The sequence below is a fragment of the Lathyrus oleraceus genome, chromosome 4 (genome assembly GCF_024323335.1).
Source record: "Lathyrus oleraceus cultivar Zhongwan6 chromosome 4, CAAS_Psat_ZW6_1.0, whole genome shotgun sequence".
Lineage (NCBI taxonomy): Eukaryota > Viridiplantae > Streptophyta > Magnoliopsida > Fabales > Fabaceae > Lathyrus > Lathyrus oleraceus.
Window position 1 is genome coordinate 264,174,065 of NC_066582.1, and position 72,089 is coordinate 264,246,153.

At 36.3% G+C, this 72,089-nt stretch overlaps 2 protein-coding genes across 2 annotated transcripts; one reads left to right on the top strand and one right to left on the bottom strand.

The window, feature by feature from the left end:
• Positions 1 to 8,989: 8,989 nt before the first annotated feature.
• On the top strand, positions 8,990 to 10,222 carry LOC127136991 (uncharacterized). Its single transcript, XM_051063490.1, has one exon. It carries the CDS (start codon positions 8,990 to 8,992, stop codon positions 10,220 to 10,222), a length of 1,233 nt encoding a protein of 410 aa, XP_050919447.1.
• A 14,963-nt stretch (positions 10,223 to 25,185) lies between these two features.
• Positions 25,186 to 54,426, bottom strand: LOC127135432 (protein HAIKU1). The gene is made up of 2 exons (XM_051062147.1): positions 53,394 to 54,426; positions 25,186 to 25,836 (listed from the first exon to the last, which is right to left on the bottom strand). Exons 1-2 carry the CDS (start codon positions 53,872 to 53,874, stop codon positions 25,331 to 25,333), a joined length of 987 nt encoding a protein of 328 aa, XP_050918104.1. The 5' UTR covers positions 53,875 to 54,426; the 3' UTR covers positions 25,186 to 25,330.
• Between the last annotated feature and the right edge of the window lie 17,663 nt (positions 54,427 to 72,089).

Consider the following 72,089-nt stretch of genomic DNA (forward strand, 5'->3'; position numbering starts at 1 on the left):
ATTCATCAAAATAAATTCAAACTAATTATGTAATTAATTCTAATTTATTCCAATGATATCTTGATTAAGAAAATAACAATAAACGGACCGAAAAGGAATAAAAGTCGGGCACAAATATTCTCAAAAAATTAAATTGGACACATTAAAATGATCAACACAAAATATACTTATTGAAAAAATACAACGTTTCTTCAAATTCTGAAATAAATTTGCATCGGTTAAAAGGCTCAGGCGGGTCAAAACGCAACCGAAACAGCCGCTGAGAAATACAACGAGCACACCAGGTTAAACTACATAAACCGTAGATTAATAATACTAGTGTCTGTGATTTTAATTTTAAAACTTTTTACCCGCTGATTTTGCACGTTCTTGAGAAATTATTCAACCGATTTGTCTGTATTCTCAATAAATTTATCCTGACTGATATTTTAGGTATTATTCATGATGGAATGTATGTCATGCTATGCATATGATGTAAAATAAAAATGAAATCGATTTTTATGGAAATTTAAATATGTCCGGACAAAATTGGGGTATGACACATCTACCCTCATCCATGTCTCATTCATGTGCATCATTCATTCATGGTTAACACCTGCTAATATGCATCATAGATTCAAGGTATGATGCTAAATAAAATCAGGTTTTGGCTTAAAGATTATGGTATTGCACATCATATGGGTTGAAACCCTAGTTCTCGACTATGCTCCGGTGGGATCTTGTTACTTGGCTTCTATGCATTAACTGGGCTTCTAAACCCTAATTGTGGGCCCATGGTTTGAGATATTGCTTATATAATTTTGTCCTTGGCTTAAAACCCTAATCAGGTATAATTGGTGTTCAAGGGCCTTGCTAGGTTGACTTTTGGATTTGGGATTTATCAAAACCCTAGTCGTTGATCTTAGAGGGTCATGAATCATGTGATTTACTTTGAAGGGGTGGAAACCCTAGTTTATGACTATGGCATCATCATCAGAGGGGTATACATTCAAGATTAAGGTTTCATCTAATTCATTTGGTCCATTATGGATGGTTCATGGGCTTAGAAGATCCTGGGTCCTGATTCATTGATTGGAATTCATTCGAAACTTTGGATGGTCATGATATGTTGCTTGGTTGGTATTCATCTGGTTTGATTCATAACATGGAGTGTTTCAGAGGCATTGTGGTACATATTCATCTATCCATAAGAAATACTCCTTTTTTACAACAATTGACTTTTTGATCAACTAGTTGACCAAAGTCAACCATCTAACCAATGTCATTTTTTAAACCATAGGCCATGCTCATCTTTTTTACCCACATTCATCATTCATGTCCATATCCATTTTAAACGATTGCAAGACATAATCATTTTCACATCACAAAGAAAAAATCATTACCATAAACCCCATGACCAAATGAATTGACAAAGGCGATACATAAACCATCCGGAGCCATTCCCATTAATCCAAAACGTCCATTACATAATCCAATTTCATTCATAATCAGCATCCAATCAATTTCCCAATTCAAATTTCAAACCAATCTTATTCCTAACCATTACATTCATCATTATGTCTTGATCTTTATTTCAAATTGAGTTTAAGTTCAAATTTGATTTAAATTTCAATTTAATCCCGGAGGTTCAAATTGATTTTGTCCGAATTGACTTTTGGAGGTTCAAGTTGACCTTTGAAAATTGAATTGATTTTAAAAGTCATTTCATCTTTTTTTTAACAAATTAGTTTTAGAGATCATTAATCTTTTGATTTTAAATTGGTTTTGATTTCAAATTGATTTTTGAAATTTGAATTTGAATTAACTTTAGAGATCACTAACCTTTTAATTTTGAATTAATTTTAGAATTCCATTTTTAATTGTTAGAATTTCCTTTTTTTTGTTTTTACTATCGGGTCATGGTTGTAATGGAGGGTTGGCCTATTTATTCATTTTTTATATATAGCAAAACTCAGAAAACTTTACCTCGTACCCCTACAATTGTATCCACACCCCTACAAATAATTGTTTTTTACCAAAATACCCTCATATAAATAGGTAATATTTTTCAGAAATGGAAGTTTTTTCCATTTGCGCTTGAAGACTTTCGGAACAGACATTTTTGGGATTTTTTGGCATTATAAACCGGAACACTAAGAGTAAGTCTTCCGGTTCACATATTGTATACCGGAACACATATTGCTTCTTTGATAATTTTAACTTCTTCGAAGTCTGTGATGGTTGAGATTACCTTTGTGAAGATTGAGATGCCTTATCAACATACTCATGATACGAAGGATCCCTATAAACATCATATTCTACTGTTTTTTTCCCTTTCTTCTTCACTCCTCCTTTGGTTTTTATTTTCTCGGATGGTGGACACAATGAAGTCATTGTTGGGTATGCTAGTTCACATACCCTACTCTTTAATTCCCTTTTCCCAATAACATCTAATGACCTAAATCGTTTCCACAAATAATCTATTGCCCAAGTTATATCCACCTCTGATCCATCATCTGCACCTACCTCTAACTCAACTTCCATAGTTAGTTTCCTCCAATGAACATGAACAACATCTATGGGTATTGGTATACCACCTAGTGCGTATCTTCCTAACTCACAAGCACAAGGTAACCCATAAGATGTTCTAAGAGTACAACCACATATTTGCCTGTTAGTTCCAACATAATCAACCCCCAATAACTCTTCAGCAATACGTCTCAAAGCAGCTCGAGATACGGAACCACGTAAATAACCATAAAAGGGAGTTATGTGCGCGTGCTCAACTTCGTAAAAAATCTTTTGAAAAGAAGCTCTAATGTTTCCCAGTTGTAACCTCAAGTTGTTATTCATAGCTTCCCAACATTTGACCATGTCACCTATACTGTTTCCTAACATCTGCTTTAACTTCCAATGAGCAGATTCAACCCTAAAATTATTGAAAATAACACATAAAAAATACATAAAAAAAATATCACACATAAAAATAACACATAAAAAATTATAACACGTACCGATTAGTCGTTGTGTTACCCAAATGTAGCACTCGATTAATCCATGCTCCAATAAATCTATGTCTATATGGAGTCAACCATGTGTCTTTCACATAATTAATAAATCCACTATAATCAACACATGCTTGCTCAAGTTGATGCAACCATTGGCCATACTCAACCTCATCACTAGCCCAAACAACTTCCATCCATAATGTGTCTATCATCTTTTGCAGGTCAATCACCACATGTTGTTTGCATTTGGCACCAACGTTTTTGTTAATGTGAAATCTACATAGCAAATTAATCGACCTGGGAAACATAATTTCAATTTCTTTCATCAAAGCAAGATCTCTATCTGTCAAAATCACTTGTGGACATAAGTCTTTCTTCACAAACAACTCTTTTAGTTTCTCCAATACCCAGCAAAAATTTTGTGTCTGCTCAGACTCCATATATGCAAATGCAACAACAAAAGTCAACTCGGTTGATGTCATACCAACAATTTCAAACAAAGGTTGTCTATATTTGTTTGTCTTGTAGGTGCTATCCATAACTAACACAATCGAAAAAATATTCAACAACTTAACTGAATCAGGATGGGCCCAAAATATATCTCTCACAACTTCCGAGTCATCCTTTTTTCTACTCCATTACACATAGCCTGCATCCTCAATAAGCTTAAACAAATGTTGTATCTCACTTCTAGGACCTCTTATCTCTTTTTGTATCACACTCTTATGCTTGTATACTTGCGTAATCCGAGTGACATTCTCAGGATCTCGGTCTTTCAAGGAAAGCAATATGTGTCTAGGTGGTACATGTCTCTTTGTCAAATCAACGACATGTTGCTTCTCATTTGTGGTCAACCTACCAATAAAGGAATGGCCTTCTAATCTATCAGGTAAACCATGATTATGTAACCCATATTTTACATCAATCTTCCAACCAGACCCATCTTTTGCCGGAGTCGACCTGATTTTAAATGGGCATCCACATTTCTTGGACGCACTTTGGGTTCCACTATCAGTACTCTTGTGTTTCCCACCTTTATCACAACCAACTATTAATTTGTTACTTCTCCCTCTCTTCCCTGTTTCAGTATCTGAACGAATGATGATAACAGTTACTTTATTATCGATTCCAACCTCTTTAATCCATTTGATCGCCTTTTCTCATGTACCAAATCTTTCAGTCGTTATAAACGCATCAGAAGTATCTACACATATTTGGGGAAGATTTTCCATTCCTGCACAATAATTTTTTTTAAAAAAAACAAAACAAAAAAAAATGCAAACCGAAGTCTTCATAAAAGAGTTCCGGAATACATAAAACACAAACCGGAAGACTTCTTCAAAGAGTTTCGGTATGTGTCACTTTGTTTACCGGAACTCTTTCAATAAGTGTTCTGGTCCGTGTCTTTTTTATTAAAGAACCGGAACTCTTTCTTGAAGTCTTCCAGTTCACTACTTGGTATGTTCCGGATGTCTTTTGTGAAGTCTTTCGGTTTGGAAAAAATACATACCGGAAGTCTTTTTCCAGGAGTTCCGGTGCGATGGTGGAATGTGTAATTTTTGGAAGTTTCAACTGAATAGTAAAATGAAATGGTAAATTGGTTAAAACTAGTTAAGAGTAAAATTGGTATTTTAAAAAAATTGTAGGGGTATGAGGCTAAACGTAAGGGTACGAAGTAAAATTTTCCAAAACTCAGCACACAAATATTCAACATTTGGCAAGGTCCAATGTTCTTAAGCCTATTTTGCAGCCCAAGACCATACTCATTAACTCAATATCCACATAACCACAATCCAAAGCCCATGGCGGTGCAACAAAATTGAAACCACAGAAGCATAGCAAAAACGCAGGTTGGAAAAAGTGAAAAAACTGCAAAACGCGAAAGTGCAACGAACCAAAACTACAAAAGGAAAAACGGAAACGGAAAGTCCAAACATGTTGCAAAGAAAATCCTAAGCAGCATGACATAAACGACAAGTCCAAACATGTTGCAAAGAAAACACCCTTTTGCAAAACCAATTTCAATCACTAATTTCATAACTTCTCTAACAATCTAACAAACTTCAATTCAGAGTGTTAAAGCGTGTAACAAATTTGAATAATGAAAATTAATGGAACCTAACGGTTCTAATAGATTGGAATCATATATAAGCTAGCATTGTGATTCACTCTTGAGTATTTTTTTCATTTTCAGAATTCACGCTTCATTTTTTCAAGATTCGTCACAATTCATCATCACTCTAACCTCACCTTATTCTTCTTTTTGGAACGCTCCAACTACCTGCAAACACACTCAACCTTCACTCCTCCATATATTCCACTCGTCCTCAACAGAAACTAAAAAAGTAAAAAAAAAACTCCTTCGAAAAGATACTGATATAACAGAATAGAGAAGAAACTTCATAATCGTGAACCAGCTCGAGGTGCTCCATCAAGAACAATTCACAAGAACCATGAGAATAGAATCGCAAGGAGAGAAGAAGGAGACGTGACCAAGAAATCGAAGAAGAAAGAAATAATAAGATCGAAGGAGGACATTACCGAATCCACCACATCAGAATAATCTGGTAAGTTTATCCTCCCTTGGAATTCCTTTCATCTGTGATCGTAGAGCAAGCTTTAGGGGGTCTTGATTTGGATTTGATGTTGAGTCTGAACACGGATTTGATCCTTCGCTCTTGGTTCTTTGTGAGAGTTTGAATTGAGTTCATGAGTGCACGTATTAAAGACGAGGAAGATCGAGCTCTTGCAAAATGAGTTGTGTGACGTGAACGAACGCTTCTCGTTGTTTTGACCTGGTGTGTAATTGCATGAACATGGCCAAGATGCTTTGAACCCAGGTACAAGAGCTTGGGCCTTAGGTAGGCCCAAGCAATTTCCAAGAGTTTTGGCACACACACCTTTTTTCCGTTTCTAACCCCCTTGTGGTTAGGCCCTAACTATTCCACTCGGTTGGGCCTTAACTATTCCACTCTATTCCGACCCAATCTTTGTTTATTTGAATTCAATTACCTTGTTTTATCCTTAGTTTAGATATTAATATAGTTTAGGTATATTTTATAATATTAGTTTTAGAAATTAATTAAAAATATTTTGGTTAGATATTAGAAATCCATTAGTTTTAACTAGTTTTTAGAATTAGAGCTAATTAGAGCTAATTAGATATTTTTAGGAAATTATAACTAATTGAATTTAATTAATAGAGTTTAATTAGAATTTATATGATTAGGAATTAATTCAATTTGTGAACAAAGACTGCTTTACCCCTAGGTTTAGAAATAACTAATTTTGCATGCTTCCCTAGTGCAGGACTGGTAGAACTTTCTAAATGTTGGTTAACCTTTTAGGTTGTTGTATATTCACTTTCAACTGACTTTTTCCAACTGATTAAGTTGATCAAAGTACACTTTGATCAACTAAATCCTTTGAATGTGCCTAATCCCCAAGCTTAGTTAAGTGATCAAAAGACCCTTGATCACTTGATAAGGCAAGTCCTTATGCTCAAGATGTGATGGATACTGGATCTCCAACTTCAATCAAGATTCAAAGACAAAGATCAAGATTTTAATAAATTCAAATCAGTACAAGAAAAGACTACTATTCAAGCACTACAAAGGTCAAATTCAACACATGTCGATCATAAGCCAAGTTATGTGCCATGAGTTTTAAGTAATAGAGAAGGGATGAAAGTGGAGAATTCCTATCCTCATTCTGAATATCTTTGAGAACGGGACGAATGACCCAGTTGCTCATGGTATTCACCTTTATTCATAGTCTCCAGCATAATTTGATTAAGTGATTGTCAAGCCTCTTCATTCTTCAAAGACAAACCTTCATCATGGGAAGCTGCAACGAAATTGAACTTCAACACTCATCGATTATGATGCAAATTTCATGTCAGGATCCTTAAGTAATAGAGAATGAAGAAAAGTGGATAATTCGTATCCTCATTCTGAATATCTTTGGGTACGGGACGAATGACCCAATTGCTCACCGTATTCATCTTTATTCATAGACTTTAGTGCAATTTAAATCGAATAATTGATAAGTCTTTCTCTATAGACAAGAAGATCATACATGAAGCACAAATTGAATATCAGACTTCAACCTCCAAGGGTTTCTTTTCTATCCCTTTGTTCTCTCTCGGTAAAACCAAAACCATTTTGTGAATAAACTCAAAAACAATTAACCATACAATTAGGATTGTACAGAGCCTTAAGCAATGGAGAAGGGATGGGAGTGGAGAATTCCTATCCTCATTCTGAATATCTTTGGGTGTGGGACAAATGACCCAGTTGCTCATTGTATTCATCTCCGTTCGTAGACTTTAGTATGATTCGAATCATAACTCTCATTTCAGAATAAAAGCAAACTCACCTCATCAAACTCAGCTTTGCCTTTGGGCTTCATTTCTAGTTTAAGCCTTTTTAGAAAGGACGTATTACTTCTGTTCTACCGTGAACGACGCTTAAGAATTCCTGTGCAAGCGAGAAATGTTTAACTGCTATAGTGCGATCCGAGTTCATCTAGTCTACCGCAAACAAATATACGGTTAAGAATCACATGCTCGAGCATACAAGCAAGTTAATAGTAGAACGCGGGTTAATACTGTCTACTAAAAATAACTAACGCATATGTCCTAGTTCCACGAACTATAGAGCTCTGATTTCCTCATTGCACGAATGAGGATAGGTAGGCACGAGGTCCCAAATCCATGGAGAGCACACTTATTTATTTCTTACATTTTCACAATTATCTATTAACCCCCCGTTTCCATTTTTTTGTGTAATCTTCAGATAATAACACCTATTCTTGCCAAGAACATTCAAAACGATTCCCATGGAGTACCATGGATGTTAGGGGTACTAATACCTTCCCCTTGCATAACTGACTTCCTTACCCATTTCTCTTTCCCATGGGTTTTATCGATGTTTTCCCTTTCCTTCGGGAATAAATAAAGTTCGATGGGACTCTGTTGTATCTTTGAGCGTGCGATGCACTCAGGTATAGTTCGCGTAGCTTCAGTTGGAGAATATGCTGGGGATTTTTTCCCAAGCAAGTCGAGCTCAGTCTTGTTTGATTCCTTTGCGTGTTTAGGTGTTTATCTTTATTGCTTTACTCGCTTTATTTATGTTATCCATTGCATTACTTTATTACTTTAAATATTCATATGATGTTATATTCATGATATTATCTGTCATATTACCTTTTGGGGTGGGATGATACTATATGAGAGAAGCTCCAAACCCGAGCTTGAGTATACACACATGATAGATTCATGGATAGTCGTGTCGTCCTGCATTTTGCACGTTGGGTTGTCACGAGAGCCACACCCAGACTAGATTCTCTTGGAAATACTTTTGTCCTATGAGGATTCACTATGACAGGGTATCTTCATTTGAATCAATGAATCTGGGAGACCTTTAAGGGACCATCTTTAAGGACTAGTACACACATGTGAGAGGGGCTACTGGTTTTTTCTGCAGGAAACCAAAACCCTTCATACCATTTATCTCTTATATACGTCGAACCTTTAATCCTATATTGAGTTACATGGACAAGTTATATTATCCAAATTTCTTAGATCATATCAGATTATCGATCCTGTACTGAGTTATATGGATCGGTTGCCTAGATTTTCTAGGTCATGTCGGACCTTTGATCTTATGTTATGTGATATGTCCAAATTATCCAGAATCTCCAGATTATACTGAACTATTGAATCTATGATGCTTGCATATCACTACATCATTTTGAAATTAATTTTTGCATGTACATTTCCAAGGAATTCAAGAGACGAGTCTTTGTTTGAGTGATCAGTAGAGAATGGATCTTACCAGAAGAAGCATTTGCAGCTACAAATTTGTGGAACCTCCTTTGAAGACTTTGAGAGGATTGGGAGCTCGTTTGGTTTTTGACAACAGAGACAAGTTCAATAAGGCCTATGGGAATATCCTAAGTATACTTAACACAAAGTCAATACAACAATTCTTCATACTCTGATGCAATTCAATGACCCTGCATTGAGATGGTTCATATTCCAAGATTATCAGCTGGCTCCAACTTTGGAGGAGTATTCACATATTTTGAGGATTGAGATTCAGGATCAGGCTCTGTTTATCCGCACAAAGGAGCTTCCTAAGTCTCAACATCTAGCTGAAGCCCTTCATACGAGGAAGAAAGAAGTGGAACTTAATCTTAAACTAAAGGGTGGGACCCATGGTTTTTCCTTGAAGTTCCTGGTAGATAAGGTTGTTACCTTTGCTGAAGCTGAAAGTTGGGATGCCTTCAACACTATTTTTTCTTTGATCATATATGGAATTGTGTTGTTCTATAACATGGAAGACTTTGTGGACTTGGCTTCTATCTATCTCTTCATGGCTAACAACCTCGTTCCTACTCTTCTTACTGACACTTATTATTCTATCCATGTGAGGAATCAGAATAGGAAAGGAACCATTGTGTGTTGTATCCCCCTTCTATATAGATGGTTTATTTTGCATCTACCCACTAATGGTCCTTTTATCGACAACAAGGGAAATCTGAAATGGTCCCAAAGGATCATGTCCCTCACAACTGAATACATTTCCTTGTGTTCTAGGGTCTATGACAACGTCAAGATTATCCTCGATTATGGTCATTTCCTCAATGTACCCCTTCTAGGTACGAAGGGAGGGATTAACTATAATTCGAGGTTGGCACTGCGCCAATTGGGTTACCCGATGTTGGACAAACCAAATTCCGAGCAACTAGAGGAGTTCATTTTGTATGAAGGGGTTGACAACTCAGATTTCCAGAAGAGGATTATCCGAGCATGGCGAGAAATCCGTCGCCAAGGAAGGGCCGAGTTGGGAAAGAAGAACTATATTGCAAAGGAAGCCTACGCCCAGTGGGTTAAGGAGAGGGTCAAAGAATATTTGTTACCATTTCCGTATGAACCTTCCATGACTATCAAACATGTTGAGCCTGTTGTTGTTCCTATTTCAGAGGTTGACAAAATCAAGGAGATTATCAAAGTGTTAGAGAAGGAGAATGTTGACCTCCGATCTAACATCGGTAAGCTCTCCTTGGAGAAAGAGAACTTAAAGTTTAATCTCAACCAGAAAAGGGACCGAGCAGTCAAGACCGCCAAAGAGATTCAGGAAGAACAACATAAAATGAGGAAAGTATGTGAATTTTTGAAGGGTACTTACGAAAGCCTTTATGTGAAGACGAAGCAACTTTCCGAAGCATAGTAGAAGGTTTACAAAATAGATATTAATTGCCAGGATCAACTCAAGAAATCACAAGGCCAACTAGAGACTTTCCATAAAGAATTCGAAGAAGAACGAAGTCGGCTTAAGAGACTAGAAGTTTCTCTTTCTCAGCATTAGTCTGACTTGGACAAGAGGTTCGAAGAAATTCAGGAGCTGAAGGGTCAAGCTCACAAGAATTTTGAAGATACCAAGCTACTCAACCAAGAGGTCACTCAGTGGGAGAGGCACATTCGTCATTTTCAAGTCCTTTTGGATCAGAAGGACTCTTTCTTGCAGGATCTTCTGAATGGACCTAATCATACATTGTTGCTTAACCTCCTCAATGATGCATAATACTGGAGAGATAGGCATGCTCGTCTAGATCAGGTTATTGTTCATGCATTGGAAGATTTGTCCAGGCTGTTGGAAGATGCTTATCATGTTATATTTCCACATGACACCCCTTGAGATGTACTTCATTTTGTCTATATCTGTAGAATTGTATTTCAGAGGTTTCCGGCTGATCATGTTGTAGCTCGATGAGCAGATTATTGATTTGTATTGCGTACCTGTTATTTCTTTCACATTGAATAAATATGCGCATTTCCCTTTATTTGGGTGTCATCTTTTGCCTCTACTTTTATACTCTATGATGGCTCGTAACAATAGATGAATCTCGAAGACTCCCTGAAAATAAAATAAATAAAATATAATGATAATAAAAAGAATTTTTGCATGCATGCATCATTCATATATCATATTGCATTTCATAAATTCTAAACCAATGAACTCATCATCACTTGGCCTTTTGTCAGACAAAACATTGCCATCAAAGTTGATTATCCGACAATTGTCTTGAACAAGAAGCATGTCACAAATCACCATGGAAGAACTACGAAGAAATCAAGAAGAAATGAAGGTTGAGATCAACCAGCTGAAGACTCAGATGAGTCTGATCATGGAGATCATGCAGTCAATGATGAGGAAGGAAGGCAACTCCATGCCAACTACGGTAACAGAAGTTGTCACTCCGATGAACATGCCTGACTCCATTCCACATCAGGAGCAGCCTCGTGGATTCTATCCACAACCTGGACCTCCCAGGGCTCCTTATCAACGACCATTTCCTGTTCCCCAACCAGGGCGGAGGAACCCAATGCCAAACCAGTATCCAAACCAGCAGCGGAACTTCGCTCGACAAGGAAGACAGGGACCAAGGAGGCCTCCAAAGCAAATTGATCCAGTGCCTATGTCGTATGGAAGACTTCTTCCTCTTTTTCTCAATAGCTGGTTGGTGCAGCTAAGGGAAGCTAAGGCTCCTCCAATACCTCTTCCTCCAGATTATGATATGATTGCTAGATTCGAGTTCCATTCTGGGACACCTAGACACTCAATCGAAGACTGTAAGAGCCTCAAGTACAAGGTACAAGACTTGATTGATTCAAGGGTTATTGTGTTCACACTGCAAGGCCTGAACATAGTGCACATTCCCATGCCGCCACAGGAGGGAACATCTGAAATGTCATGATCAATACAAGTGGAAGCTAGAGTAAATTTGAAGAGTCTACATCTGAGGGAAGAAGTTGAGAAGGGTCTCCTTGAAGATTGTCATGTCAATCTCTGCAATCATAATGATTCCAGTCTGAGGTATGAAAATAAGGCCGATTACACCAGAAGTCATTAGTTTTATTCAAACATTTTCATGCGTAACTTTCTTGATTGTCATTTGTAACATTCATTTGTAATAAACTCGTTTGTTTTTTAATAATAATGACATTGAAATGAATATGCATGTTTTTGAATCAATCCATCCGTGTTCACTCATACTTTATTTTGTCGATATCTAACTTTTGTCTGAGCAAAATAAAAAGGTGGATGACGAATTGAAAAAGACGAGATTACCGCACGAGGCTTTTGAATAGAACCATGTTGATGATGTAAGGAATTGCTTCAAATCCCAAACACCGGAGATATAAGGAAGATAATCCCTAGTCAACCTTTCGAGCCAAGGAGTATGAGTTTCTATCTATACATAAAACCCTCAATTTTAAATCAGGACAGGGTAGTCGTCAGTTTAGTTTGACCAGAAGTTCAGACTCTAAAAGAGGAGTGTCCTATCTGAGGATCAACCATATTTTATCCCTTATGGGAGGTCGGAAACCAGAAATTCCTAATGGTTGTCTCTCACCAACAGAGGAACGAGGCAGTCACAACCCCTTCAAATCAAACAGACTGATGTCACACAATTTGTTTCAACAAAAAGAGAAACAAGAAAACAAAATCAAAAAAAGAAAGAAAGCCCACTAAGTCTAAAGCTCGAAAACGAGGGACTTAGGCAAAAATAAGGGCATCCCTATGGATTGCAAATCCGAACCAATCCAGCAAAAGTAGGGAAAGGAAACAAAGAAATAGAAAAAGGAATCAAAAGAAAATACTCAGCAAGAACAAATTCGTGTGGCTACAAACCAAATAAGAGAAGGGTGACTTCCACTTTGATTCAGTAATCATCACTTTGAAATCCCTTTTGGAAGATGAGCGTATGCGTCGAACTAGCTAAACTTGGGACTGGAGAGAACATCACAAAGACCCAGTGGGTTAGGATAGGTTTGATCCTTAAATCCTTTCTTTCTAAAACCGTGAACCAGGCCACATTACAACTCTCAAAAGACCTAATTGAAGCAGGGTTTATTTCGAAAGCACACAGTCAGTAAGATCGTGTTAAAAATGACTCCTTAATGATTTCATCATTTATGTTGATATTGATATGACATTCGCAATCAGTGATGCATTCATTGTATATCATAATTCCAATGAATAGACTTGGATTTCAAAAATAGCATAAACATAATGTTGCCATTATCATTTCTAAAATGAACATGTGTTACACATGAGTGAACATTTGACATCAAGAGAGTTTTCATAATGAACGTGAATTGGAAAACTTGATTACACAACCAGAAGAGAAGGATGCCTAAAGACTTTGTTAAGTAGAGGCAAATTACTTCAACTAATTAAATCATAAGATATAATGCCTGAGAACTTCGTTGAGCAGAGACATGTCACCTTTATTTGAGCGTACTCAGAGAGATAAACGCCTAAGACTCTGTTGAGCAGGGGAAAACTATTTTGATTGATCATACAATAAGTGTTGAACGCCTGAGAACATGTTGAGCAGTAGCCATCCACTTCATGTGATTATATCAAGAAGCAGAATGTTTGAGAAATCCATTGAGCAGAAGGACAAAATGCTTCAAAATTTTAGTCAATCTGAGACAGTTACATCAAGGAATTTCAACAAGATTTAGTTAGTCTAAGACAGTTATTTTGAGATTTGATGAATCTCTCCAGAGATTATATAGTCAGGGAGAAAACCACTCAAGTTGATTGCATCAGAAGACCAAATGCATGAGACTCCGTTGAGCAGGGGCAAACTATTTTGATTGATCCTATCAAGTGCGGAACGCCTGAGACTCCGTTGAGTAGAGGCAAGCCATTTCATTTGATCATATCAAGAAGCATAATGTCTAAGAACTCCGTTGAGCAGAAGGACAAGACACTTCAATTTTCAGTCGATCTGAAGCAATCACGTCGATAATTCTCTACAATTCAATTGATCTAAGGAAGTTACGTCGAGATTCGATAAATCTCTATAATACATGTTAGTCAGGGGCATTTCCTCAAAGATCGGCCAGCCAGAGGAAAAGTTATTCCAAGACTTATACTGGGGAAAGCTACCTCATGAACCTAAGAAATCAATCTCTCAGAGATAGTTAATCAGAGGTATATAGTTTCAAGAAACTGGGGCAGGTCATATCGAGATAGTTATTATGACAGAGCTGCTTCATAACTTGTGACTGGGGAAATACATGCACATTCCCAACAGACTAGGGCATGCCTGACTATGGAAGGAAGATCATTTCCAGACTTTTGAGGTTGTTCAACATAAGATCCATTGTGCATAAGAGACTTCTAAGTTCAATATGATTGTTGGGGAGTCACGCTAAACACATTCCCTAACCTTTCAACAGAGAACACTGATCCTAATTGATAAACCCAATGATTATTGGTACCCTTAGTCCTCAATCTTTAGGATTCATCCTACCATATCGCCTAAACAAAAGCATGAACATGCATCAGCATCTTGCATAAGTAATCTTTCATTACATATCATTGCATCATGAAGCGCATAGCATATTCCATCAAGATGGAGCATTACGCCATGCAAAATAAATGTGCATAACTGCATGAAAGTCTTTCTCGAAAGTATAAAAGAATCCCCCGTTGAGAAATTCTTCCTCCCCAGTGAGAACATTATCATGAAAACCCTTGAGTGGTATTCCCGACAGATTTTCCCAAAATATTCCTTCTTCGTGTTTGAATTTTTCCAGTACTTTTGAATCTTTCATCAGTCACTTACCTTTTGTAAGTCCCTTCAGCCCTGTGCTAGCCATCCTTGCCTTTTGCATCGAGAAGATTATTGAGATAACTTACCTTTTGTGAGTTTATTTTGTTGCTTTGTGCATGAAATCACGTCTCCCCCTTGTTTCCTTTTTCACGAGTAGGGTACCTTTTTCAGAACTTTGCTTCTCGATTATTTAAACACCTGATATAGGTTTGGTGAGTCCCAGGGTTTGGGTAGCCATTTTCCGAAAAAACTTCACCCCCACCATTGTGCCTGAGGGACGATATGAGGTTTTTAGGCCTATTAGCAAAGTCCCCTACCTGTCATAGTGTGCTAAATCCCAGATTCTTCTGAAAAATCCTCTTGAGTCTAGGTTTTACCTAGCAGGTCTTGTCTGATTGTTTTGCCTTGTGCAGATGTTTGTGACCTTTTGACAGTTACTTACCTTTTTGTAAGTGCTCCCCTGCCTTTTGCATGGGAGATAGTCCCCTTCTTGCTTACCTTTGGTAGTTCCCTTTGTCCTTTTCCATAAAGATTCTTATCCCTAACTACTTACCTTTTGTAAGTCTCATCAGCCTTTTGCTTGAGAATTTCTATTCCTCAACCTGCTTACCTTTTGTAAGTACCCTTTTCCTTTTGCATTGGAAACTTTCTCATGCAGAGGAGTCGTTGCTACCTTTTGTATGAGATGATCATCCTTTCCATCTCTTCTTAATCTTTCATTGAGAAGTTTCTCATTACCTTTTGTATGAGAAATCCTTTCCGCCTTCATGCGCCTTCTTAACCTTTCATTGAGAAGTTTCTCATTACCTTTTGTATGAGAAATCATTTCTAGCTTTCTTATTAGCCTTTTGTTACGAAGTTCTCACTACCTTTTGTGTGAGAATCCCCAGTAGACCTTGTGTTTAAGAGCTTTCGTTACCTTTTGTATGAGAATCTCATCCCCAACTTTCTTCTTAACCTTTTATTAAGAAGTTCTCACTATCTTTTGTGTGAGAATCCCCAACACACCTTGTGTCTAGGAACTCTCGTTACCTGTGTACGAGAATCTCATTCCCATTTCCTTCTTAACCTTTTGTTAAGGAGTTCTCACTACCTTTTGTGTGAGAAATTCGACCACCTTTCTTCTTAACCTTCTGTTTGGGAGATCCCTTTCCTTGTGCCAAGGAGCCGTCGCTACATATGGTACGGGAAAAATCCTATTCCCCAACGAGGTTATCCCTCATTCACATTTTCTTCTTAGCCTTTTGTTAAGGAGTTCTTATCACCTTTTGTGCGAGAAGTCTGTCCACCTTTTTCTTAACTGTATTTGGAAATTTCCGTTTCTCTTGCTAAGGGGTTGTTGCTACCCGTTGTACGAGAAAGTCAATTTTCTGTTGAGCTACTTGCCTTTTGCAAGATGTTTCTCTTCCTTTTGCAGGAGATCCTATTTCAATTTTATACCCTCTGGTACTTTCCTTTTGCAAACACCTAATTCTTTTATCTTTGTGGAATCATGTCGGAATACCTCGATTATCGGTTTCATGCCAAAACTTGTCAGTGGAGGCAAGAAAAGAATGAGAAAGATACATAAAGAAAAAAATAGATCAAGCATACATTGCATACACAACATATTGCATACTTCATGCATGTCCTTACAAAACATTCCTTTGTACAACTGACTCATTTCCCCCACAGATATTTCAGTTGATCCCCAACCGATAACCATATACAAGAGCCTATACGCCATCCATTGGATAACTTTCCATTAATACCCTTACCTTACAGTTCATTCATTTCATTCATTCCCTATGGGAAAATTTCTTGGTTATTCTAGTATTTAATCCTCTTTTACTGTGTATGTTTGAAAGTCGTTGTTATTTGTATCTTCGGGTCTGAGAAGATTAAATAGGGGAAGCTGTCATACCCCAAAATTTGTCCTCCCTTTTTGCTTTTCATCTAATCTATAACTTGAGATCCATCTACACTCATCCATCTCTCATTAATATGCATCATTCATCTATGAGTAAAACTTGCTAATAAGCATCATGGATTCAAGGTGTGAGGCTAAGTAAAATTAGGTTTTGGCTTAAAGATTATGGTATTGCACATCATATGGGTTGAAACCCTAGTCCTTAACTATGCTTCTGTGGGATCTTGTTTCTTGGCTTTTGTGCATGAACTGGGCTTCTAAACCCTAATTGTGGGCCCATGGTTTGAGATGTTGCTTATAAAATTTTGTGCTTGGCTTAAAATCCTAATCAGGGATAATTGGTGTTCAAGGGCCTTGCTTGGTTGACTTTTGGATTTGGGATTTATCAAAACCCTAGTCATTGATCTTGGAAGGTCATGAATCATGTGATTTACTTTGAGGGGGTGGAAACCCTAGTTTATGACTATGGGATCATCATCAAAGGGGTATACATTCAAGATTGATATTTCATCTGATTCATCTGGTCCATTATGGACGGTTCATGGGCTTAGAAGATCCGTGGTCCTGATTCATTGATTGGGATTCATTCGAAGCTTTGCATGGTCATGATATGTTGCTTGGTTGGTGTTCATTTGGTTTGGTTCATATCATGGAGTGTTTCAGAGGCATTGTGGTACATATTCAGCTATCCATAAAAAATACACCTTTTTTACAACTGTTGACTTTTTGGTCAACCAGTTGACCAAAGTCAACCATCTAACCAAAGTCATTTTTCAAACCATAGGTCATTCTCATATTTTTTATCCACATTCATAATTCATGTCCATGTCCATTTTAAACCATTGCAAGACATACTCATTTTCACATCACAAAGAAACAATCATCACCATAAATCCCATGACCAAATGACTTGACAAAGGCGATACATAACCCATCCAGAGCGATTCCCATTAATCTAAAACGTCCATTACAGAATCCAATTTCATTCACATTCAGCATCCAATCAATTTCCCAATTTAAATTTCAAACCAATCTTATTCCTAACCATTACCTTCACCATTGCGTCTTGATCTTCTTTTCAAACTGAGTTTAAGTCCAAATTTGATTTTAATTTCAATTTAATCCCGGAGGTTCAAATTGATTTTATCCAAATTGACTTTTGGAGGTTCAAGTTGACCTTTGAAAATTGAATTGATTTTAAAAGTCATTTCATCTTTTTTTAACAAATTAATTTTAGAGATCATTAATCTTTTGATTCCAAAGCCCATCTCAATGCAGCAAAATTGAAAGCGCAAAAGCATAGCAAAAATGCAGGTTGGAAAAAGTGAAAAAACTGCAAAACACGGAAGGGCAACGAACCAAAACTACAAAATGAAAAACGGAAACGGCAAGTCCAAACGCATTGCAAAGCAAATCTAAAGCAGCATGACATAAACGACAACAAAAGTAAAAGTGAAACTCAGCAAACGATGAAAACACCCTTCTACAGAACCAATTTCAATCACTAATTTCATAACTTTTCTAACAATCTAACAAACTTCAATTCACAGTGTTAAAGCGTGTAACAAATTTGCATAACAAAAATTAATGGAACCTTACGGTTCTAACAAATTGGAATCATATATAAGCTAACACTGTGATTCACTCTTGAGGATTTTTTTCATTTTCAGAAATAGCGCTTCATTTTTTCCAGATTCTTCATAATTCATCATCACTCTCACCTCACCTTCTTCCTCTTTCTGGAATGCTCTCCAATTACCTGCAAACACACTCAACCTTCACTCCTCTATATATGCCACCCTGCCTCAACCGAAACTAAAAAAGGAAAAAAAACCTCCTTCGAAAAGATACTGATATAACCGAACAGAGAAGAAACTGCAGAATTGCAAACCAGCTCGAGTTACTCCATCAAGAACAATTCACAAGAACCACGAAAACAGAATCTGAGGAGAGAAGAAGGAGACATGCCTAGGAAATTGAAGAAGAAAGAAAGAATAAGATCGAAGGAGGACATTAGCAAAGCCACCACGTCGGAATAATCTGGTAAGTGTCTTCTCCCTTGGAATTCCTTTCATCCGCAATTGTATAGCAAGCTTTAGGGGGTCTCGATTTGGATTTGATGTTGAGTCTGAACACAGATTTGGTCCTTCATTCTCGTTCTTTATGAGAGTTTGAATTGAGTTCATGAGTGCACGTATTGAAGACGGGGAAGATCAAGCTCTTGCAAAATGAGATGTGTGTCGTGTACAAACATTTCCTATTGTTTTGACCTGGTGTGTAATTGCGTAAACATGGCCAAGATGCTTTGAACCCGGGTACAAGGAGCTTGGGCCTTAGGTTGGCCCAAGCAATTTCTAAGCATTTTGACACACACCTTTTTCCATTTCTAACCCTCATGCGGTTGGGCCCTAACTATTCCACTCTAGAAAATTTTACCTTATACCCCTACATTTATCCTTATACCCCTACATTTTATAAAAAAATACCAATTTTATCCTTATATATTTTTAAATAATTTATTAATTTATTATTTTATTATTTAAATATTTTTTAAATTTTATTTTACATACCAGAAGACTTTGTAAAAGAATTCCGGTAGTCATTTTTCACGTATTTTTTAAATTTTTTTTATGTACCGGAAGACTTTACAAAAGAGTTCCGGTACACAAAAATTGACTATCGGAACTCTTTTACAAAGTCTTCCGGTATACAAAAAAAAAGTCAAAAAATTGTTTGAAAAATGAGTACCGGAACTCTTTTGCAAAGTCTTCCGGTACACAAAAAAATGATAAAAAAATATTTGAAAATGACTACCGGAACTCTTTTGTAAAGTCTTCCGGTACATAAAATTTGACTACCGGAACTCTTTTGCAAAGTCTTCCAGTACACACAAAAAAATGTTAAAAAAATATTCGAAAAATGACTACCGGAACTCTTTTGCAAAGTCTTCCGGTACACAAAAATTGACTACCGGAACTCTTTTGCAAAGTCTTCCGGTACATAAAAAAATATTAAAAAAATACTTGAAAAATGACTACCGGAACTCTTTTGCAAAGTCTTCCGGTACACAAAAATAAAATTTTAAAAATATTTAAAAAAATTAAATAATAAATTAATTAAAAATATATAAGGATAAAATTGGTATTTTTTATAAAATGTAGGGGTGGAAGGATAAATGTAGGGGTATAAGGTAAAACTTTGTCCACTCCATCCAGGACCAATCTTTGTTTATTTGAATTCAATTACCTTGTTTTATCCTTAGTTTAGATATTAATATAGTTTAGGTATATTTTAGAATATTAGTTTTGAATATAATTTTCGATTTATTTTAGATTTTAATTATATTTTAGGTTAATTAGAAATTAATTACAAATATTTTGATTAGATATTAGAAATTCATTAGTTTTAACTACTTTTTAGAATTAGAGCTAATTAGATATTTTTAGGAAATTATAACTAATTGGATTTGATTAGTAGAGTTTAATTAGAATTTACATGATTAGGAATTAATTCAATTTGTGAACAAAGACTCTTTTACCCATAGGTTTAGAAATAACTAATTTTGCATGCTCCCCTAGTGTAGGAATTGTAGAATTTTCTAATTGTTGAGTAACCTTTTAGGTTGTTGTATATTCACTTTCAACTGACTTTTTCCAACCGATTAAGTTGATCAAAGTATGCTTTGATTAGCTAAATCCTTTGAATGTGTCTAATCCCCAAGCTTAGTCAAGTGATCAAAAGACCCTTGATCACTTGATAAGACAAGTCCTTGTGCTCAAGATATGTTGGATACTGGATCTCCAACTTCAATCAATATTCAAAGACAAAGATCAAGAGTTCAAGCAATTCAAATCAGTACAAGATAGGACTACTATTCAAGCATTACAAAGATCAAATTCAACACTTGTCGATCATGAGCCAAGTTGTGTGCCATGAGTCTTAAGTAATAGAGAAGGGGTGAGAGTGGAGAATTCCTATCCTCATTCTGAATATCTTTGGGTACGGGAAAAATGACCTAGTTTCCCATCTTATTCACCGATATTCATAGGCTTAACACAATTTAATTAAGTGATTGTCAAACCTCTTCATTCTTCAAAGACAAACCTTCATCATGGGAAGCTGCAAGGAAATTCAACTTCAACACTAATCGATTATGATGCAAATTGCATGTTAGGAGCCTTAAGTAATAGAGAAGGAGTGAGACTAGAGAATTCCTATCCTTATTTTGAATATCTTTGGGTATGGGACGAACGACCTAGTTGCTCGTTGTATTCATCTTTATTCATAGACTTTAGTGCAATTTAAATCGAATAATTGATAAGCCTTTCTCTACAGACATGAAGATCATACATGAAGCACAAATTGGAGATCAGACTTCAACCTCCCAGGGTTTCTTTTCTATCTCTTTGTCCTCTCTCAGTAAAACTAAAAACATTTAATGAATAAACTCAAAAGCAATTAACCATACGATTAGGATTGTACAATACATGCCTTAAGCAATGGAGAAGGGATGAGAGTGGAGAATTCTTATCCTCATTCTGAATATCTTTGCGTGTAGGATGAATGACCCAGTTGCTCACTGTATTCATCTCCATTCATAGACTTTAGTATGATTCAAATCATGACTCTCATTTCAGAATAAAAGCAAACTCACCTCATCAAACTCATCTTTGCCTTTGGGCTTTATTTTCAATTTAAACCTTTTTAGAAAGGACGTGTTACTTTCGTTCTTCTGTGAACTACGCTTAAGCCTCCATGTGCAAGCGAGCAATGTTTAACTGCTAGAGTGCGATTCGAGTTCATCCATTCTACCGCAAACAGACATACGATTAAGACTTCCATGCTCGAGCATACAAGCAAGTTGACAATAGAACGTGAATATTAATAATGTCTCTTAAAAACAACTAACGCATCCTTCCTACTTCCACGAACTACGGAGATCTGATTTCATCATTGCACGAATGAGGATACATAGGCACGAGGGTCTAAATCTTTGATGAGCACACTTATCTATTTCTTACCTTTTCACAATTATCTATTAACCCCCTGTTTCCCTTTTCGTGAGTAATCTTCAGATAATAACACTTATTCTTACAAAGAACATTCAAAACGGTTCCCATGGAGTACCATGGATGTTAGGGGTGCTAATACCTTCCCCTCACATAACTAACTTCCTTACCCATTTCTCTTTCCCTTGGGTTTTATCGATGTTTTCCCTTTCCTTCGGGAATAAATAAAGTTCGATGGCGACTTTGTTGTATCTTTGAGCATGTGATACTCTCGAGTATAATTCACGTAGCTTCGCAGATGAATCTCAAGTCATGGGTCAGATGGAAAGTGAAAAGGGGAGGGAAAATGTTGGGGTACAATAAGACTCACCACATAAATTGGATTGGGAAATGATTGAGATGTCTTGAGTGATCCTCTAGGCTTTGTTGGATGCTTGAGGATGAGAATAGTGGTTTAGGTGGCTTGGGCACACCTCAACATGGCCTGAGGAACTCGATTCTTCACAGATGAATCCTATGCCTTGAATTTGTGGATTATTGTGGATTGATGCATATAAGATGACATGTGTGGTATGTTTTCTCATGGATTAGGGCTTTAAAAGATGATATGTGGTAGGGAAAATTGGAGGGTATGACAACCATCTATAGTACCATTGGAACAAAGAAAAGAGTTTTATGAAGAGGAATTTGATAAAATAAGGAGAACTAGGTACCTAACTCTAAAGGTGTAAGCCTAGTCTCCCAAATTATCCTACATTGACATAAGCCCCATTATAACCAGAAAAGACCTTAAAAATGTGATTAAATGAGTTTGATTTTCTTCTTCAAAAAATTTTCAAATTCAATATAAAATGCTCTTTTATGTTGATTGAGAGATTACCCTGTCATTATGAGAGAAATCATAGTGAGATGAGAGACAAGTTGAGTATTGTTGTATTGGATGTATTTTTTCCAAATTTTCTTGACTGAAGTTGGGAGTAGAACTGATGATTCGGTAATAAAAATTTAAAAAGGTGATGTTCATTGGTTATAGTTAGTATGTAATTTTTCTATTGAAATGTGTAGTTACACGCAAGATACTTGAGGACAAGCAACATATTAAGTTTGGGATTATGATGGCACTCTGTCATTACATGTTTTCGACAAGATTTTAGAGAATTTTCATTCAAATATGGAGCCAATATGAAGCAAAAGTGTCAAAGAAGTGCTTAGAGTGACCAATTGTGGAGAAAATATGGACTAGTGCAAATTTGTGATAAATGCACAAAATGACAGAAAAAAGCTATTGAATTTCTCGCGCTTCATTACGCCCAATCGTGGGTATTATAGAAAGGTATTGTGGGCATAATAAGAAGCGCCGTGGGTGTGATGGACCTTTAATTTTTACACTTTTGACACATTTTAGTGGCTATAAAAGGAAAACTTTGGTACATTTACAATGGTTCTGCGGTTTTTATTCTAAAGCGACGACAAGGATTCCCAAGGAGACGATTTTGAGACCATTGGAAGTCATTTGAGGTCAGTTTTTCAAGGTATTTTCATGCAAACTTTATCATCCATCTTGGTATTTTATTATTTTCTATGAGTAGCTAAATTACTTTAGATTATGATTTATGAGATGAACTTGTAATGGACCTGTTGGATCATATGTTTAGTTTGGTGTTTTTTAAATTATTGAAGTTATAATTTCTATTTAATTATTCTTGTGCTTAGTACTTATTATTTGTGGACGTGCTGATAAATCGATATTAGATGAGTAGGCATTACTTACACTAAGCCTATGAATCTGAACTAGAAGAATTATTCTACTTTCGCTGGTTAAATAAGAATAGGATATCACTAGTAGTGGCTCTTGATTTAATGCACCTTTATGACGTTTATCTTCACTCTCGCTGACCTAATAGGGAAAGGAAGTTACTAGTAGAAATTAGTGAGCTATACACCAAGGTTATGGTATAGTGGCTTTGTTAATTAGCCGTAGGATTATAACCATAATATTCTTTATCCAATACATTAAATAAAACCAACGGAATAAGGGATTCGAGTAAAACCTAATCATTTTCTCGTTATTAAATTTAGAACCAATTTATTTCTCGTATTTTTATCTTTGCAAAACCAATTAAAAAAACTCCATTGTTATATATTTTGCACAATTCTTACTTTGTTAAATTTCAATGCTTGTGGAGACAATATATTTTATTATTAATTCAATATTATCGGTATATTTTTCGAGAAGTCATCATAATGTTATTCGAGGGTGGTATTTTTTCAACCACCTCAGCTTATTATGGTCTCCTTAAGTGTGATATGCTTTGTATTCCTTTAAAAATTCTAGAGAAGTTGGTGATTCCTCTTATATATGGTAGCTAAAGTACTCCTTCTAAAGTGGTTGTTTTCTCCTAGCAGCTTTTTCAAGAAAATGTTTCTACCATAGATAGTTTGTTTAGGTGTATGATGTTAGTGAATCCTAAGAGTTTTTTTCTAAGTTTCGTTACCCATTTGTTTGTATCTTGCGACCTGGTAACATCTGTTTGGTATGATATATTTAGGTGGTTAGGATTGTGTTTTGATTTTTCAAGAGATCTCAATATTATTTTAGTCCTTAGATTATTAAGAGGTAGGTCTAGGGTGAGAGGTTGTTTGATTATGATCATGCCCATTGTAGTTTGGTCAATTTTGAAATTTCCAAAATGTATTGTATTTTAAGGTTCCTCTACTAGTGTGAAGAATGTGGAATAGAAAAGAAATTTTCTAGCTTGAAAATTATATCCTAGTAAAAACGCGAGAATTTCTTGTGTTTTCTTTATTTGTCTTGAAAACTATACTCTTTGTCTTAGCCGATATAGAGGTAAGTGTCTTTGGATTTTGCACTAGAGTGTTCTTGAGTATCTTCTAGGGAAGGTTTGTTATTTTTTTAGTTTTCTTCTTTTAGTTCAATTACTTGTTTTGTTGCCTTTATTTTAGCTCTGCTTTATTATTTGGCTCTTTAAATTTCCTTTAAAATACTTCTTGTACTTATACGGTCTTTCAATAATATGTTAAGGCTTCAGTTGTCATCATACTTTCTTTTGTTAAAGAAAATTCACGCAGACAATGAGAGTTGATGTGATAATAATAAATGAGGGCATAAATTCATAAAAAAATGAAAATAAAAGATTACCATATCTCAAAGAAAAGAAAAAAGTGACGGTCAAAGCCATACACACTAAAATTGCAATCAAAGTGTAATCAAGACTTTTTAAAGACTAAAGCAGTCAATAAAATGTATATATGAATCTTGCAAAAAGAGTAAAAATGTTTGATTTCTTAATATGAATTTAAATATATGCACATATTCGTTTACTTAATATATTAGGAAAATATAAATAAGTCTAAATACACTCATTGCTTTGATTATAAATGCATATACCAAATCAAGATTCACTTTTCCTTTTATAACCCTATTCAATTCACTCAATTTTGTAGAAAATTTTAAGTTTTATTATTTTTACCTCAAGTCAAGTCAACAGAAATCTTCCAAAAAACAACCATTTATGGAATAGGAAACTAAATGGCCAAGTACATTTCATCTTTATTTGCCAAATAAAGTCATTACATAAAAAATTCCATGCACAATAAAGAAAATAGAAATAATTTAAGGTATTTTGAGAACTAACCATTACATTATTTATTTTTAAAAATAGCATCCTTACATAACAATAACCAAACAAGTAAAAGAAATAAAGACAATATGAGTTAACTATGAACTTTGACAGTAGCAACATCATGAATGAAGCATGAGAAGGCTATTCATCACCATCTGACCTATGAGTACTTGTGAAAGGAAATATGCCTGCATAAAGTGAAGACGGAGGTTCGGAACTTAAAATCTCATTATGTAGATATGGTTCGAAAGGGTAATCTGGGGACGAAGGTGAAGAGAAAATTCTTGGTGACAAGAGAGGCATATAAGGTGACTGAGGAGATTGGACATTCACTTTTTGTGTCGGCGAAGTCAACAAGTATTCAGAAGTCGATGACATAGAGTAATTTGCTTGTGACAGAGGAAAATTATTCAGAAATTGATTTCCAGTGTTCATAGAAAAAGTTTGGTTGCTAGCAACATTCATAGACATGGAAGGATTAGGATTTGAAAAAGTTTGGTTGTTAGCCGATGATAGGTTATAATGTTCAACATTGTTAACCATTTGAGTTTGAATTGGAAAATACTGTGGTTGAAATTGAAGATTAACATTAACATTGTTAATCAATGGTTGTTGGGGAGGAGAAGGGTATGACTGGAATTGATTACCTCTGGACACACCACCGTCGTAGTGGTTCGTTAAATCTTGAAACTCTCTCGTGAAAGTTGAGATCGGAGACTCGATGAAATTATTCCATGAATGATCAAAAATCGGAGGGCCACTAATCGGCTGCAAAGGAGGGACAACCAGTCCGTTAATGTAAGGCACTTGAGGAGATGGTGGTTGCATTGAAAACCGATTAAGTGGCCTCACATTGGCCAAAGGAGGAGGCCTGTTTTGCTGCAACCTAGTAAACTCAGATTGAGTTCTAGTAGACCTGTTTGATTCTCTTCCAGTAGCCTGCATAACAAAACTCTTAAAATCGTCTCTGTGAATGTGATGAATTTTTTGCTGCGGGTAATGATGTCTACCGCTAGTTATGCCATTGTTTCCAAAATCAATTGATTGCTGCGATGAGTTCTTTTTATTGTCTTTCCTATTTTGTTTACACTCATATTCTCATTCTTCCAGTTTCTCAAGTTTTCCATTTTTGAAAGATACCGTCAAAGATTGTTTCTCTACTTTACAAATGAAGAATTACACCAAAAGAAAAACACAGAAATGAACTAAACAAAAACACTAACAATTACAAAACTAAACCCAAAATTAAAATTCCAAACTTACAAATATAGTCGTTGATGAATAACAACAATACCTAGAGAGAGAAAAAAAGTTTAATCATACCCATATTGACTATTGAGCACCATGTTCATTCAACATTCTAATCAAATAACTTCTCAATGAAAAAGAAACCAAAGAGAGTGTGATTAAATATAGATTTAGAGGAAAGAAAAAGTACACAAAAGAACAATTAAAAAAAGCTTGAAATTTGACTCAAGGGTCTTAAGGGTATTGAACAAACTGGAAGAGAAATATGAATGAAGAAGAAAAGCATATCACACTTTTATAGGACTTTTTTTGCTGAGTCAGCAAACCGTGGGAAATGAATTACAAGGTGGTTTGATGTTTCGATTTTACCAAGGTTTTTCAGATAGAATGGAAAACGTGAGCACATTGTTTTGGTATAATATGTGTTTTTTTTATTTGATATAATTGATAAATATTTGATAAATATTTTGTCTGTTAAAATATAAGTGAAAATGATTATATAAGTTAAAATATAATTATACAATATTATGTTATATATATATATATATATATATATATATATATATATATATATATATATATATATATATATATATATATTGAAAATGGTTTGTCTAAAGTTTATCATTGCTTTATTAGTATATTAATTGAGTAAAAAATATATCACATTATAAATGTATTTCATAATACTTTTTAAGTATATTTTGTGTTTTCTTTATTTTTTTAATTTTACTTTCTAAATAAATATTTTGACTAATTTTTTTAATTTTCCTTCTATTAATATCTAGCAAGTGAATATTTTGACCAAGAAAAGATTAATGGTTGGATTTGGTTTGATGAATAAAGTATAATACAATTGTGAAATATTTAGTATATTCTGTTAAAATGTTATTAAATATTTTAAAGTATTTTCAAGATATGGTTCATGAATTGATAAAAACAAAATAAAAATAATATGCAATTTTTTGCATAGCTATATTTTTGAATGATAAATAGTTATATTATATATAAAGAGATACGAAAGGTACCAAAGAGAAGAAAATACAATAGCATTTCAAAAAAACTAAATATAGCACAATGTTTTTTTGACTGAAATACCACACAATGTTTAATAGTGATAGTTTATGAATTAAAAAAAAATGAAATAGTTCTCATATATTTTATTTATTTGTACAGTTTTCTAGAAGAGCTATCAATAGTTGTCATTTACAAATAAAAACATGAAATAATGTGATAAAAATAATGGAAAAGAAAAAAAAGTGAAACATTTATATTTTTAATTATCTTTTTACATTAAACTTGGAAATATGGTATTTTAATCCACATAATAAATTAAATAGGAAATAAATATTATTATAATATAAAACAGTATTCCTAATGTGGCAGATTCTTACTCTATTCATTTTTTGACTAACTTTTTTCGGTTAAGATTTTATTATTTATATTGATATTAGAAAGAAAGAAAAAGGTATAACATTTATTTGAAAGTGAGGTGAGTCGGCTAAATATCAGATAGATGCAGAGAAGTTGAGCCTTTTTTTAGTTTAAGAAAAATACTCTTTTATATTTTATTTTAATTTAATAAATCAATTATAGTACTTTACTTAATATTTTTTCTATTTAAGTTTTCTTTAAAGTCTTTTGGGTGTTTAGATTACAGCAACTTATTAAGTGAACAAAAAATTATATCAACCTATTAAGAAATATTATGTTAAATTTGAGGTAAATCGAAAATTCATTTATTGGTTAGTTTTCTAGTGTGTTAAGTTTGAGGTAAATCGAAATATTATGACATTAATTTGATTAAAAGTTTATTAGAGGACTCTATTGATATCTACTTATCATATTCAAATGGCATGAATTGTAAATAAGCATAAAAGTGTACTTATAAATTGTCAAATCATTAGAAATATTTAACATTAATTATACTATCTTAGAAATAAATTTCAAATGAATTGATTACGATTGTTGTTATAATAATTTAACATTGAAAATACATCAAAATTAAAATTTTAATTAGTTTTGTAAGAAACAGTATCTATTTTAAAGAAATATACATTATTTCACTCTTACAATATTTTATAAAGAAAATGTCATGAATTATATCTAATTGTGTGCTTGTGAAAAAAACTTGATTATATTTTTGATTTACAAAAATCTTATTTACCGTTTAAAAAAATTGTTATTTTAAAAATAACATTAATAATAAAAATTCAAATATATGTTACAAGAGTCATTAAAATATTAACCTTAAAAAATGCATAAAGATGGACCTTCAACATATTTAATTTTTTTAAGCAGGAATCAGTAATGAGTACTAGGGGTGCTCACCCATATACAACTAATAAACCAAAAGGAAAACACCAAGAAACTAAACCAACAAATAAAACTGATTTCAAATATCTCCGACAAGAAACACAAAAGGAGAGAAAAAAACTACACCCAACACTTACCAGGGTTATTATATCAATCAGACTAAGAAATATTCCTCCCTCTTCTATGAAAAGCCATAAACCAATCCTAAGATAAAGCTTTGATAAAACTCTATACTTCCAACATAACAATGACACATCCTTTAAAAAAAATCGAATTCTTGCATGACCAAATAGTTCAACAAAACACAAGATCAAAAAAACCAAAAAGAAGAATTAAGATAAATAAGCCTATTTAGAAGAAGGAAACAAATAAATTTTACTTAAATTTATGAGAAATGATATAATCTTATATTTAAATTGAACTAATGTCAAGGATATGAGAACGAAAATGGATTTTTTTTGGCACGAAAATTGTATCTTGAAAAATATGTGGTAATGCTTTCTCTGCCCACCTGAAAAACCTTGTCCTATGTTTAATAGTTTTTTTTAATAAACAAATGCATTAATATAGAGTATACCTTTCTTTTAATGAAGTTTACCCCTAGGCATGACACCAATTAAAATCCTCTTAGCACAATTTGTATACTCCACAAATTAGACCATGATCCTTCACACACAAGCACAATATCATATGCAAATTTGTGTATGTCATACTTAACTTCATTATTAACTCTAAACCCTTGTAAGACCGCTTGCTCCACAAGTCTCTTAGACCAATCTAGTTAGACCTTTTTCTACTATTACTAACAAAAATGGTGACAATGGATCATTCTTCCTCATACCACACTCCACATTGAACTCCTTTTTAGGACTTCCATTTACTAAGACTGGCATCCTATTTGAAAATATATAAACCTCCATCCAAGCAATCCATTTGTTTTCAAACCTTAATCTTTTTAATAAGCCTTTTATAAAAAATTTACCCACCATATCATATGCCTTTTCAAAATCTAATTTCACTATGAGAAATTCCTTCCTTTCCCTCCAAGCTAAATTTATCATAAATGTGCGTTCCTGGTACAAAAGCTGACTAATTCTTTGATATGATTGTGCCAATTACCCTTTTCGGCCTAGTTGCAAGAATCTTGGAAATGATCTTGTATAAAAAACCTACCAAATAAATAGGATTATACTCATTCACAAATTTGGCATTCTTGTTTTTGAGAATAAGAGCTAAGAATGAAGATGTAATGACTTTAGGAAACTTAACATTAATGTGAAATTCATTGACACAATCCATTATATTTGGTTTCATAGTAGTCTAATTCCTTTTTATGAATTCAAAGTATAATCCATCAGGCCCTAGACTTTTGTTGATAAACACATGAACTCCACCCCATTCATAACATGTCTACTATTATTTCTTCCTTTGAATCTGTCTTCAAAAAAATTCTAACCTCCTTCTTAACTCCCTCCACATCTTCAAACCTGCCCCTAGGTGTGTTGATAAAATATATAAAATTCTTTATGTATCTCATCCTCAATGTACTATAAAAAATTCTTGAGTTCAAGTCACCTTCCTTCAACCAAGTCACTCTTGATTTTTGTTTTATTAGACTTTCTTTATACTGCAAAATTTTCAGATGTTGCGTGTTATCATATTTCTCTTCTTTACTATTTCAGACACTAAATCCTCTCCATAGTTTCCTACTACCACATACATATCATTAAAATATTTTACATCCTCATCCACCTTCAAATCTAACCAACCCAAAAATTCCTTGTTCCAACACTTTAATATGGTTTTCAGTGCCTTTGATTCTTCTTTTAAAAAAAAAATCGTTGCTTCTATCTTCATTTAGTTTCATTCTTCCTCAATAAATTTTCCACTCCCTATGTGATCCAACCAACAATTTTTATCCTAAAAGGTTTTCGACCTTAGTTGGATGAATTTGCCTCCAACCAAATGGGACAGTGATCTTATTTGTCCCTTTAACCAATTAATTGTCCCACCACTTTCCATCTATCTATTAATTGTTCAGATAATAAGAATATGTCCAACTTACTCATAGACTTTCCATCACCACTAAACCAAGTGAACTTGTTTCCTATTCTTGGAACATCTATAACTTCCAACCCAACTACAAAATCTTTGAATTCCTGCAGCTCACTCCTATTTTTATCACACACTCCCTTCCTTTCATTGCTACTTAATATTGAGTTGAGATCCCCACTAATGCACTGATCCCATCCTAGTGATTTACTTTTTATCTCCACCAAATATCTCCAAAGTTTTCTTCTTTTATTAATATTGCAAGGAGAGTATACATTAACTTTATAATATGAATATATTTTCCACCCCACATTCATATCTACAAACAATCTCTTCTAAAACTATAATTCAACTCTAGAGATACTTCTCTCCATATTATTAGTAGCCCCCTAGACATCCCTCTAGATCTAGATGATGTGAATTCAACCTTAGAATTTCCCCACAATCCACAAACTACCTTACTATATGTATTTTGAAATTTAGTTTCTTGTAAATAAGTCATACGTGATTTAATAATCTAATGAATTCTACTCCTCTTAGCACTATTACATCCCTATCTTATGTTGTATGAGATTATATTCATTGATTATTGTTTGTTTTCACCTTACTTGCTTGTATTCCGTCATAATCCATTTGTCCATTTCTTTTAGTGATTGCTCATATACTTACTTTCATTTGTTTCAAAACATCTCTAACTTTTTTATAGCTTTCCACACTTATTCCCCAACATTTGATTCCATATTTTCCAAAAAATGCTCATTTCCCCATACCACGTTAAAATCAATTGTGGATTCATAGTACAATAATGATCCACCTAAGTATTTCTTTGTTGATTCCCCTATCGTATCTTAGATTTTTCTTTGATGACTTCTTTTGGTCTACCAGGTCGTATTGGTCTTTCTCAGATATATTTCTTTATTCCCAAAGTCCTCTGGGCCTCCAATACTCTTCCTCCCATAATATTCTAGATGCTTAAATTAGGTCATCTGCAAAACTTTATCTTAGGCTATAATTTACTCTTGTACGCAAATTCTTTTTGACTTTTTAATTTTTTTCTGTATTGCTTTTTGACCTCCTCCTTTTCCACACTTTCTACATAGTCGTCTTGTCCCCACTCCACGTGCTAAGAGATGTTGTCCTTGTCGTTGTCAAATGAGATCTTTATTTCCTTGAACAACAAAATTTCATTTTCCAACTTCTTTGCTACTTCCATGTCACCATCATTACTATCCATACTCCTCACACTAGAGTCACTACCATCTGACCTTACCAACTTCTTGTCCTCCTCCTTCCATCTACTAGAGCTCCACTCAATGCTACTAAATATTTCAACATTATTATCTTGATCCCTCTTAATAACGATCCTCAATGGACCATGTTATGAGTCCTCCATCAATTTGTTTATGTATACATCTTCATTTACATGCAATTTAAAAGATTCATTCAACACCATTGAGTTATTTGTCCTAATCATGAATCTTTTCACACCCATTCTTAATTATTTATTTGTGTTGTTATAAGAGCATACATACATGCCTACCAAAGAGAAGATGATCTCTAAGAAAACTTTGTCGTACGTCAGCAACCATAGGGTTCAAGATAAGTATCGGGGAGTCATTATATCACCCCATCCAATAACCTTTTTCCTTCCAACAAGAAGCCTTACTACAATGGATTTTCCTTCCATTACCCACCATAGAGGCATTTTGGAAACCTTCAAATCACCGCATAAATCATCCTCATGTATTATTCACGTCACTTTGCTCTAACATAAAGCCATGCATATCATATCATTCATCAGTCATAACCCCATAACATGAACATTGACATCAAAAAGCCTTGTAACACAAGATCTGACACCTTAGCCCAACATCGCTTGGCAATTCAAAGTCTAGTTCTCATTTGGAAAATGAACTCAAAGTCCAGTTCCTGTCTGGAAAATCATTTCAAAGTCCAGTTCATACCTGGCAAATATCTTTTAAACCAATTCCCACTTGGCTGCCTACTTTGAATACCAGTTCCTGTCTGGTAGTCAGTCCTCTATAACCAGTTCTCGTCTGGTAGCCTACTTAAAAGTTAATTATCATCTTACAGTTTATTTCAAAGTCTAGTTCTCGTCTAGCGAACCATTCTTAAGTCCAGTTCTCGTTTGACAAATCATTTCTAAAGTTCAGTTCCCGGATGGCAAACCATTTCCAAAGTCCAGTTCTCATCTGACATTTCATTTAAAGCCTAGTTATCTTATGAAAATCATTTACCAAATACCAATTCCCGTCTGGTAGATCATCCATTAAACCAACTTCCGTCTAGTTCACTCATTCTGATACTAGTTCCCGTCTGATAGTCTATTTTTTGTAACCAGTTCTCGTCTGGTAGCCTACTTTAAAAGTCAGTTCTCATTTGATAAAAAAACAAAGTCAGTTCCCATCTGACATTTTAATCCTTTTCACCACTTCTCGTCTGGTAACATATCTTTCAAGTCAGATCCCGTTTGGCATTTGAATCCTTTTCACACGTTCTCGTCTGGTAAGATATCCTTCAAGTTCTATTCTATTCCATGCATAATATTTCCACCCAAAGTGGAATATCCTACAAAATCATACATAACATAATTCAGGATACATGGTCAATCGTATGTATCCCGGACATTGTGCATTTAAGTCGATAGAGTTATTACCCTACATGTGGTCGTGGAATTATTTACCAGCATGTCATTCTTCAACTTTATGGTTAATAATGATATTCCCCATCATCTTTGCTTTGTTTCTACCCAAGAAGAGGTTACCCTAAAAAGTCTCTTATGAGCTTTTCCCCTGCAGAGCTTTTCTAGTAAATCTCCTCCAAAGGGAGACTTTTATGAACTATTTTTTCCAACATTTATTGCTTGAGATACTGCTTCGTTGATGAAACAATCTTATCTGTTGCTTGAGATATTGCGTCGTTGATTCAGAGAATCTCATTTATCTGTCTGAGATACTGCTTCATTCATATGAAGAACCTCATTTATTACTTGAGATACTACTTTATGTATCTTCGAAGAGTCTTAGATATGATTGAGGTATCATTCCCTTGGTGGAATATCTTGATTATATCATATATGATGTTGCTTCGTTAATTCAGAGAATCTCATTTATCTGTTTGAGATACTGCTTCATTTATATGAAGAATATCATTTGTTGCTTGAGACTGTGCTCTAAGTATCTTCTAAGAGTCTTAGATACGATTGGGGTATCATTCCCTAGGTGGAATATATTGATTATATCATATATTTGATGATATCATTCCCTTAAGGTATCATTTGTTGCTTGGCACATGCATTTTCAAGTTGAATTTGAACTTCCTCCAAACATCAAAGTTAAAGTAGACATCTTGAATTTGATCATGGAATTTGAATGGCTTTCATCTTATAAGAATTGAGCAAGTTATGGTTTTGGAAGTTGACCTCCAAACTAAGGTTCAGACAAAATGACCTATAATCTTTCACCATAAAAAATGACTTTCCAAGAAAAACTAGCTCTTGACTTAAACATGAAAGTTGTTTGTAATGTCATTTTGAGTAACTTTGGTCTTGGAATAATTTTAATATGACAAAAATTGTAGGAGATAGGGTCTAGGGAACCCCAGTTTTGACCAGTTGACTTTCTCTGGCCAACCACCATGAACCACCTTGCTAGCTTGAAATTATCTTGACTTTTGGGACTCATGGAGGACCATATAGGGATAATATGATGTAATATGAAGTATCCCTTTAAATATTTGATCAAATGTTGAAGAAACTTGCTGAGGAAGTCACACAAGATACCTAGATGAATTAGGGCTTCCAAGGAAAACAAGCTTTAAACTCTTGGTGATTTCTTGATCAAAATGACATGTGAAGATCATGGGGATCCATTTATAATGCTTAGAGCCAAAGTGAACCATTTCTTGATTGAACTCCCTGCATTAAGGGTCTCAAACCCTAGATATGAGCTTGATGGAAGCTTCATTCTTCAAAGACAAACCTTCATCATGGGAAGATGCAAGGAAATTCAACTTCAACACTAATCGATTATGATGCAAATTGCATGTTAGGAGCCTTAAGTAATAGAGAAGGAATGAGACTGGAGAATTCCTATCCTCATTTTGAATATCTTTGGGTATGGGACGAATGACCTAGTTGCTCACTATATTCATCTTTATTCATAGACTTTAGTGCAATTTAAATCGAATAATTGATGAGCCTTTCTCTACAGACATGAAGATCATACATGAAGCACAAATTGGAGATCAGACTTCAACCTCCAAGGGTTTCTTTTCTATCTCTTTGTTCTCTCTCAGTAAAACTAAAAACATTTTATGAATAAACTAAAAAACAATTAACCATACGATTAGGATTATACAATACATGCCTTAAGAAATGGAGAAGGGATGAGAGTAGAGAATTCTTATCCTCATTCTGAATATCTTTGGGTGCAGGATGAATGACCCAGTTGCTCACTGTATTCATCTCCATTCATAGACTTTAGTATGATTCAAATCATGACTCTCATTTTAGAATAAAAGCAAACTCACCTCATCAAACTCATCTTTGCGTTTGGGATTTATTTTCAATTTAAACCTTTTTAGAAAGGACGTGTTACTTTCGTTCTTCTGTGAACTACGCTTAAGCCTCCATGTGCAAGCGAGCAATGTTTAACTGCTAGAGTGAGATCCGAGTTCATCCATTCTACCGCAAACAGACATATGATTAAGACTCCCATGCTCGAGCATACATGCAAGTTGACAGTAGAACGTGAATATTAATAATGTTTTTTAAAAAAAACTAACCCATCCGTCCTAGTTCCACGAACTACGGAGATCTGATTTTCTCATTGTACGAATGAGGATACATAGGCACGAGGGTCTAAATCCTTGGTGAGCACACTTATCTATTTCTTACCTTTTCACAATTATCTATTAACCCCCTGTTTCCCTTTTCGTGAGTAATCTTCAGATAATAACACCTATTCTTACAAAGAACATTCAAAACGGTTCCCATGGAGTACCATGGATGTTAGGGGTGCTAATACCTTCCCCTTGCATAACTGACTTCCTTACCCATTTCTCTTTCCCCTAGGTTTTATCGATGTTTTCCCTTTCCTTCGGGAATAAATAAAGTTCGATGGCGACTCTGTTGTATCTTTGAGCGTGCAATGCTCTCGAGTATAATTCACATAGTTTTACAGATGAATCTCAAGTCATGGGTCAGATGGAAAGTGAAAAGGGGAGGGAAAATGTTGGGGTACAATAAGACTCACCACATAAATTGGATTGGGAAATGATTGAGATGTCTTGAGTGATCCTCTAGGCTTTGTTGGATGCTTGAGGATGAGAATAGTGGTTTAGGTGGCTTGGGCACACCTCAACATGGCCTGAGGAACTCGATTCTTCACAGATGAATCCTATGCCTTGAATTTGTGGATTATTGTGGATTGATGCATATAAGATGACATGTGTGGTATGTTTTCTCATGGATTAGGGCTTTAAAAGATGATATGTGGTAGGGAAAATTGGAGGGTATGACAACCATCTATAGTACCATTGGAACAAAGAAAAGAGTTTTATGAAGAGGAATTTGATAAAATAAGGAGAACTTGGTACCTAACTCTAAAGGTGTATGCCTAGTCTCCCAAATTATCCTACCTTGACATAAGCCCCATTATAACCAGAAAAGACTTTAAAAAATGTGATTAAACGAGTTTGATTTTATTCTTCAAAAAAATTTCAAGTTCAATATAAAATGCTCTTTTATGTTGGTTGAGAGATTACCTTGTCATTATGAGAGAAATCATAGTGAGATGAGAGACACGTTGAGTATTGTTGTATTGGATGTATTTTTTCCAAATTTTCTTGACTGAAGTTGGGAGTAGAACTGATGATTCGGTAATAAAAATTTAAAAAGGTGATGTTCATTGGTTATAGTTAGTATGTAATTTTTCTATTGAAATGTGCAGTTACACGCAAGATACTTGATGACAAGCAACATATTAAGTTTGGGATTATGATGGCACTCTGTCATTACATGTTTTCGACAAGATTTTAGAGCATTTTCATTCAAATATGAAGCAAAAGTGCCAAAGAAGTTCTTAGAGTGACCAATTGTGGAGAAAATATGGACTAGTGAAAATTTGTGAAAAATGCACAAAATGACAGAAAAAAGCTATTGAATTTCTCGCACTCCATCACGCCTAATTGTGGGTATTATAGAAAGGTATTATGGGCACAATAAGAAGCGTCGTGGGTGTGATGGACCTTTAATTTTTACACTTTTGACGCATTTTAGTGGCTATAGAAGGAAAACTTTGGTACATTTTGTAGCGGGGTATTCATTACCTTTAGATTTATTGACTAAATCAAAAGTAAATCCTACAATTCGAGTCGCCACCACACTTCTATTTATCCAAAGGAAAGGTTAGAAAGCGAACAAAAACAAAAGAAGTTTTATCAAATCAAAAACTAATAAAAATGTCAGAGATCTGGGTAAGAGGGTTGGTTATGCAATGGGAAGGTTTTAAGCACCCAAAACATCCTTAGTACTCTAAGGGAGTCTTTTTTGCAAAGTGTATTGTAGGTTGGTATTTGTGAAAATATTTGTGCAAACAAGATTGGGGGGGGGGGGGGGGGGGGGATGAGAAAAGAATATACATATTATTTACAATTTTGTTGTTTGAATGGATGAACCCATTGCCTACGTACCATCACAAAGGTAGGATCAAAACCTCGTAGTTCGGGGTAAAAATCTCAAAATATGGATGAATTGATTTGATCAAAAGCCTTAAGGTCTTTTGTTATCAAAGGGAGAAAACTCAACCTAAACCAACAATCCACCATGTGAGGAGAGTTTCAACATACTAGTGAGGGATCCACCCTATAATAAGTATGGAAGACTTATAGTCCAATCACTAAGGATAAGGTGAGGTTTACATCAACCACTATGATAACTCAAACCTATGGCTAATGTTTATGAAATTTTTCAACAAAGGTGGCCATTGGAACCACAAAAATTACTTGAAGTGAGTTGTATTTACAAATTAGAAGTATTTACAAAGATGAAGTCAAAGTATGATTAGGATTTATTCACAATGAGTATTAATGAAAAGAGTTTCAAAAATCAAAGGCATAAGGCCTAGGTTTCTAATTTGAAAACAATGTCAATGTTTGCACAAAATGAGTTTGGCTTGGGTTAGAGTGGAGAGAAGAAGAGAATGGCTATTCCTAAACATGCAAAGATGGGAGAAGAGATAAAACCCTTCGAGTTCCTTTCTTGAGATCATAAAGATGATTTAAGATGCTCCTTTCCTTTGGACTTAGCAATTAACTCAGGCAATCAAACAAATATTCAATCAAGCTCCTAGGATCTCCACTTAGCTTGTCTCTCTTAACTTGGCTATTCATGACAATGGTCCTTCTTACTATCTCAAGTTTGGAATCCCTATCACACAAGAACAAACAATCAAAAAGTTCACAATGCAATAAGAGGAATGGACAAAGAGTGAGTTTAGATTAGGGGTCCTTTCAAGTCAACTTTGAGATTAAGCATTCTAAAGGCATGAGGCCTAGTTGCTCTTCAATAAATTTAGCATTCTAAAGGCATGAGGCCTAGTTGCTCTTGAACTCCATTAAGCATAGGTAAGGTCCTAATTCTAAGTCCTTTCTCCTTTTTACATTGGGTTCACACAAACAAAGACAAAACAAACACAAAGCCACAATATATTTACACAATAATGAGCTCAAATGAGCAAAAGGAAAATAGCATAAACATAAAATATGAGCTCAAGTGAGCAAAGGAAAAAGGAAATATGAATAAATGAGCAAAATATTAAATTGCGTTAAAGTAAATTGCAAGAATTAAAGGCTTGAATTAAAGTTAGTGTTAGTAGTTAATGTTAGTGTGTCATAAGACAATTTAGCGCTATGTTAAACAATCGTAAGTGGACTAATGTAGTATTCACACCTATATGAGGCTTGTCAATAAAACTATAGGCAAATAAACACAAGTTAGAGATCATGACTAGTAAGCCAATCTCCTACAACTTGCTATGCCAAAAGAAAAAAGGAAAGACCTTGTATGGATTTTAGGTTTTTTGCTTGACCAAGAAGCAACCTATCTTGGACACAAAGCAATTCACTTGATCTTTGATCAAGTTGAATTTGATTTGGATCAAAGAAGGTTAAGCCTCTAATATGTCAAGGCTAACCACAAATCATTAACTCATTGGCCAAAAGAAAAAGAAAAAGAAAAGAGATGAAGATGAAATGAACAAAATGAGAATTCAAATGACATAATCAAAACACAATGATCAAATGTGAATGAAATTAACATCAATCAATGGTAAACAGAAGAGAAATGAAGATTAGAAGTCAATAAAGGTCAAATGTATTTTTGGTATTTTTTTGGAATTAAAATAATACATAAAATAAAATGAACAAAATATGGTCAAACTTCAAATTCAATTCAAATTAACTTGAATAAGTCCAATTGAATCATCATAAGTTTAACATGGTCAAACAAAGTTTGACAAATTTTCTCAACATTTTTTGAAAACAGAAACTATTTTAAAACAATTAAAAATCAAGAAAAATAACACAAATGAACTAAAATCTCAAATAAATCTCAAATCAATTAAGAAATTGATGAGAATATTTTTCATAGACTTATCTTCATCCATATGTGTTAAGAAAATATTTTTGGAATTTTTGAATATCAAAAAGCATTTAAAATGAATTAAAAACTATTAAAAACAAAATAATTCACAAAAAATATTAAATGGAATCACAAAAATAATTAAAAATCAGATTATGAAACTAGATTTTTCAAGAAAATTTTTGGTGTTGGTCTCATATTTTTGTGATTCCAAATAAAATATTTATGAATTTTTGAAAATAAATGGAAATAAAGAAAAATAAAACAGAAAATAGAAAATATGAAAAATCAGGAAGCGTTGGATCCACTTCATTAATTGAGGTGGCAACAACCAAGGTTGCTGAGGCGCGCGCGTACCATAGTCACAAGTCCAATGCAACACACGCTGAATTAAAAAAGTCAAAATAATGCATGGCTGAGATTATAACGTGTGAATGAGATCTAATGGCTCCATAAGTTCCATGTGGGGACGGTGATGGAAACCACCGTCTTCTCCGGTGAACTAACTAAATCCGGCCGCCAGTTGCAGGTTTTCAAACCTCAACCAAAATGCATGAGTCTTATATCAAAATGAAGCTAGGGTGATGTACATCACCCCTGTAACCTCGGATTTCTCTCAAGATCTCTATGGAATGAGAAATCTGAGCTTGAATTTCTAGGTGCTTAAACTGAAGTGCTTCAAAACACAAAATCAAAGCCACCACTGGCTTGCCTCTCACACGAGGACTTCAGAAAACCAAATGAACACAAGCAATTCATAATATATGATGAGATATAGCTCAAAACAGTTGGATCATAAACCTTTGAAGTGCAGCTTTAAACAACACGATCTGCTCCAATTCTTGCTTCCAACTTGATCAGGAGATGATGATGATGATATGCTTAGGAATTAGAACCTGAAGATCAATCAAGGAAGTTGAAATTCAAGTTTGAATTTGAGAAAATAAAATCAGAATTCCTCTAGTGTGGTTGGGTTTGAATTTCAGCAGAGCTTCAGGTTGAATTCAGGGTGAAATTTGAATGAGGCAAGGCTCTTATTTATAGCTGAAGTGCAAGCAAATGAGGTGTCAAACTCGTGTGCATGATGCTTTGGGTCCTCCATGCATGGGCCTGTACAGGCGCATGTGAGACCCAAACTCAAGTGAAAATGCAAGCTGAACTCATTCCAAGCTGAATTGGACGTGCAATTTGAATGGTGTTTGTAACACCCTTCTAAAATACCCCAAATATTTAATTAAAATAGCAATATAATCAGAGTAAATATGCAATTAAGGGTGTCACACAATCTCTTCACACCATTCACCAAAATTAACTGTCATGCTTTTTTATTATATCAAAACATAAAGCATTGCACAATACGCAGCGGATAGAGAACAACTCAATCATACAAAACATGTAACACAATACATGTAAAATTATTCAACAAGGTAAAACATCCCGTCCCGATGTTACATCTATCAGAGCATGACCCACTAAGGAGACTACACTAGACTCCAAGCACTAGCTTCTACTCAATCACTGTTCGTTACCTGAAAAATAGTTGTAAGGGTGAGTTCCTCAATCGATGTAATAAGCATTATAAAATATCATGTAATGCTAAGTAATAATCACATATCATCACCCTAATCAGATCACACATATTCAGCAACTGCAATATCAACTCAAAAATCATACTCAACACAATAACCAAAACAACACGTATAATATTGGAATACATCCATTCATATTATACGCCATACATACATACATTATGCAATGAGACTCCATGCATGCGGTACCGACTATTCGTGAACATATAGTTCAACCTCACCGACCAAATCCAGGTACGGCTACCAAGCTCACTAGTCCCACTCATTTGAGACCTAGTGACTCACTCACTAATTCCTCACCATGGGAATTAGCTACCACCCCAAGGGCTATGATATGCACGCTAATTCACCTAGCATGCAAACATCAATCAACAGTCCATAATGACTAACTCACTAATTCCTCACCATGGGAATTAGCTACCACCATAAAGGCCACAATATGCAAGCTAAATCACTTAGCATGCAAACATCAACAACAATTCAAAATGGACATATGCTCACACTCTAAGCCATAAACAGTCCATTCCACATAATACATACATTCACAGCATTATGCATACAATCATACATCATCAGCATATTATCACAAAATCATATCATGTCATGCCAATTAATAATCACAGTATTAGCACACTCTACTAATACCTATACTACTCAAAACAACGGGAAATGATCCCTACTATATCATACATCAGCCAAATTACATTACTCAGCTGAACAACCAAAAACTGCATAACAACAGCCCAGAAAAATCACAAATCTGCCCATACGCGTATTGCCTAATCCCATACGCGTATGGCCCATCTCCTGACCAAATCCCATACGCGTAACACCATCTCATACGCGTATGCTACGCGTACCACTTCCCCATACGCGTACCAACAGAGACCAAACCACGTTCAAAACATCATCTTCCTCATCCATACGCGTATTGCCTAGTGCCATACGCGTACCAGACCATCTCATACGCGTATTGCCTAGTGCCATACGCGTATGACCAGAAACCAGAATTTCAGATCTGCAATGGGTTTTCTCTGCTACGAGATTCCTCAGATCCAACCTCCTACAATCCAATTTTACACAATAATCGTTCATATCATCTAACACGAATCATACCCTATTCGATTTCACAATTCCTACCATTATTACATCTAATTCCTACGAATTTCTCCAATTAAAACCCGTATTTCGTTTATCCAATATTTCACAATTTTTCAGCATACATCATTCTAATCAGAGTCAAATCCATGGTTTATCACTACCCACTACATGTTATCCCATAATACCCATTAATCGACGATAAACCCCCCTTACCTGAGTTAATCCGGCAATCCTGCAGCTTCAAGCTCTTCCTCTCTTCAACCCTTGTTCTCTGGCTCTTAGCCCTTTTCCACTTTTCTGTCTCCTTTTCTTTTCACGTGAAAAATAACCTTTTTACTAAATGGGACCTTTTCTAAATTCCAACTTTTATTCCAATACAATAATAATAATTCCAATGATAATATTCCAATTATTTAATTAAATTAATAAATATATTATTAACTTAAATTAAATAATTATCTTATTTTATCGGGGTGTTACAACTCTCCCCCAGTAAAAGAGTTTTCGCCCTCGAAAACATACCTCAAGTGAATAACTCCGGATAAGACTCCTTCATCTGACTCTCAAGTTCCCAAGTCACATTGCCACCTGCTGGTCCTCCCCAAGCTACCTTTACCAAAGCAATCTCTTTACCCCGCAACTGCTTCAACTCTCGATCCTCAATCCTCATAGGTGATGTTTCAACAGTCAGGTTATCTCTCACCTGGACATCATCTACTTGGACCACATGCGACGGATCATGAATGTACCTCCTCAACTGAGACACATGAAAAACCTCATGCAAATTCGCAAGTGACGGCGGTAAAGCGATACGATAGGCTACCTCTCCTATCCTCTCCAAAATCTGATAAGGACCAATAAATCGAGGTGTCAACTTTTTCGACTTCAAAGCTCGACCAACCCCAGTTATCGGAGTAACACGAAGAAACACATGATCTCCCTCTTGAAACTCAAGTGACTTCCTCCTCTTGTCGTGATAACTCTTCTGACGACTCTGAGCAATTCTCATCTTTTCCTGAATCATCTTAATCTTCTCTGTAGTTTGTTGAACAATCTCCGGTCCAACCACAACACTCTCACCGGACTCATACCAACATAAAGGTGTCCGACATCTCCTACCATACAAAGCTTCAAACGGTGCCATACCAATGCTCGAATGAAAACTATTGTTGTAGGTAAACTCAATCAAAGGTAAATAACAATCCCAAGCACCTCCCTTTTCCAAAACACAAGCCCTCAAAAGATCCTCTAGTGACTGAATCGTCCTCTCAGTCTGACCATCAGTCTGCGGATGATATGCAGAACTCAATCTCAGCTTAGTTCCCAAAGCCCTCTGCAAACCTTCCCAGAACTTCGATGTAAATCTAGGATCTCTGTCCGAAACAATACTCGACGGAATACCATGCAAACTTACAATCTTCTCAATATACAACTCAGCTAATCTCTCTAATGGATGATCCATTCTGATCGGAATGAAATGAGCCGATTTCGTCAATCTGTCTACAATCACCCAAATAGCTTCAAAATTCTTATTTGTCCTCGGTAAACCAGAAACAAAATCCATACTGATACTATCCCACTTCCACTCTGGAATAGCCAACGGTTGCATTAGCCCAGACGGCTTCTGATGCTCAATCTTTGACTTCTGACAAGTCAAACAAGAATAAACAAAACTCGCAATTTCCCTTTTCATTCCCGGCCACCAAAATAACTTTTTCAAATCATGATACATCTTCGTAGCTCCAGGATGAATACTCAAGCCACTACGATGTCCTTCCTCAAGAATACTCTTCTTAAGTTCGGTAACATCCGGAATACACACCCGCTTACCAAATTTCAAAACACCATTCTCATCAACTCTGAATTCACCACCTTGACCTTGATTCACTAGAGTCAACTTATCCACCAAAAGCATATCGGATTTCTGACTCTCTCTAATCTCATCCAGAATACCACTTGTTAACTTCAACATTCCCAATTTAACACTATTGTGAGTACTCTCACACACCAAACTCAAGTCTCTAAACTGTTCAATTAAATCCAATTCCTTAACCATTAACATAGACATATGCAATGATTTCCGACTCAATACATCAGCCACTACGTTTGCTTTACCCGGATGGTAATTCAAACCAAAGTCATAATCCTTCAGAAACTCTAACCATCTCCTCTGTCTCATATTCAGCTCTTTCTGATCAAACAAATACTTTAAACTTTTATGGTCACTGAAAACCTCAAATCTTGACCCGTACAAGTAATGCCTCCATAACTTCAGAACAAATACCACAACTGCCCACTCTAAATCGTGCGTCGGATAGTTCCTCTCATGAATCTTCAGTTGTCTCGAAGCATAAGCTACAACCTGCTTATTCTGCATCAAAACACCACCCAAACCCAACAATGAAGCATCACAGTAAACCTCAAATGGTTCCGACGGACTCGGTAATATCAGAATAGGAGCAGTAGTTAACCTTCTCTTTAACTCTTGGAAACCTTCTTCACATTTTGAGTCCCAAACAAAAGCTTGCCCCTTTCTAGTCAACATCGTCAACGGTAATGCCAACTTAGAAAATCCCTCAATAAATTTCCTATAATAACCTGCAAGTCCAAGAAAACTCCTTATCTCAGAAACTGACTTCGGAGCTTCCCACTTAGATACCGCTTCTATCTTAGAAGGATCAACAGCAACACCACCTCTTGAAATCACATGACCAAGAAAACTAACCTCTTCTAACCAAAATTCACACTTAGACAGCTTAGCAAATAACTTCTTTTCTCGTAGAACTCCTAAAACCACTCTCAAATGCTCAGCATGCTCTTCTTCAGATTTCGAATACACCAAAATATCGTCAATAAACACCACAACAAACTGATCTAGGTACGGATGGAAAATCCTATTCATATACTCCATAAATACTCCAGGTGCATTAGTCACACCAAAAGGCATTACAGAATACTCATAATGTCCATACCTTGTTCTAAAAGCAGTCTTCTGAATATCCTCAGTCTTCACACGTATCTGATGATACCCAGATCTCAAATCTATTTTACTGAACACACTCGCACCAACTAACTGATCCATCAAATCATCAATCCTCGGCAAAGGATACCGATTCTTGATCGTCACTTTATTCAGTTTCCTGTAGTCCACACACAACCTCATAGTACCTTCTTTCTTCTTAACCAATAACACTGGTGCACCCCATGGCGACACACTCGGACGAATAAATTTCTTATCCAACAGATCTTCCAACTGACTCTTCAATTCAGTTAACTCAACAGCAGACATACGGTACGGAGCCATCGATATCGGCCTAGTACCAGGTACCAAATCAATCGAGAACTCAACTTCACGCTCTGGCGGTAATTCATTCACTTCTTTAGGAAACACATCAGGAAAATCACACACCACGGCTAGATCGCAAATCACCAGTTTATCTTTAGCCTCCAAAGTCGCTAACAGCATAAACAACTCTGCCCCATCTGCTACTGCCTCATTCACCTGCCTCGCTGATAGAAACAAATCCTTTCCTTCCTCAATCTCAGGAAAGATCACAGTCTTATCAAAACAGTTGATAGAAACTCGGTTACACACCAACCAGTTCATACCCAGGATAACATCAATTTGCACTAGTGGAAGACACACGAGGTCTATCCCAAAGTCTCTACCAAAAATACTCAAAGGACAATTTAAACAAACTGAAGTAGTAGTCACTGAACCCTTCGCAGAAGTATCAATCACCATACTTCCATGCATCTCAGATATCTCTAACTTAAGTTTCACAGCACAATCCAAGGATATAAAGGAATGAGTAGCACCGGTGTCAATAATAGCTACAAGAGGAAAGCCATTAATATAACACGTACCTCGGATCAAACGATCATCTGCAGAAGTCTCAGAACCCGATAAAGCAAAGACCTTGCCTCCCGACTGGTTCTCTCTCTTCGGCTTAGGACACTGTGGGCTGATATGACCCACTTCTCCACAGTTGAAACAAGTCACAGTCTTCAACCGACACTCTGCAGCCAAGTGACCACCTTTTCCACACTTAAAACACTTCTTCTCATTACTGGTACACTCATGGATACGATGTCCAGCCTGACCACATCTGAAACACTTAGCAGGGGCACTGGAGTCTCCCCCACTAGGCCTCTTCATCCCACTCTGTCTCTGGAAACCTTTGCCAGCTGCATACGGTTTCCCACGATCATTCTGATTCTTGCCTTTCCTATCAACCCTTTGCTGATAGCTCTCCGCTCTGGCCTTGGTATCCTGTTCAAAAATCCTGCAACAGTCCACCAAGTCAGAAAACACTCTAATCCGTTGATACCCAATAGCCTGCTTGATCTCGGGACGTAACCCGTTCTCAAACTTCACACACTTTGAAAATTCCCTAGTAGCCTCGTTATAGGGAGTGTAATACTTCGACAGCTCTCTGAACTTAGCAGCATACTCAGTAACAGACCGGTTGCCCTGCTTCAATTCTAAAAACTCTATCTCTTTCTTTCCTCTGACATCCTCTGGAAAGTACTTCCTCAGGAATCTCTCTCTGAACACCGCCCAAGTGATCTCAGCACTCCCAGCAGCTTCCAACTCAGTGCGGGTAGCAACCCACCAGTCATCTGCTTCCTCTGACAGCATATGCGTACCGAACCTGACCTTCTGGTTATCGGCACACTCAGTCACTCGGAAGATCCTCTCGATCTCCTTCAACCACTTCTGAGCACCATCTGGATCGTATGCTCCCTTGAACATTGGAGGATTGTTCTTCTGGAATTCACTCAGTTGACGAGCAGCTCCCATTCCCACAACATTCGGGTTCCCTCCAAGTACTCCAGCTAGCATACCCAGAGCCTCAGCAATCGCAGCATCATCTCTACCTCTTCCAGCCATCTCTATTCTGAAAACCCAACAAGCTAAAACAATAAGTACTGATAGGGTTACACAACACCTATCCCGTACAGGGGAAACAGAATAATTACGACTCGACTCGACCGACTATGCTCTGATACCACTAATGTAACACCCTTCTAAAATACCCCAAATATTTAATTAAAATAGCAATATAATCAGAGTAAATATGCAATTAAGGGTGTCACACAATCTCTTCACACCATTCACCAAAATTAACTGTCATGCTCTTTTATTATATCAAAACATAAAGCATTGCACAATACGCAGCGGATAGAGAACAACTCAATCATACAAAACATGTAACACAATACATGTAAAATTATTCAACAAGGTAAAACATCCCGTCCCGATGTTACATCTATCAGAGCATGACCCACTAAGGAGACTACACTAGACTCCAAGCACTAGCTTCTACTCAATCACTGTTCGTTACCTGAAAAATAGTTGTAAGGGTGAGTTCCTCAATCGATGTAATAAGCATTATAAAATATCATGTAATGCTAAGTAACAATCACATATCATCACCCTAATCAGATCACACATATTCAGCAACTGCAATATCAACTCAAAAATCATACTCAACACAATAACCAAAACAACACGTATAATATTGGAATACATCCATTCATATTATACGCCATACATACATACATTATGCAATGAGACTCCATGCATGCGGTACCGACTATTCGTGAACATATAGTTCAACCTCACCGACCAAATCCAGGTACGGCTACCAAGATCACTAGTCCCACTCATTTGAGACCTAGTGACTCACTCACTAATTCCTCACCATGGGAATTAGCTACCACCCCAAGGGCTATGATATGCATGCTAATTCACCTAGCATGCAAACATCAATCAACAGTCCATAATGACTAACTCACTAATTCCTCACCATGGGAATTAGCTACCACCATAAAGGCCACAATATGCAAGCTAAATCACTTAGCATGCAAACATCAACAACAATTCAAAATGGACATATGCTCACACTCTAAGCCATAAACAGTCCATTCCACATAATACATACATTCACAACATTATGCATACAATCATACATCATCAGCATATTATCACAAAATCATATCATGTCATGCCAATTAATAATCACAGTATTAGCACACTCTACTAATACCTATACTACTCAAAACAACGGGAAATGATCCCTACTATATCATACATCAGCCAAATTACATTACTCAGCTGAACAACCAAAAACTGCATAACAACAGCCCAGAAAAATCACAAATCTGCCCATACGCGTATTGCCTAATCCCATACGCGTATGGCCCATCTCCTGACCAAATCCCATACGCGTAACACCATCTCATACGCGTATGCTACGCGTACCACTTCCCCATACGCGTACCAACAGAGACCAAACCACGTTCAAAACATCATCTTCCTCATCCATACGCGTATTGCCTAGTGCCATACGCGTACCAGACCATCTCATACGCGTATTGCCTAGTGCCATACGCGTATGACCAGAAACCAGAATTTCAGATCTGCAATGGGTTTTCTCTGCTACGAGATTCCTCAGATCCAACCTCCTACAATCCAATTTTACACAGTAATCGTTCATATCATCTAACACGAATCATACCCTATTCGATTTCACAATTCCTACCATTATTACATCTAATTCCTACGAATTTCTTCAATTAAAACCCATATTTCGTTTATCCAATATTTCACAATTTTTCAGCATACATCATTCTAATCAGAGTCAAATCCATGGTTTATCACTACCCACTACATGTTATCCCATAATACCCATTAATCGACGATAAACCCCCCTTACCTGAGTTAATCCGGCAATCCTGCAGCTTCAAGCTCTTCCTCTCTTCAACCCTTGTTCTCTGGCTCTTAGCCCTTTTCCACTTTTCTGTCTCCTTTTCTTTTCACGTGAAAAATAAACCTTTTTACTAAATGGGACCTTTTCTAAATTCCAACTTTTATTCCAATACAATAATAATAATTCCAATGATAATATTCCAATTATTTAATTAAATTAATAAATATATTATTAACTTAAATTAAATAATTATCTTATTTTATCGGGGTGTTACAGTGTTTGCTTGTGCATGAAGATTCCATGTGAGTTTCATATTTGGTCATAAATGTTCCCCTCTTCGAAAGTCCCATATAGAAAATCAAAACATAGGCATGTGAGTAATGGTTGGAAAGGTCTTGACATAAGGAACAAAAGCTATGTTGGGAAAAAATCCATTTGGAGTTTGGAAATTTATGAAAACTGGTCATGAAGTTTGATGTACAAAACATGTCTTTGAAAAATTTGCCAAAAGTGGCCAACTTCAAGCCCTTATGTTTCAATGATTCAATCCTCAAATCGAAAAACCTTCAACATAAACATTGTAGATATTTTCAAGATTATCAATTTGGACTTATATTTTGCATCATTTAGATTTTTGATGAGAAAGTTATGGGCACTTGAAGTTGGACTTTTTCAACACTCAATGGTTTTGGTCCAAAGTGACCTATAATGTTTTGTATTATCACATGTGTTTATTTTAGGATTATGAAATTTTGTCCAACATAACCTTTGAACTAGACATCTTAATATTTCCAATGCAAATGGTCTCACCTAAAAATCATAAAAATGAAGAAGTTAGGTCCTTGGGAAGTTGACCTAAAATTAGGGTTTTAGTCAAAATGACCTATAATGTTTTGAAATGAATGATGACCTTCCAAGTTTCAAATGGATTTTTGATAAACATGAAAGTTGTGCATATGGTTATTAAGAACATTGTTTCTCTTGGGGTCATCTTCATTTGACAAACACATCAAAAATTAGGTCTCAGTGGATCTCAGATTGGTCAGATGATTTGACTGGTCAACTTCTCAAGGCCAAACTTCAAATCTTGATGAATGAATGATTGAGGATACTCACATAAGCTAATATATGAATAAAATGATTAATTAAAGAACTTCCATTGATTTAATTTGATCATAGGTTGAGGTTGCTTCATGAGCAAGGCACAGTCAATGTGCAGTTGAATTAGGGTTTCCTTGGGAAACAATCCTCAAGCCCTCTGATTTATCTTGATCAAAATGGAAATTTGAGATACTCGGGAGACATATATGATGATTAGGAACCTTGTGGACCATTGTCATGCTTGTTTTCATCTTCATCTAGCCACTTTAATGAGCATAGGAGCCTCCTAGGAGCAAAGGATCTCATGACTGCTTGAGCTTCAAAACAAACAAAGTTAGTGACATATTTTTGTGCTTTTGGTTAGTAAACAAAATAAGAAAAGCAATAATATACAACTCAAGCATGCTTGGTGGTCTCAAACCAACTCACACAAGTCCCAACCCTAGGGTTAAGGAGCCAAGATGCTATGATCCTTGAGGCAATGCAATGGGCAATAATATGATGCCATGAGGGATCTTAGGGTCAAAATTAGGGTCTTACACATTTACAATGGTTCTATGGTTTTTATTCTAAAGCGACGACAAGGATTCCCAAGGAGACGATTTTGAGACCATTGGAAGTCATTTGAGGTCAGTTTTTCAAGGTATTTTCATGCAAACTTTATCATCCATCTTGGTATTTTATCATTTTCTATGAGTAGCTAAATTACTTTAGATTATGATTTATGAGATGAACTTGTAATGAACCTGTTGGATCATGTGTTTAGTTTGGTGTTTTTTAAATTATTGAAGTTATAATTTCTATTTAATTATTCTTGTGCTTAGTACTTATTATTTGTGGACGTGCTGATAAATCAATATTAGATGAGTAGGCATTACTTACACTAAGCCTATGAATCTGAACTAGAGGAATTATTCTACTTTTGCTGGTTAAATAAGAATAGGATATCACTAGTAGTGGCTTTTGATTTAACGCACCTTTATGACATTTATCTTCACTCTCGCTGACCTAATAGGGAAAGGAAGTTACTATTAGAAATTAGTGAGCTATACACCAAGGTTATGGTATAGTGGCTTTGTTAATTAGTCGTAGGATTATAACCATAATATTCTTTATCCAATACATTAAATAAAACCAACGGAATAAGGGATTCGAGTAAAACATAATCATTTTCTCGTTATTAAATTTAGAACCAATTTATTTCTCGTATTTTTATCTTTGAAAAACCAATTAAAAAAACTCCATTGTTATATATTTTGCACAATTCTTACTTTGTTAAATTTCAATGCTTGTGGAGACAATATTTTTTATTATTAATTCAATATTATCGGTATATTTTTCGAGAAGTCATCATAATGTTATTCGGAGGGTGGTATTTTTTCAACCGCCTCAGCTTATTATGGTCTCCTTAAGTGTGATATGCTTTGTATTCCTTTGAAAATTCCAGAGAAGTTGGTGATTCCTCTTATATGTGGTAGCCAAAGTACACCTTCTAAAGTGGTTGTTTTCTCCTAGCAGCTTTTTCAAGAAAATGTTTCTACCATAGATAGTTTGTTTAGGTGTATGATGTTAGTGAATCCTAAGAGTTTTTTTCTAAGTTTTGTTACCCATTTATTTGTATCTTGCGACCTGGTAACATCTGTTTGGTATGATATATTTAGGTGGCTAGGATTGTGTTTTGATTTTTCAAGAGATCTCAATATTCTTTTTTGGTCCTTAGATTATTGGGAGGTAGGTCTAGGGTGAGAGGTTGTTTGATTATGATCATGCCCACTGTAGTTTGGTCAATTTTGAAATTTCCAAAATGTATTGTTTTTTAAGGTTCCTCTACTAGTGTGAAGAATGTGGAATATAAAAGGAATCTCCTAGCTTGAAAATTATATCCTAGTAAAAACGCGATAATTTCTTGTGTTTTCTCTATTTGTCTTGAAAACTATACTCTTTGTCTTAGCCGATATAGAGGTAAGTGTCTTTGGATTTTGCACTAGAGTGTTCTTGAGTATCTTCTAGGGAAGGTTTGTTATTTTTTTAGTTTTCTTCTTTTAGTTCAATTACTTGTTTTGTTGCCTTTATTTTAGCTCTGCTTTATTATTTGGCTCTTTAAATTTCCTTTAAAATACTTCTTGTACTTATACGGTCTTTCAATAATATGTTAAGGCTTCAGTTGCCATCATACTTTCTATTGTTAAAGAAAATTCATGCAGACAATGAGAGTTGATGTGATAATAATAAATGAGGGCATAAATTCATAAAAAAATGAAAATAAAAGATTACCATATCTCAAAGAAAAGAAAAAAGTGACGGTCAAAGCCATACACACTAAAATTGCAATCAAAGTGTAATCAAGACTTTTTAAAGACTAAAGAAGTCAATAAAATGTATATATGAATCTTGCAGAAAGAGTAAAAATGTTTGATTTCATAATATGAAATTAAATATATGCACATATTCGTTTACTTAATATATTAGGAAAATATAAATAAGTCTAAATACACTCATTGCTTTGATTATAAATGCATATACCAAATCAAGATTAATATTGTTCAATTCACTTTTCTTTTTATAACCCTATTCAATTCACTCAATTTGGTAGAAAATTTTAAGTTTTGTTATTTTTACCTCAAGTCAAGTCAACAAAAATCTTCCAAAAACAGCCATTGATGGAATAGGAAACTAAATGGCCAAGTACATTTCATCTTTATTTGCCAAATAAAGTCATTACATAAAAAAATTCCATGCACAACAAAGAAAATAGAAATAATTTAAGGTATTTTGAGAACTAACCATTACATTATTTATTTTTAAAAAGAGCATCCTTACATAACAATAACAAAACAAGTAAAAGAAATAAAGACAATATGAGTTAACTATGAACTTTGACAGTAGCAACATCATGAATGAAGCATGAGAAGGCTATTCATCACCATCTGACCTATGAGTACTTGTAAAAGGAAATATGCCTGCAGAAAGTGAAGACGGAGGTTCGGGACTTAAAATCTCATTATGTAGATATGGTTCGAAAGGGTAATCTGGGGACGAAGGTGAAGAGAAAATTCTTGGTGACAGGAGAGGCATATAAGGTGACTGAGGAGATTGGACATTCAATTTTGGTGTCGGCGAAGCCAACAAGTATTCAGAAGGCGGTGACATAGAGTAATTTGCTTGTGACAGAGGAAAATTATTCAGAAATTGATTTCCAGTGTTCATAGAAAAAGTTTGGTTGCTAGCAACATTCATAGACATAGAAGGATTAGGATTCGAAAAAGTTTGGTTGTTAGCCGATGATAGGTTATAATGTTCAACATTGTTAACCATTTGAGTTTGAATTGGAAAATATTGTGGTTGAAATTGAAGATTAACATTAACATTGTTGATCAATGGTTGTTGGGGAGGAGGAGGGTATGACTGGAATTGATTACCTCTGGACGCACCACCGTCGTAGTGGTTCGTTAAGTCTTGAAACTCTCTCGTGAAAGTTGAGATCGGAGACTCGACGAAATTATTCCATGAATGATCAAAAATCGGAGGGCCACTAATCGGCTGCAAAGGAGGGACAACCAGTCCGTTAATGTAAGGCACTTGCGGAGATGGTGGTTGCATTGAAAACCGATTAAGTGGCCTCACATTGGCCAAAGGAGGAGGCCTGTTTTGCTGCAACCTAGTAAACTCAGATTGAGTTCTAGTAGGCCCGTTTGATTCTCTTCCAGTAGCCTGCATAACAAAACTCTTAAAATCGTCTTTGTGAATGTGATGAATTTTTTGCTGCGGGTAATGATGTCTACCGCTAGTTATGCCATTGTTTCCGAAATCAATTGATTGCTGCGATGAATTCTTTTTTATTGTCTTCCCTATTTTGTTTACACTCATATTCTCATTCTTCCAGTTTCTCAAGTTTTCCATTTTTGAAAGATGCAGTCAAAGATTCTTTCTCTACTTTACAAATGAAGAATTACACCAAAAGAAAAACACACAAATGAACTAAACAAAAACACTAACAATTACAAAACTAAACCCGGAATTGAAATTCCGAACTTACAAATATGGTCGTTGATGAATAACAACAATACCTAGAGAGAGAAAAAAAGTTTTAAACATACCCATATTGACTATTGAGCACCATGTTCATTCAACATTCTAATCAAATAACTTCTCAACGAAAACGAAACCAAAGAGTGTGATTAAATATAGATTTAGAGGAAAGAAAAAGTACACAAAAGAACAATTAAAAAAAGCTTGAAATTTGACTCAAGGATCTTAAGGGTATTGAACAAACTGGAAGAGAAATATGAATGAAGAAGAAAAGCCTATCACACTTTTATAGGGCTTTTTTTGCTGAGTCAACAAACCGTGGGAAATGAATTACAAGGTGGTTTGCTGTTTCGATTTTACCAAGGTTTTTCAGATAGAATGGAAAACGTGAGCACATTGTTTTGGTATAATATGTGTTTTTTTATTTGATATAATTGATAAATATTTGATAAATATTTTGTCTGTTAAAATATAAGGGCTAAAAACTATACAATATTATGTTATATATATAGTGAAAATGGTTTGTCTAAAGTTTATCATTGCTTTATTAGTATATTAATTGAGTAAAAAATATATCACATTATAAATGTATTTCATAATACTTTTTAAGTATATTTTGTGTTTTCTTTGTTTTTTTAATTTTACTTTCTAAATAAATATTTTGACTAATTTTTTTAATTTTCCTTCTATTAATATCTAGCAAGTGAATATTTTGACCAAGAAAGGATTAATGGTTGGATTTGGTTTGATGAATAAAGTATAATACAATTGTGAAATATTTAGTATATTCTATTAAAATGTTATTAAATATTTTCAAGTATTTTCAAGATATGGGTCATGAATTGATAAAAACAAAATAAAAATAATACGCAATTTTTTGCATAGCGATATTTTTTAATGATAAATAGTTATATTATAAAAAGAGATACAAAAGGTACCGAATAGAAGAAAATATAATAGCATTTCAAAAAAACTAAATATAGCACAATGTTTTTTTAGACTGAAATACCACACAATGTTTAATAGTGATAGTTTATGAATTAAAAAAATGAAATAGTTCTCATATATGTTATTTATTTGTACAGTTTTCTAGAAGAGCTATCAATAGTTGTCATTTAAAAAATAAAAAACATGAAATAATGTGATAAAAATAATGGAAAAGAAAAAAAAATGAAACATTTATATTTTTTGTTATCTTTTTACATTAAACTTGGAAATATGGTATTTTAATCCACATAATAAATTAAATAGAAAATAAATATTATTATAATATAAAACAGTATTCCTAATGTGGCAGATTCTTACTCTATTCATTTTTTGACTAACTTTTTTCGGTTAAGATTTTATTATTTATATTGATAATAGGAAATAAATATTATTTATATTGATAGTATAAGATTTATTTCAAAGTGAGGTGAGTCGGCTAAATATCAGATATATGCAGAGAAGTTGAGCCTTTTTTTAGTTTAAGAAAAATACTCTTTTATATTTTATTTTAATTTAATAAATCAATTATAGTACTTTACTTAATATTTTTTCTATTTAAGTTTTCTTTAAAGTCTTTTGGGTGTTTAGATTACAGCAACTTATTAAGTGAACAAAAAATTATATCAACCTATTAAGACATATTATGTTAAATTTGAGGTAAATCGAAAAGTCATTTATTGGTTAGTTTTCTAGTGTGTTAAGTTTGAGGTAAATCGAAATATTATGACATTAATTTGATTAAAAGTTTATTAGAGAACTCTATTGATATCTACTTATCATATTCAAATGGCATGAATTGTAAATAAGCATAAAAGTGTACTTATAAATGGTCAAATCATTAGAAATATTTAACATTAATTATACTATCTTAGAAATCAATTTCAAATGCATTGATTACTATTGTTGTTATAATAATTTAACATTGAAAAAACATCAAAATTAAAATTTTAATTAGTTTTGTAAGAAACAGTATCTATTTTAAAGAAATATACATTTTTTCACTCTTACAACATTTTATAAAGAAAATGTCATGAATTATATCTAATTGTGTGCTTGTGAAAAAAACTTGGTTATATTTTTGATTTACAGAAATCTTATTTACCGTTTAAAAAAATTGTTATTTTAAAAATAACATTAATAATAAAAATTCAAATATATGTTACAAGAGTCATTAAAATATTAACCTTAAAAAATGCATAAAGATGGACCTTCAACATATTTAATTTTTTTAAGCAGGAATGAAAAATGAGTACTAGGGGTGCTCACCCATATACAACTAATATACCAAAAGGAAAACACCAAGAAACTAAATCAACAAATAAAACTGATTTCAAATATCTCCGACAAGAAACACAAAAGGAGAGAAAAAAAACTACACCCAACACTTACCAGGGTTATTATATCAATCAGACCAAGAAATATTCCTCCCTCTTCTATGAAAAGCCATAAACCAATCCTAAGATAAAACTTTCATAAAACTCGATACTTCCAACTTAACAATGGCACATCCTTTAAAAAGAATCGAATTCTTGCATGACCAAATAGTTCAACAAAACACAAGATCAAAAAAACCAAAAAGAAGAATTAAGATAAATAGGCCTATTTAGAAGAAGGAAACAAATAAATTTTACTTAAATTTATGAGAAATAATATAATCTTATATTTAAATTGAACTAATGTCAAGGATATGAGATCGAAAATGGATTTTTTTTGGCACGAAAATTGTATCTTGAAAAATATGTGGCAATGCTTTCTCTGTTGACCTGAAAAACCTTGTCCTATGTTTAATAGTTTTTTTTAATAAACAAATGCATTAATATAGAGTATACCTTTCTTTTAATGAAGTTTACCCCTAGGCATGACACCAATTAAAATCCTCTTAGCACAATTTGTATACTCCACAAGTTAGACCATGATCCTTCACACACAAGCACAATATCATATGCAAATTTGTGTATGTCATACTTAACTTCATTATTAACTCTAAACCCTTGTAAGACCGCTTGCTCCACAAATCTCTTAGACCAATCTAGTTAGACCTTTTTCTACTATTGTAAGACCCCAATTTTGGGCCCTAAGATCCCTCATGGCCCATATCATATCATATCATGGCCTCAAGGATCACTGCATGCCCTAGTTTCCCTCCTAGTGGGAAGGTTGCCTTGTGGGTTGATTCTTGATCACCAAGCATACTTTGCATTTGTATATCTTTGCTTTTCACATGTTTACTAACCAAAAAGTACAAAAATATTGTCAGCTAACCTTGTTGATTGCAGATGAAGCAATTAGGTCAAAGACAGTCAACAGTCAGTCAAAGCAATGGATGGTGGCCATTCTTGCAGAATTTGGGCACCATGATCATTAATCAAAGGTTCATACATCTTGAGACATCATTTGAAGTCAAGTTCTCAAGGAATTAGGGTTTGGAATTCATCAGAAGAGGATCAATCAGTCCAAAACCCTAGAAAAGTCAACAGAAAGTCAAACTTGGTCAACGGTTGATTTAATCAGGATTTGATGAATAGAATTGATTTGAAGGAGTTCATTCATGCTCATCTAAGCCTCATCTATCATGTTCAACCTCATCATGGAAGAAAATCAAGTGAAATCAGAAATTTTCCAGAAATAGAAAGCGGACCTGTAATTTCAACTGCCAAAAATGGAAACTTCTTGATCTTAAACTTACATCATGATACAAGCTTCGAATGAATTTTTGCCCAACATGAAAGTTGAAGATCTTGTCTTCCCATTTTCAAAAAGTCCTAGAACATCAAAATCCCATGTGTGGTTGTCAAGATATGATCAAATCATTTTCACCATTTTTTGAACTTCAACAAGCCATAACTCTCAAACCATAAGGCCAAATTTGGTGGGGTTTTTTCCTACAATCCACATTTTTCATCCTCTTTCCAAAAATATATATTTCATGACCTAAAACCTTACCATTCAAAATGGCATTTTTGGACCTTTTGCATTTAAAATCAAAGTTTGACCAAACTTTGACTTTTTGAGTTTTGGACTTTTTCATCATTTTGCCAATTGGGAAATGTTTTAAACCATATTTGAAACTTGCTCCAAGCCTAAAACCACTATCATTTCACCATTACACCATCATTTTTAACCAAAATGCAAAAACTTGAAAATTGGCATTTGGCTTCAAATAAAGGAAAACAAAGTACAGCAGTACATGGATAACCAAAAACAGCACAAACATACAGTTTGTACAGCCTGTGCCCAGCCCAAATTCTCAGCAAAACACACACCTCCACTTCACTTGGACATAATTAGCAATTTGCAAAATGATCATTACACACAAAACCAGCTTATCATTTGATTAAGTGGTATTAAACAGATGATATATAATGGTTTTTCTGTCCAAACAAACCCTAGTTTTTAGCAGCCACCAAACAGAAATACACTCTCACTCTCATATTGCATTTTGGCAAAAAACGAAAATTCTGCAAAACCCTTCAAAGCCTTCGAGCATCCTTGTTTCCACAGTGCTATAATCACCATTTGGACCCCCTTTCAAGCACTATTTACCACCTGTTTTGCATTTTGAGTTCTGTTTTCATTAAGCACACAACAATGGTGGAAGTTGGTTCAGCCTACCTCGTGCACTTGTGAGCTGAAAAAGCTTCATCACCCTTCATTCCAAAGCATTGGGAGCAGCTGTTCCAGTCTGTATCGTCCAAACAACCATCATTCAACACTTTGCTTCAAATTCAAGTGCTTTAGTTGCTTAAGTTCTTTGAACTTGCTTGCTTGCTTTGCTTTTTAGCATTTGCTTTGAGGTATAAATATTTCTTCTTCATGTAGTCTGGAGACCCGGTCTGTTATTTGACCGGGCAAACTGTCTGAAGTCCTCCTTAAGAGGCAATGCCTGTGTGTGTTTATATTTGTCCTAAGCAGGAAAAGTCCTTCAAGTAAGGCAATTGGTGGAAGGTAGGGATAAGCAATCTATCCCCCACTATTCAGTGTGTCCTCTCTTTGCTCCCAGTACCTGGTTGAAGCAATAAGATAAATACCCAAGATCTAATCGAGTCAATAATGTGGAGAGAGTTCCTACTTTCTGAACTCCCACACTTTCTTTGATGCTCTCTCTGATATGAGATTGAAGCAATGAGGCACACCCCTCATCTCCTTTTCATCTGCTTCACCTGAGCCCCTCAATGGCCAGGTTAAGAGCAACCTCTACCCATTACAGTGGACTGTCAAAGTCAAACCCTCTTGTATGAGCCCCCAATGTTTGGCTATAGAGTGTGCTGTTTGATATTCATTGTTTGATTGATTGCTTCATGTGCACTTGCTTGCCTGTATGCTATGCATTTATCATCATCATCAATTGCCATTAATGCATGATCATCTCATTTATCTTTGTGATGCTATCATTGTTGTTTGCCCATTGAGGACAATTGTAAGACCATTGCTTTGGCATTTGCTCCTGTGATATGGAAGGATAGAGTGTAAGACCTCATTGGTCACTCATATCTTCTGTTTATCTGTCTGTATGTGAGGATACAGTTGTAAGTCCCTGTAAGTTGGCATCAGTTATCCTGTGATCATAATTTGATCTGTTTGATTTGTATGTGAGGATACAGTTGTAAGTCCCTGTAAGTTGGCATCAGTTATCCTGTGATCATAATTTGATCTGTTTGATTTGTATGTGAGGATACAGTTGTAAGTCCCTGTAAGTTGGCATCAGTTATCCTGTGATCATAATTTGATCTGTTTGATTTGTATGTGAGGTTGCAGTTGTAAGTCCCTGTGAGTTGGCATCTGCTTTCCTGTGATCATAGTTTGTTTATCTATTTGTATGAGAGGTTGCAATTATAAGTCCCTGTAAGTTGGCATTTGCATTCCTGTGATCATATTGTTGCTTTTGTTCTTGTATGAGAGGATCCATTATAAGTCCCAGTGACGTGGCATTGGATTTCCTAGGACCATACTGTGGAGTTAACCTAAGTCCAGATAAATTGGCAGTTGATTTCCATATTTCTCATTCTTGTTTTCTTTTGAGGAGATTAGTGTAAGTCCATTGAGTGGCTTCTGATATCCCGTTCTGTTTTAGGAGATTGGTATAAGACCATTGATTGGCATCCGATATCCGCTTTTGCTTGATTTGCTTGTTTGTTATTATTAATTGCTATTCCAAAGGACACACTTGAATCATCTGCTATATGATTTCAAGAAGTGAACCTTCTAAGAAGTTTTACTATCCATCCTTCATCCATTCATCATTCATTACGTCTTAGAACCTTTTCACACTTTATCTTTCAAACTTGACATAAGTGTTGTGCAAACATCTTCATGTTTTCTAACTAAAAACTTGGACTCAAGTCCTTGACCTTTTTTCAAAATCCGTTTCATAATACTTATTTGAATTGATCTTAATCATACTTTGACTCCATTTTCATAATCATAATCAGTAACTCCACTCATTCACTTGTTTTGGCTTTGTCCATTAATCTTTTCATACATGAGCTATAGGTTTGATTTATCTTAGTGGTTGATGTTAATCTCACCTTCTGTCTTTAGTGATTGAATTGTAAGTCTTCCTCGCCTATTATAGGGTTAACCCCTCTCTGGCCAGTTGAAGCTGTTCTCACATGGTGGACGTTGTTGTCTGTATAAGGTTGAGTTTTCTCCCGTGGATAACGTAAGACCTAGGGTTTGTGTTTAAAATTGAACCTAACCCACTTTTGGAAATCTTTTAGCCGAACTATGGCGTTCTGATCCTTACCTTTGATGGAAGGTACGTAGGCAACGGGTTCATCCGTTCGAACCCAATAACCCAATAAATAATAAAACTTGTATATTCTTTCCTCATCATCCCAATCATGTTTGCACAATATTTTTGTCATAACAAATAACAATTTAGCATAACAAGTGTGAAAAGGGCTCCCTAGGAGTACCTAGGACGTAGTGGGTGCCTAACACCTTCCCATTGCGTAATTTACCCCTTACCCAGACTCTCTGATCTTTTTATTAGTTTTCTACGTGTAAAACTTCTTAGGCTTTTGTTCGCTTTTTAGCCAATCCTTTGGATAAATAAAAGTGCGGTGGCGACTCGAATATTTCAACGTATCTCTTAGCTTATGATTTAATCGATAGATCATATAGCGACGAATACACCGCTACAGAAAAGTGGCGACTCTGCTGGGGATCTCGAACATCATCCCTGGTTGTAGTGCCTACTTTTCACCCTTGTTGTGCTATATTGTTATTCTTTATTTGACATATTTTTGTACAATTTGGGATGAATGTATTGATTGTAATGTTTGAATTGCTTGATATACATTTGCTTGTGTGCTTTGGTGATCTGTGAGATGAGTTCTATACCCGAACTCGAGTGTACTCTAGGATAGGAGAATGGCATAGTCTTGTCGACTGGTGTGGAGTAGTCCTTAGCCAGTTGACTTGCGAGTCCATTCACTTGGTGGAGGTCATGTTGAACTAATAATGTCACACAAGTTATTTGTGGTTAGGCATTATTCTTTCAATCATGTTCCGCAGAAGCCAAGGACCTTAGTTTACCAAACCCATCTTGGCCTATTTTTAGGACCGTAGTGCGGAGGTCGTTCAGATGTAAGTTCTGATGCGATTGTTACGCGATACTACACTCATAAGAGTTTCTCTTGAGAATATTCTTGGAATACGAGTATTCGTTCCTCCGATAATATTCGAAAGATGGAACGATGATTATGGGAACCTCTGATAGAACATGTCTGGCAGGTTTAAACCCTAGTACACTCCCTTTGGGTGGTTCTTAACCGAGACTCCATGCTCGTGACTCTCAACAAACCCTTGATTCGTGGTTGAGTCGTTCAAGCATTGTTAATATCAATGGATCCCGGGTCAGGTGTAAAACCTAAAATCCATCAAAGCGGCTGGTTGATATTAGGAATGCTTGAACTGGTTCATGTACCGTTAATATCAATGGAACTTGGGTGTCGATAAGGTGAAAACCTAAATCCACCAAAATGGATGATTGATATTAGGGATACATAGAGCTTTCCCACGACCTTTGTTTGGTGTGCTTTGTTTGATCCTTGAGTGTGTTTGTTGCATTCATGCATTCACGCATTCATCCGCATTCATGTCATCAAAAAAAGAAAATTTTCAAGGAACTTAAAGGGTTATTTGCGAAATTTTCAGACATGGAAAGACCGAAAAGGCATACAAAGAAATACAGCTTTAAGCAGCCCGATGTAAAAGAGTTAAGGAATCTGACATCGTATGTATTAGATCCCTTGGGTTTCAAAGCTCGATATGGGAAGCTTCTGCCGTTGCTGACTACTCAAGTGGATGAGGGATTGATGAGCACTCTTGCTCAGTTCTATGATCCGCTCTATCATTGCTTCTTATTTCCGGACTTCCAGTTGCTGCCGACTTTGGAAGAATACTCTCACCTTATTGGGATTCCTATTCTGGATCAAGTGCCGTTTAGTGGCTTAGAGAGTATTCCATCTGCTCGAGAGATTTCCAGTCTGTTGCACATAGATGAAGATCTGATTAGAGCTAATCTGACTACCAAAGGCGGAATTCAGGGTTTTCCCTCCGAGTTCCTTATTGCTCAAGCCATTTTCTATGGGAAGGCCATGAGTGAGGATGCCTTTGAGGCTCTATTTGTATTGCTCATCTATGGATTGGTGCTGTTTCCCAACTTTGACAAGTTCGTCGACATGAACGCCATTAGGATCTTTTCAGTTCTTAATCCAGTTCCGACCTTGTTGGGTGATGCGTATGTCTCCATGCATCTAAGGAATATGAAGAATGGAGGAGTCATTGTCTGCTGTTTACCCCTGCTGTACAAGTGGTTTATTTCGCACTTGCCGCAGACAGTTGCTTTCCAGGAGAACAAGGGATGTCTACGGTGGTCTCAGAGACTCATGTCTCTCACCAATGATGATATCACCTGGTATGATCGCGTGTATGATACCGTTCAGATCATCAATTCTTGTGGTGAATTCCCCAATGTGCCTCTTCTTGGTACATGTGGTGGGATTACCTACAATCCTACGCTTGCACGTCGTCAGCTTGGGTTCCCCCTAAAGGATAAACCCCATAACATTCTGTTAGAAGGTGTATTCTTTCAGGAGGGTAAAGATCCCCAAGGCCTGAAAGCCAGATTTGTCCGCGCTTGGCGCAATATTCGCATAAAGAGTAGGAATGAATTGGGTCCGAAGAACTGCATTGCTTTGGAACCATACACCTCTTGGGTCAGACAGAGGGCTGCTACCTACTTGATGCCGTATGATCATCCAAGACCTACACTGTTGGATGTGGCTGGGCCTTCAACCCTCCCTACCCAACGTGTAGAGGAGTTGAGAGAAGAAGACCTTTCGCGTGCCTGGATCCGCGAGAGAGAGGAATTGCTGCAGCAGCTCAAGGAGAAGGATGATATGATTGAATTTCTCGAGCACCGAGTGATCGACGATCCAAATGACACTTGGACTTCTCTGCTTCCTCAGTCATCCAAATTCTGGAAAAGGAAGTATGATCAACTTGCAAAGGAGAAAGCTGATATGGAGGCCGCCTATGAGAGAGAGATCAAGAAGTTGTACACTTCTCGTCTTCCAGCATCCCGAGCTAATAGGGATCCATAGGATGTTATTTACCTTTTCTCTTTGTAATATTTAAAAAGAATGCTGTACTTCTTTGTCTTAATATTTTGAATGAACTATTTTCCATGAGCAATCAAAATGTTTAATATTCAAAATATTGCAAATGTACCCTAAGGGTTCCTTGAAAATTAAAGCATCTGCACAAAGCATTTCATGCATCATTCCTGCATAAACAGGTACCCATTTTCTGGTCTTCCGGTTCTAACATCTGCTCTTCATTTATTTTGAAGACAAGCTGACTCACCGGTATTATACGCGAGTCAACTCTGCAAGGATTATGGAGCAGTTGGAACAAGAGAATCAGAGTTTGAGGGATGAAGTCGCCAGACTTGGCGCATTGATGGAGCAACTCCTTGCTGCCCAGAATCAGCCTGCTCCTCAGCCAGCAACTCCGGTTCAGCGGACGGTTATATCTGAGATAGCTACTTCGTCGGTGCCTGTTAGTGCCCAGCAGCCAAATGCCATGCCTCCCGGTTTTCCTTGGGGGATGCCTCCCGGCTTCATGCCTGATCTGCCAGCTCCAACGTTTGCTCAAATGCCGGCATCTAGCCCGGTCCCTATTCCTGTTCCTCCTGTCGTGCATACCATGCCGAGGGTAGACGACACCATTTATCACTCTGAAGCGTCTGAAGGCTCAGACGTTCATGAGAAAATGGATGCAATGAACGATCAATTCCTTGAGCTGAGAAAGGAATTGAGAACTCTTAGAGGCAAAGATCTCTTCGGCAAGTCAGCAGCCGAACTTTGTCTAGTTCCCGGTGTTAAGATACCTGTTAAATTCAAGGTCCCAGACTTTGAAAAGTATAAGGGGAACACTTGTCCTTTGGCACACTTGGTCATGTATGCCAGAAAGATGTCTACGCAGACAGACAACGATCAACTCTTGATCCACTACTTTCAAGACAGTTTGTCTGGTGCTGCCCTCCGTTGGTACATGAGCCTGGACAGCGTCAACATCCGATCTTTCAACGATCTTGGCGAAGCTTTCGTCAAGCAATATAAATACAATGTTGACATGGCGCCTGACAGAGATCAACTCAGGTCTATGTCACAAAAGGACAAAGAGACGTTCAAGGAGTACGCCCAGAGATGGCGTGAGCTGGCAGCTCAAATCACTCCACCATTAGAAGAGAAAGAGATGACCAAGATCTTTTTGAAGACTCTTGGGTCATTTTATTATGAGAGAATGGTGGCCAGCGCTCCCTCTGATTTCACCGAGATGGTGAACATGGGGATGCGCCTTGAAGAAGGTGTCCGCGAGGGACGGTTAACAAAAGATGATGGTTCTTCCTCTAAACGATATGGAGCGTTTAAGAGGAAAGAAGGTGAAGCTCATGCTGTGCAGTCTCAGCCGAAGCATCGAAGACCCTCTGTTCAGAGGAAGCCTGCACATCATTCCAAACATCAGCATCAGGTGGCCAGTGTGGCGCCTGTATTCAAGGATAATGCTCAGCAGTATCAGCATCAGCAGCAATATCCACAACCGCAATACCAGCAACAGCAGCGTCCACAGCAACAGGCTTACCAGCCTCGTGGAAGTACAACCAACCAAGCAAATGTGAGCTACGATAGGAAGAAGGTCAGCTTCGACCCTATTCCGATGACATATGCAGAGCTTTATCCCTCCTTGTTGGAGAGGAAGTTGGTTTCTCCCAAGGATCCTCCTGTTATTCCTGCCAACCCGCAATGGTGGTACAAACCAGACCAGCATTGTGTCTACCATTCCGGTGCTCCGGGCCACAATGTAGAGAACTGTTTCCCGCTGAAGAATAAGGTTCAAGACCTCATGAGAAGCGGAATTCTGAGTTTTGAAGACTCAAACCCTAATGTTACCAGGAACCCATTGCCTTCGCATGGGAAGTCTGTCAATATGATCCAGGAAGACCTTGGGAAGTACAAGGTGAAGTATGTCAGCCATATCCGGCAGTCGTTGGTTTATTTACATAGAATGTTGTGTCAGCACAGTTATTTGGAGCATAACCATGACCAGTGCCGTGTCTGTTCTGTCAACCGCTTGGGTTGTGATCAGGTTCGCAGAGAGCTTCAGATGATGTTGAATGAAGGTACCATTGAGATTCTCCAGAATCGCAATGTGGATGTTGTTGAGCCCGAAGTGAGTGTTATCTCCCCCGGTGTTCAAATTGCCTGAGCCCGTTGTTATTCGCTATAATAGCAACAAGCCTAAGGCATCCCCCTGCTTTGATCATCAAACCAGCTGGCCCTGTGCCGTATTCATCTGATAAAGCTGTACCTTTCAGGTATAGTCCTGTTGCTGTCCAGGATGGGGTTGAGGTACCTCTGCCGTCAACTTCTGTGACCACTATTGCTGATGTTAGTGGATTGACCCGCAGTGGTCGTGTCTTTTCTGCGCCTGCTAAGGCTGTTGCTTCTGAATCTGTTGTACATCCCGTAGGGAATGCTGTGAATGTTCAGAATCCGGCACTTGATGTTGCCAAACCCTCCTCGTCTGTACAAAAGACTCCTGTTTCTTCAGATGGCCCGAGTGGCATTGTTGATGAAGAATCTGATGAGATGCTGAGGCTCATCAGAAAGAGTGAGTACAATATTGTAGACCAGCTTCTACACACGCCCTCCAAGATTTCTATTCTTTCTCTATTGCTGAACTCAGAGCCTCATCGGGAATCTCTGCAGAAAGTCTTGGATCTGGCGTATGTCGATCACGACGTCACCCTGGAACAATTCGATAGCATTGTTGCAAACATTACCGCCTGCAACACCTTGAGCTTTTGTGACGCTGATCTCCCTGAGGAGGGAAGAGACCACAACATGGCTTTACATATCTCTATGAATTGCAAATCGGATGCAATGTCCAATGTACTGGTGGACACTGGATCATCTCTGAATGTATTGCCGAAATCCACACTCTCACGTTTGTCATATCAAGGTCCTCCTATGAGGCAGAGTGGGGTTGTTGTTAAAGCTTTTGATGGGTCGCGTAAGACCGTGATTGGGGAAGTTGATCTCCCGATCAAGATTGGACCAAGTGATTTCCAGATCACTTTTCAAGTAATGGATATTCACCCATCATACAGCTGTCTCTTGGGCAGACCATGGATTCATGAGGCTGGCGCCGTGACATCCACCCTACACCAAAAGTTGAAGTTTGTGAAAAACAAGAAATTGGTTGTAGTAGGGGGAGAAAAGGCTCTCCTGGTCAGTAATCTATCTTCTTTCTCGTATATTGACGCAGAGGATGAAGTTGGAACTCAATTCCAAGCTTTATCTATTGATGAACCAATCGAGAAGAAGTCTCCTTCATTCACTTCCTACCGAGATGCGAAGCTGGCCATTGAATGTGGTGCAGTTGCTGGATTAGGGAAAGTGCTTGAACTTGAAGATAACCGTTCCCGGGCTGGCATTGGCTATGGTTCTGGGGCATGCAATGAGCAAGGTCTGTTCACCAGTGGAGGATTCATCCATGCTGATCAACCCGCAGAAGAGGAAGCTGCTGCTATCATTGAAGAAGAAGATGCAGAAGATCTGAACAATTTTGTTATTCCTGGTGGTGTCTGCCACAATTGGGTCGCTGTGGATGTTCCTACAGTTATCCATAGATCAGAGTAATTGTTCATTTTGTTTAAAACCCTTCTCCCATGCCAAAAGGAGAAGTGATGACATTGTTGGCAAAGCATATATACAATGATATTTTCATTCAATTTTTGCATTGTCAAAACATTTGTTTTTCCTTTGTTTTCACTTTTTGCTTTTCTTTATGAAATCAGTGATCACAAAAAACCATAAAAACAAAAATAAAAGCTGTAAAAGCAACATTCTTTCATCTGCATAATGATTTGCTTGTTTAAATGCTGAATTTTTCTTAACCAAAATCATTATGCAGGTTGATCCTAAAACCCATTGAACATAATGATCCAACGCCTTCTCCCAATTTTGAATTCCCTGTATTTGAGGCAGAAGAAGATGACGTTGAAGAGATTCCTGATGAGATCACCCGTCTCCTTGAGCACGAAGAGAAGATCATTCAGCCGCATCTCGAAGACTTGGAAACAGTCAACTTGGGATCTGAAGATTGTGAGCGCCTGGTGAAGATTGGGGCACTTCTTGAAGAGTCTGTCAAGGAGGATTTGATCAGCTTGCTACGAGAATATTCAGATATCTTTGCTTGGTCCTATGAAGACATGCCGGGTTTAGATACAGATATTGTGCAACATTTCCTGCCTTTGAAGCCTGAGTGCGTGCCTGTAAAGCAGAAGCTCAGAAGAACTCATCCAGATATGGCAGTGAAGATCAAAGAGGAAGTTCAGAAGCAAATTGATGCGGGGTTTCTGGTGACTTCGACATATCCTCTATGGGTGGCCAATATTGTGCCTGTTCCTAAGAAGGACGGAAAAGTCCGTATGTGCGTTGATTATAGAGATTTGAACAAAGCTAGTCCAAAAGATGATTTTCCTCTACCACACATTGACATGTTGGTAGACAATACGGCTAAATTCAAAGTCTTTTCCTTTATGGACGGATTTTCCGGATATAATCAAATCAAGATGGCACCAGAGGATATGGAGAAGACAACATTCATCACACCTTGGGGAACATTCTGTTATCGAGTGATGCCCTTCGGTTTGAAGAACGCCGGAGCCACGTATCAACGAGCTATGACTACCTTGTTTCATGATATGATGCACAAGGAGATAGAAGTCTATGTTGATGATATGATTGCTAAGTCCCGAACGGAAGTTGAGCATATTGAGCATTTGTTGAAGCTTTTTCGGCGTTTGAGGAAATTCCAGCTTCGTCTGAATCCGAACAAATGTACTTTTGGAGTCCGTTCCGGTAAGTTGTTGGGTTTTGTGGTAAGTGAAAGAGGTATTGAGGTTGATCCTGCCAAGGTCAAAGCAATACAAGAGATGCCTGCACCCAAAACTGAGAAGCAAGTCCGAGGTTTTCTTGGCCGCTTGAACTACATTTCCAGATTTATATCCCACATGACTGCCACATGTGCGCCGATATTCAAGCTCCTCCGGAAAGATCAATCTCATGATTGGACCGAGGATTGCCAGAAAGCTTTCGACAGTATCAAAGATTATCTGTCCGAACCTCCGATTTTGTCTCCGCCAGTAGAAGGAAGACCTCTGATTATGTACTTGACAGTTCTTGAAGACTCGATGGGTTGTGTACTCGGTCAACAAGATGAATCAGGGAAGAAGGAGTTTGCTATATACTACCTCAGTAAGAAGTTTACCGATTGTGAGTCTCGGTACTCTATGCTTGAGAAGACGTGCTGTGCTTTAGCTTGGGCAGCTAAGCGTTTGCGCCAGTACATGATAAATCATACAACTTGGTTGATATCCAGAATGGATCCAATCAAGTATATCTTCGAGAAGCCTGCTTTAACTGGGAGGATTGCCCGTTGGCAGATGCTGTTGTCTGAATATGATATTGAGTATCGAGCTCAGAAAGCTATCAAAGGTAGTATCTTGGCTGACCACCTAGCGCACCAGCCGATTGAAGATCATCAGTCTGTTCAGTATGACTTCCCGGACGAGGAAATTCTGTATTTGAAGATGAAAGATTGTGATGAGCCTACACTTGATGAAGGTCCAGAACCTGGTTCCAGATGGACGATGGTGTTTGATGGCGCTGTTAATCAATATGGAAATGGAATTGGGGCAGTAATTGTTAATCCCCAGGGATCGCACATTCCATTTACAGCAAGGCTAACTTTCAAATGCACGAATAACATGGCGGAGTATGAAGCCTGTATTATGGGACTTGAAGAATGCATTGATTTGAGAATCAAGTATCTTGATGTCTATGGTGATTCAGCTTTGGTTGTCAATCAGATCAAGGGTGAATGGGAGACAAATCAACCAGGTCTCATTCCGTACAGAGATTATGCAAGGAGAATTTCAACTTTCTTCACAGAAGTTGAATTTTATCATATTCCTCGAGAAGATAATCGGATGGCAGATGCCCTTGCTACGCTTGCTTCTATGATTGTTGTCAGATGGTGGAATGATGTCCCCAACATTACTGTGATGCGCTTGGACAGACCAGCTCACATATTTGCAATCGAAGACGTGAAAGATGACAAGCCTTGGTATTTTGATATCAAGAATTTCCTCCAGAACCAGGTCTACCCGCCTGGGGCATCAAACAAAGATAGGAAAACTTTGAGAAGGTTGTCAGGCAGTTTCTACCTCAGTGGTGAAGTGCTGTATAAAAGGAATTTTGATATGGTTTTGCTCAGATGCGTGGATAGACACGAGGCAAACCTGTTGATGACTGAGGTCCATGAAGGTTCATTTGGTACTCATTCCAATGGACATGCCATGGCTAAGAAGATGCTGAGAGCAGGCTACTATTGGCTGACAATGGAGTCTGATTGTTGCAAGTATGTGAAGAAATGTCACAAGTGTCAAATTTATGCGGATAAGATTCATATTCCTCCGACACTCCTGAATGTGATTTCATCACCATGGCCTTTCTCTATGTGGGGAATCGACATGATCGGTATGATTGAGCCGAAAGCGTCCAACGGACATCGGTTTATTCTCGTAGCAATTGATTACTTCACCAAATGGGTTGAAGCCGCTTCGTACGCGAATGTAACCAGACAGGTGGTTGTGAAGTTTATCAAGAACCAGTTGATTTGCCGTTATGGTGTGCCAGAGAGGATCATTACTGATAATGGATCCAATCTGAATAACAAGATGATGGATGAGTTGTGCGCTGAATTCAAGATTGCACACCATAATTCCTCTCCTTACAGACCCAAGATGAATGGGGCTGTTGAAGCTGCTAACAAGAATATCAAGAGAATTATCCAGAAGATGACTGTCACCTACAAAGATTGGCATGAGATGCTGCCATTTGCTTTGCATGGATATCGTACGTCTGTACGCACTTCAACAGGGGCAACCCCTTTCTCTCTTGTTTATGGCATGGAAGCCGTTCTCCCAGTAGAGGTGGAGATCCCATCAATGCGAGTCTTGATGGAAGCCAAGTTGACTGATGCTGAATGGATTCAGAGTCGTTATGACCAGTTGAATTTGATTGAAGAGAAGCGGTTAACTGCCATGTGCCATGGTCAGTTGTATCAGCAAAGAATGAAGAAAGCATTCGACAAGAAGGTCAAGCCTCGTGTGTTCAGAGAAGGTGACCTTGTGCTCAAGAAAGTTTTGTCTTTCGCGCCCGATTCCAGGGGCAAGTGGACTCCAAACTACGAGGGTCCATATGTTGTTAAGAGAGCCTTTTCAGGCGGAGCTTTGATGCTTACAACAATGGATGGGGAGGATTTCACTCGTCCTGTGAATTCAGATGCAGTTAAGAGATACTTTGCCTAAAAAAAAAAGGTATATGCAAATGAAAAAAAAAAAAAAAAAAAAAAAAAAAAAAAAAAAAAAAAAAAAAAAAAAAAAAAAAAAAAAAAAAAAACAGAATAGCTCGCTAAGTTGAAAACCCGAAAGGGCGGCTTAGGCAAAAATGAGCGTCTCGGTGGAGAACCCGCAAGGGTAATTCAGGCAAAAATTAGAGACTTGAAAAAAGAGATATATTTGCATCCCGCTAGATTGAGTACCTCACTCTGGGGCAATCTAGGCAAAATTAGGGATTTGGCAAGTAACTGCATCCTGACAAGACTTTCTGGTTCATCAGTCGTCATTTCGTCAGAAGATTCTCGATTCGTCGTCAACTGAAGCTTCGGATACATCGAGATTCAAATTGGTAGAGAAAGGATCATTATGTTCAATGTAGCCCTCTTCCAATATATATCACTGATTTCAAATTTGTACAGATCTATGGAGTCTTGCCATTTGCAGACTACCATTCCATCAAATCAATTTGAGCTTTTTATCCAATTATTTGCACTCCTATTTGTTTTCAATTCAACAAATGTTTTGCATGTTTTAAATTGATAAAATGTCATTGTTTTAAACAAATCAAATTTTTCAAAATTTTTGTTTTAAACAAAGTGAACATTCACAAGATTGAAAGGATACTCAAGAATATCTCAGTGCTCTCCCGAGGGTGGCATGATTCCCAACAGGTAAGACATTTGTTCGTACTCCTGGTTTGGGTGTATCTTCTTTCTCCAGACCTTTGTTGAGGTTATCCCTCAAGCAGAGTTGTTGTTGGGGTTGTTCCCCAGTACAGTCGCAAGTGATTTGTTGTTGAAGACTTCGTTCTCTCCAGCAGCAGTTTTTCCCCCAGCATGGGTGTTTTCTTATGAAGTTTCGGTGGTTGATGTTTTATCATCTTGGTGCCCCGTCACTTTCTCTAGTGGGTCGCATTCCCCAGACTTTATTTGTCTCCTCAGCACAGGCATGAGTGTAACTGATTGATTGGTACTCCCCTCGGAGTTGCGAGTAGAGCTGTTATTAATATCCCCACCAGGGTTGCAAGTGGAGTTGTTACCGCTTTTCCCCGTGCAGTGTGCCAGTAGGATTTGTCTGTTTCCTCAGCACGTTTGTTTTCTTTTGAAGGCTCGGTAAGTCA

Excerpts from the sequence above, each read along its gene's own strand:
- LOC127136991 (XM_051063490.1), top strand. The coding sequence starts at position 8,990 with ATGCAATTCAATGACCCTGCATTGAGATGGTTCATATTCCAAGATTAT.
- LOC127135432 (XM_051062147.1), bottom strand. The coding sequence starts at position 53,874 with ATGGAAAACTTGAGAAACTGGAAGAATGAGAATATGAGTGTAAACAAA. Across the intron at positions 25,837-53,393 it reads CGACGGTGGTGCGTCCAGAG|GTAATCAATTCCAGTCATAC; the intron begins GTAATCAATTCC and ends GTGTGTCCAGAG.